The sequence below is a fragment of the Cricetulus griseus genome, chromosome 6 (genome assembly GCF_003668045.3).
Source record: "Cricetulus griseus strain 17A/GY chromosome 6, alternate assembly CriGri-PICRH-1.0, whole genome shotgun sequence".
NCBI classification, from domain to species: domain Eukaryota; kingdom Metazoa; phylum Chordata; class Mammalia; order Rodentia; family Cricetidae; genus Cricetulus; species Cricetulus griseus.
In genome coordinates, this window is record NC_048599.1 from 35,141,129 (window position 1) to 35,213,217 (window position 72,089).

The following is a 72,089-nucleotide window of genomic DNA, read 5'->3' on the forward strand; positions in this document are numbered from 1 at the left end:
TCTTAACATGTTATTTGTCTTAAAACTTTGCCTGCTTTCAGTTGCCAGGGAAACCTATTATTCAGCTGCTAAAAGCTTAGAGATTTTGGAGAAAAGAGGGATTTTTCTTTTTCATGTCTGCTTGGCTGAAACATAGCACTGTGAAAAATCACGAATACATCTTTAGCTTCAAGTGATAAGTATTAAAGAGGAGGCAAAAGTTTTAAGGAAGATTTAGCATTTAAATTCCACATATTCTTCTCAACTCAGTGTTGATTTGATGAGAACTTATAAATGGCTTTTAAAGTTGCATAATTTATTTCTTGTGTTATCATCCAAACCAGTATAGAGGAATGGAGTTGGAATTCAGTGGTAGGGCAGGTGCCTGGTGTGTGCAAAAGCCCTGGGTTTAATCCCCAACACTACAAAAATAAGATAAAATAAAAGCAAATGCCAGGCAGTAGTGGCACACACCTTTAATACCAGCACTCGAGAGGTAGAGGCCAGGTGGATCTCTGTGAGTTCAAGGCTAGCCTGATTTATAGAATGAGTTCCAGGACAGCCAGAGTACACAGAGAAACCCTGTCTTGAGAAACAACAACAAAAAGGCATAAATGCTTTCCTGAAAGTGCAGAAGTAGGCAGCATGTTCTGGTGGGGGCACACAGTAGGCAGGATCTTCTGGTGGGGGCACATAGTAGGCAGCATCTTCTGGTAGGGGCACACAGCAGAGGAAACTGTTCTCCTCATAGTGTCCTAGAAGCCAAAAAAAAAAAAAAAAAAAAAAAAAAAAAGTAGGGGCTGGGGTTCCTCTTTGGGGGCATGCCTTCAATGACCTCACTTCCTCATAATTACTCACCACTGCCCAATAGTTCTGTGGACTAAATAAGCCTTTAACAAGTGGGCCTTTGAGGACACTCAGCCACAAACTATATTGGGAGTAAATACATAAGCAACACAGTAATTTATTATTATTATCAAATATTACAGACTGTTTGGAATTATGGTGCCATACTTTTTACACACCTGGCAAAGCTGGAGGTAGGCTCACAGCTGTGTAACACAGACACATAAGGAATGCATCACTGTACAACATTAAGACAGCTGTGATGTCACTAGGTAATGGGATTTTTCTTGCTCCGTTATTGATCTTTCCACATCATTGTGGTCCATTGTTTTCCTGTTTACAGAAACCAGTCAGTTTAAGTACCTGAAAACAATGATGCAGGATGCCCGCGTCCCTTCAGAGGTCTCCTCTACACACTGAAGGCTGCCTCCTTAGCACCCTCTGCCATTTCCTATGCTATGAGTGTTATGCCTTCAGAAGCACCTCTCTTCATCCATGACGGATAGAGAGTTGCCTAAGTATCAGCACCCATAGCCTTTTCCTGGGCTAGCTCTGCTGTGTGTTTTCCTCTGTCTCGTAGAGCCCACTGGAGCCCGAGTGGCCCACAGTAGCACTGAAGCTACAGTCCCATTACTGTCTGTTTTACCCTTTTAGGCCTCACTTTCCATTCCTCTCCTGGACCTTGTGCCAAATACATGACCTGTATTTGAATTCTTGCCTCAAGGTCAGCTTCTGGGGAACTCCAAACTAAGACCGATGTTAAAATAAATCAGGCCACATGTAAAAATAATGGCTGATGTTTAGTAAGCAGGTATCATGTGCCAGACAGCATTCCAAGTACATCATTCAGCCCTCACAGCAACTCCTTTGACTGCGATTTCTAGTTTTCTGCAGAGTTCATAAGGCTTAGAGAGCTTAAGTGTTAATAACAAATCAGGAAAGAAGGATTTAAACCTTGATGAGTTAACTCAGGTGCTTGTGGCTTTAATTACATATGCCCTTTGGTACAGCACATCGAATTATGTCAAATATCTTCACATTCAGTGTGCTTCAGAGAGCATTTTGCTAATGGATTTTGCTGATAGATGAGCTGATAGATTTTTCTTTGTGACCTATTAGTAATAATATTGCATGACATGAATGGTCTGCCCCATCCCACTGGAACTACATAAGATTTCCCTTTTCCCACCACGCCAAACAGCCCAGCCCCTTTTGTTTTTCCCCTCTCCGCTGTTCTTCAAAACAAGGCCATCTTTACTGGCTAGGGTGTCCGTTACCCCACCTGATAGTGTGTGGAGATATTTTTGCATACTAATGCTTTTGCTGATTTTGTCAAAACTAGCTGCCCAGTTTAAAATTCATTACTGATAAGTAAAGCTCAGCAGTTTTGCTACAGTAACTAGTTGAGCAGATATTTGTTTCTAGCTGGATGTGGCTCTGGGTGTGTAGCATGTTCATTTTCAATTTGAAAGACATTTCATAGACCCCGGATGACCCTTATTTGAACTGGAATATTCTGCTAGCTGCTGACCTTGTCAAGTTTCTTTTTTCTTTTTCTTTGTTACAATGCAAAAATATTATCCTCTCCCTTTACCTCTTCTGTTGGTCTGAAAACAGTACAACAAATGTTTTGTGGTTCCTAGAAAATGCTATAAAGTTGTTTCCCAAGTTAGGTCATTGCAGTTGCAAAATTTTTGTTTTGAGAGAAGACTTGGCCAAAAACAACAAAGCTGAGGGTCAGTTATTATTTCAGCGGGGAAAAAATCTCGAGACTAGCCAGGGTTTGTGTCTCCCTTTGTACCAAAATACAGACAAAATTCTTCCAGCTGGGCCTAGACTATTTTGAAACCAATCTTTTTTCTATATAGAGATAGACTTAGTTTACTGGCTGCCTTCCCCAGGTTTTGAATTTGCCCCTTAAAAATATTGGAAGGCATTTTAACTTTATAAGGCAGTTTATCATAAATTAATTTTCAGAAACTTTTGAGCCAATGTAAAATACAAACCAAACTCTAGAGTCAAAGACCCTAATATTGGCTTACGATTGTAACGATATTTTTGCTTATTAGTGATGTGTGTGTGTGAGTGTGCGTGAATTTGGGGTGTAGAAGAGCCACAGTGCACGTGTGGATGTTGGAGGACAGCTTTCAGGAGTTGGTTTTCTCCTGCTCTGCTGAGGCAAGGCCTGTTTTGCTGTTTCTGCTGCTCTGCATATTCCAGACTGGCTAGCTACTTAGCTTGTGGGACATTGTTGGCTCTCCCTCCTGTCTCACAGTAGGAGAGCTGGGATTCCAGCTGTGCACCACTGTACCTTCCTTCCTTCCTTCCTTCCTTCCTTCCTTCCTTCCTTCCTTCCTTCCTTCCTCCTTCTTCCTTTTTCTTTTTGGTTTTTCAAGTCAGGGTTTCTCTTTGCAATAGCCCCAACTGTCCTGGAACTAGTTCTGTAGACCAGGCTAGCCTGGAACTCATGGAGATCTGCCTGCCTCTGCCTCTCAGTGCTAGGATTAAAGGCGTGGCTTAAAAAAAAACAAACACAAAACCATGGATTCTGGTGCTCTAACTCCGGTTGTAAGGCTTGCATGGCAGTGAAGGGACCAGCTCCCCATTTCGGCAGCCATGACAGTAACACATGCTCGTCATGACCTTGTTCTCATCACTAGAAGTCAGATGCCTGCCTCGTGGCAAGGAACCAATCAGAAGTTAGCTTGTGGTGCTATGCTTTACGGCTCTGGGTGTGCTTTATGGAAAAGTGCACAGCAATGACGCGCAGAGCATAGTAACCACCCTGGGAGGGCCTATGGGCCATAACAACCAATTGGCCAATCAACACAGGGCAAGCCCTCTAAGCCTGGAGGCACACCAATCCTTAGCCTGTGCGTACCCCTAGACATTCCCCTTACGCTGCCCTACATGATTTCTCGGCAGCTGGTTCGAGCTGTCTATGCTGGCTATCCGCCATGGCGGGTGGGTGAAAGACCTGAGCTAACATGGGGTTAGCTCGTTAAACAACAATAAAGCCTCATGCAGTTTGCAGCAAGTTTTCGAATCTTCCTGGTGATTGGGGGTGACCGAGATCCTGGGCTGGGACCCCCGAGGCCTGAGTTTTCCGGGGGTCTAACAGCAGGAGTCCTTGTCCACCGAAAATCTCACGACTTCCCCACCTAATTTTGAAAGGGGTACTTTAAATTTCCAGCATCAGTTAAGTCAATATACTCAGGAAGACTGAGTTCTTCCCTTGAGAGGAAGAGGCCAGCAATGTCTCAGCTGTTGGGAGTTGGCTTGATTTCTTAAGTGAAGTGAAACCAGTAAATGGTTAACTTTAACAGTTCACTTGCCAAGATGGACGCAGCTTCATCTGCAGGGTTTGTCGGGTCCTATGGTGTAAATACTCTCACTATGACCTATTTCAAGGTGCTGATGCCAGGCCAAGCACATGGCAGGTCCCCTGAAAATTTAAAGGTAGGCTCTCAGGAGCTGCTCAGAAGCAGCTCTAGACAGTGCTGCAGGATGACTCAGCCAAATCAGACTCCTAAGCAGACTTGGGCTCCGTGGTTTGTTATCTTTGTGATATCCCAGAATGTGCCACAGGGGTTACTAGGATGGCACGCAGCAAACCCTGCTAAGAGTGGCATGTTCAGATCTAGTATGTTACTGTAGTCTTAATTTTTTGTTGCTGTAACAGAATACCTGAAAATGGACAAGTTATGAAGAATAGAGGTTTATTTTGGCTTCTGATTCTGTTTTTTGTTGTGTTTGTTTTGACACATGAGCACTGGAGCCAGGGCCTTTCTCTTGCTAAGCATATTCTTAACTGAGCTATCACTCTGGTTTCTAGCTTATAGGTTAAAAGAAATCTATTGTTACTGTTTTTGAATGATAGTCCAGATTTGTTCTTGTTAATAACAGACAGTTGATAATCAAACAAAACAAGTAGATCCTGCCATGCTAAGGCTGACATAGGAGAATGATAGAGTCCTCACAGCAGTGGAATAGCTGCTGCAGGAGCTATGTGCCAAGCTTTCTGAGAAGGGGCCCAAGGTTGGGTAGAGTCGGTGCAACACATGGAGAAGCCAGTCAGGACAGGAGGCCGATCTTCTGGGCCTCCAGCTGCAGGCACACCGTCTACAAGACTCTGGCGTGTAGGGCAGAATTACAGCACCTGCTTGTTCTGTCTGTGATGCTGGGGCTCCAGGATTGCCAGGGATGACAGGGTCACCTGAGTCATTATGGTCACTAGGAAACAAGTTATGGCCTGATGTGGTTGACAGTACCATTCTCTGCAACCTCTGGGGCACCCTCATCACTTTCTGCAGCTTGCATGGCTCCTTGGTCATCAGCCTCAGGCCACACCTTAAATAATCCTACCTTGGCTGGAAGTATTCCAGCCTACTCTTCTCCCTTGGCTTATGGTTCTTGAAGCTGGGAAGGCCCATGTCATGGTGCTGGCACGTGAAGGTGCCAGCCTCTGGTAAAGGTCTCCTGCTGCTTCAACGTGCAGAGGAGAGCTGGGGAACAAGCAGGCACATGGAGAGGACAGGAAAGTGGTGCCAGCCTCCAGCACCACTAGCCTATTCCAGGAGATGGGTATTACTCTGTTCATGAAGGTCTTGTCATGGGACACAACATCTTCTGATGACCCCTACTCCCAAACACTGCCACATGCGGGAATTACAATGCCAACTGCTGCCTAAAGTGTAGTTCTGTGGCAGAACATTTGCTTAGCATACATAGGATCCCTGGTTTCATCCCAGTACTTCAAAAAGAAATCAAGCAAACAAAAACTGAAAGCAATGCAGCTCTCCTAAATATTCCAATGCACTGACTTTGGAGAACACAGTTGTGCCTTTGCACTCTACCCTGGGAGAAAACGCCCTCTTTAATTATCATCTCCAAGTCATAACGTTAGGGTCACCAAGGACAGCCCAAGAGCATTTTAGACACAAGGGCCACTTACAGCTCTGTGGCTGGGGTGAAGACTGCTGTGCTCAGCAAAGGCTGCCCACAGAACAAAATAAGCAACTGGAGTCGGCCTGGATGCCAACTCTGCAGTGGATTTTGTTTTAGGTTCCTATCTGAGAAACCACAGCCTTTGAGGAGACCCGGGAAGAGTCCTCATTATCCATCACTTACAGACCTCTTTCTCTCTTCCTCAAAGCCCTTTTCCAAGGAATTAATTTTTCCTTTTCCCATGTCCTACAACTACAGTCATTCTGCTGACTGGCATATCGTTTTCTTTCTTAATGAACGCATTGTTGTTCTGTCCCTATATATGTCCTCTAATGATGAAAGATGACATAAATCTAGCTATCAATGCCGAGACAAGTGGAGAGCAAAGTAAATTTCAATTTGAGGCTGCTGCTAAATATGACTCTGCCTGCCCTTTGAAATAGTCCAGTCAGTGAATCTGGAGTGCAAGGCCAGGCTTTCCTCAGAGCTCCTGATAAGAGCCGGTGCAAGGCTTTATCTTTGGTAACATGGTATCTAGCTTCCCAGTGAAAGTTTCAAGATGACACTCCCAACACCCAACCATTTGGTCTTTCATTTTGAGTTTCTATCTAAGGTTCACTCACTGTCCCCTGCCCCAGCATTTTTTTTTTTTAAACCAGGCTCCCAATTTGTGTCAGAAGTTTTTACTAGTTGATCAGTAAGATACCAGGTTGCTGAGTTCCTATTAAGCGAATGGGAACTAGACAGGACAAACAGAAGGTTTAACAGAAGAAAGCTTAAGGCAGGGACGGTGTCTGGGATTGTGGGCAATGTCAAAGAAATCAATAAAACACAGCCCAAGAGTAACAGTGGGAAGCCATTATTATTTTTAAGCCTAAACGTGCAAGAGAGAAGTTTGGAGGGTATGCTTGTGACAGAGGGGCCAGGTTAGTTTTCTTAATTTACAGTGACCCCCACATGCCAAACTGTACAGGAAACTGATGAGGGGGCAGGGGCAAGAGAGGCAGATGATAAGACCTGGGAGGGCCAGGCATTTAGGATTTAAAGATTTTAAGTGTGTGTGTGTGTGTGTGTGTGTGTGTGTGTGTGTGTGTGTGTGTGTGTGCGCGCGCGCGCGCGCGCGCGCGCATGCGTGCGTGAGTGGACATGAATGAAATGCCCTCTACAGTCAGAACAGGGTTTCAGATTCCCTGGAGCTGGAGTTATAGGTGGCGGTGAGCTTTCCAATGTGGATGCTAGGAACTGAATACTGGTCCTCTGCAAGAGCAGTGCACACTTTTAACCACTCTCTTAGCCACTGAACCGCCTTTCTGGCCCCACATTTAGGGTTCAAATTGTAGTGGAGAAGGATGGAGGGCAGGGCTCTGAGGATCCACAGATAGAAGATGGATGATTGGAACCGACCAGATTAATGTGGGTCCCATCTTCATGAAGCTATAGTCTAGGAGAACAACCCAATGGACAGGTCTATCAGGATGGTGGAGAGCTGAAGCCCGAGTCAAAAGTGTGATTCAGCTCTTAAGGACATGAGTGCATAGGACAGAAGACTTCTTGAGATCCGTTTGCATATGTGTAAGTGGTTGGGTGGGAGGTCAGATGGTTAGAACGCGTAGTTCTCTGAGTTTTGTTTTAAGTCCTGCCAACCAATGGAACTTTTGATAGAAAATTGAGGGGCTGGTGAGATGGCAGCATTTGCTGCCAAGACTGACAACTTGAGTTCCATCCCTGGAACCCATGTGGTGGAGGGAGAGAACTGACTCCCACAGGTTGTTTTCTGACCATCCCCTCATGTGCTATATAGCATGTGTCTACTGACCCCCTACACACACACACACACACACACACACACACACACACACACACACACACACAGAGAGAGAGAGAGAGAGAGAGAGAGAGAGAGACAGAGAGAGAGACAGAGACAGAGACAGGCAGAGGGAGAGGAAGACTGAATAAATAAATGTAATTTTTAAAAGGAAAACTTTAATTGGGTTGGTGGTGGCACACGCCTTTAATCCTAGCACTCAGGAGGCTGAGGGAGGTGGATCTCTGTGAGTTCAAGGCGAGCCTGGTCTGTAGAGTGAGTTTCAGGACAACCAGGACTACTCAGAAAAACAAAATTAAAAGAAAACTTTTCTCCTGGAATTTAGGTGAGAGTTGGAGATCAGAGCTGAAAGGGCACAGCCCGCATATCCCTCCTGTACTCCCGGTTGTAGGACTTCAACACAGCTGAGGAGATAGGCAGCTTAGGATAGCTATACTCCCAGTTTCTGTCAAATTTGTCAGCCTTGGAGATGTTCCTTTATGAAATGTTTCAGACAGCCCCATCTGAGAGCATGGGAAAGTAGCTCTGCACAAAGCAGACAAGTACCCTCCTCCCCATAGAGCCCTCAAAGCAATGACTGTCTCAAATGTATGTTTAAGTTGGTTTTGTTTCTGAGACAGGGTGTCATTAGATCTGACTGGTTTTGATCTCTCTCCCAGTGTAGAGCCAGGACAGCCTTGAACTCCCAATCTTCCCTCCTCTATGAAGAGTGCTGGGATTGTTGGTGTGTGCTTAAATGTGAGTGTGAATTTCAACCAGAAACTTCCCCCCCATGCCTGTCCTCAGTTCTGTGGGACCAATCCCCTAACTGATACAAAGCATGGCTTGAAAGAGCTTCCTTAAGTTTTAAAAATTATATTTTATTTACTTATTTTATGTGCATGTATGTGTGTATTTTGGGGGATTAGATGGGTCCAGGGGCTAGAACCCAGGTATCAGGCTTGACAGCAAGCAACTTTACCTGATTTCTATGAAGTGGCCAACAGCTTTATTTATTTATTTATTTATTTATTTATTTATTTATTTATTGTGTCTCATTGTGTGGCCCTGGCTTGCTTGGAGCTTACCATCTAGACCAGACTGACTTTGAGCTCACAGAGATCTATCTGCTTTCCTGCCTCTGCTTCTAAGTGCTGTGATTTAAGACATGCACTATCACACCTAGCCTAGAGTACCCAATTGAATTTTCTTCCCTTTTATTTTATTTTTATTTTATATGTGTGGGTATTTTGCCTGCATGTACCTCTGTGTACTATGGGCATGCGGTGCCCATTCTGGCCAAGAGTGTGGGATCTTCTGGGACTGGAGTTACAGATGGTTGTGAGCAACCATGTGGGTGATGTGAATGAAATTCTGATCCTTTGGAAGAACAGCTTGTGACCTTAGGCACTGAACTAACTCCCCAACCTCACAGCGTCCTCTTCTTAAGGCAGTATGGGCATGACAGTTGGCCAGCAGTGGCTTGATATACGTCAAACCAATTAATTTCTAGAAGCAAAGAGGTTGCGGTTCCAAAGTAGGCTGACTAACTTGAGAGAGTGGTAGTACACCTGTTTAATGGGTGTTATGTAACAATAAGTCTTTACTCTAAAGCCGCCCGAGCCCTGCCTCTACGTGGGCACTTTCTGCCAGGCTGCCTGAGTTCTGCCCACCACCATGTTAAGGTTCCAAATAACACACAGAGATTTATATTAGGTACAAATGCTGCTTGGTCAATGACTAGGATGTCTCATTTGCTAGCTCAGTCTTAATTATCACAAATCTATAAATTTTATAAGACTTATCTTATAGAGGGCGCCTTCCACTGGCACCCTTTCTTGCCGGAGGATCACATGGCGACTCCAGAGCAGAGACCAGGAGGAAGAGAGAAGGGGAAAAGTGACAACTTCCTGCTTGTCCTTGCTTAAATAAGAGTCTGCCTGCTATGTCACTTCCTGCCTGTATCACAAGACTTCTTTTTACTACATTTCCCAGAATCTTCCTTGACTCCTAGTTCCACCTATCTTTCTGCCTCATTGGCCAAACAGTGCTCTATTCATTAACCAATAAGATAAACATACACAGAAGGACTTGGCCCATCAGTGTTACAATTTAAAAACTACTTTTTATGTATATGTTTTCTTTTTCCTGAATGAAATGTAGGTGCACCTTGCATATTTCTGGTACGTGCAGAGGTCAGAAAAAGGCATCAGAACTTCTAGAACAGGAGTTATAGATAGTTATAAGCTACCAGGGGGGTGCTGGGAACTGAACCTGGATCCTCTGCAAGAGCAACTCATGCTCTTAGCTGCTGAGACATCTTTTCATCCTTAATATTACATCTTAAAGAGATGCACAGAGCAAAAATATGGCTACCATGGTGAGGTTGCCATCACAGAAACTTTAGCTGTGGAAGTGTGAGGATGTTGGTGCCTGCAGGGACAATGACATGTTTCTACATCCCAGAGGTCCTGAGAATGGCTACTTTTCATTCACAGCTAGAGTGAAGATGAGTTGGTGTGAACATCAATAACATTTCCACATTGTGTCCCATTGTCTCATGTGCAAGAAAGACAAGTCTAGGTATATCTTAAAATCTCCTGCATGTTAAAGTCATATGGCAGGGCTTAAACTCTGCTCATATCTGTCAACCACACTATGGTTGCTGAGACCACTCCATCTTGTGTGTCAGGGGAGAATGTTGCATTTTCTTGTTGTCATGAAAAGGTTATCTACCTTTTCAAGTTGATGGTTGCTATGCGAAGGAGAGTAAGTTTTATTTAGCGATGTGGCCCCTGGTCAATTTATTCTGCTCCAATGGGTGGCTCTACACCCTGTTCATATGAGCATAATTAGACTCAATGGATTACTATTTTAAAAAAGAAGAAAAAATGGAGCTGGAGGCTTAGCAGTTCAGAGTTCTTGTAGTTCTTGCACAGGACCTGGGTTTAGTGCCCAGCCACCACATGGTGGTACTCATAACTCCAGTTCCAGGGATCTGACATCCTTTCTTGATTTCCACGGGAACCAGACATGTACACGTTGCACATACAGGCAAAATACCCATATACATAAAATAAAATAAAAATATTTTAAGAAGTAAAAAGAAGACTTGGAGGGAGACTTGGGAGGGGCCTGGAAGGAGTTGGAGGAGGTGTGAGTGTTGTACAAAAATCAAAATATATTGTATACGTGCATGAAATTCTCAAATAATACACACACACACACACACACACACACACACATACACACACACACACACACACACACCACATATGTTATCTAACATAATACTTCTAACATAATACTTTCCTGAAGTTCTTGGGATTTGGGGTGTAAGTTTTCTGTTTTTTTTATTTTTTAAGTTTATTTATTTATTATGTATACAATGTTCTGCCTGCATGTTGCCTGTGTGCCAGAAGAGGGCACTGGATCTTATTTTTGATGGTTGTGAGCCACCATGTGGTTGCTGGGAATTGAACTCATGACCTCTGGAAGAACATCCAGAGCCACCTCCCCAGGCCCATAACTTTTTCTTTTATAATGTGTAACTTACAGAAAACCTGAGGGTAGAGCCGAGAGACATCCTCTACACCCCTGACCAAACCCATAAGTTCTTTACATTTTTGGTTTATTTGCTTCTTTGGTGTATGAATGTATTTGTATGTGTATAAACTACATTCTTGCCTCTTTATTCCTAACCCAGTGTGTTTCTAAAGACCAGTTTTCACATGTTCTAAATACTGTTATCCAGATCAGGAAGTTTAAATCTGTTGTTATATGCTAACCCACATTCCATATTCAAATTTCAACAATTATTGTAGTAACACTCCCTACAGTATTTCTTGTTTCTAGTATCATGCATTGCTACTATTGTCCTGCTTGTGGGTGTGTGGTGTGTGTGAGTGTGTATGCTGTGTCTTTCAGTCAAAGAACCAAGAAGTCAACTGTCCTTACATAAATCTGAGCCATCTGACACTTATGTTTGTAAGAGGGTAGGAGGCTTAGCAACCTCTTGCCTTTGTAGTGCTTGACTCTCAAGTTTCACTTTCTAGAAGGTTCTCAGAGTCAACTGTGTGTGCATTTGGAGCCACTTCCGAGTGTGTGTTCATATTAACTTACCACTCCTTGCAACACTGAGCATGTACTGCTGCATGTCTTTAGAGACCCGACATGGTTGGACCACATTAAGCAGGGATCCTGGAGCCAAGAGTCTGCCCTGTCTTTCCAGGGTCAATGGACACCTTGAAAAAAAAAAAAAAGGAGGTTTTCCCTGGCTGTCTTGCCTTTTGAACAGTTGCAGTTTGCCACGAAGGCTTCAAGCAGCAACTGGGCAAATCCCTGCTGTCAGAACTCTTTGCAATTACAGGAGACCTTCTGGCAGGGTGCTCAACTTTAGTATAGTGTGGCCCTCTGGTGGCAGACATCTTTGCATCATGGGAAAGGATGAGAGCAAGTGTCACACAGGCCAGTGAGTTTAAAAGTCAGTTTACTTTTCCTGGTTTAGGGGTTGGAGGTCTATGATCAAGACATCACAGGACCTCTCTCCCCGGCTTCTTCCCCAGTCTTCCCTTGATCTTCTCTCTGCATGTCTGAGCTCTAATCTCTTCCCATAAGGACATCAGCCATGTAAAGGCACACCCGAGTGGCATCAGTCATTCTTAACTGACCTTTTAAAGGCCCTGTTTCCAAGTGACATCACATTTTTAGAGGGTCAGGAGTTAAGCATGTGGGGCTTGTTGGTGTGTGAGTGCGCCAGAGGTGGCACAATTCAGCCCATAGCAAGCAAGGAGGAAATGTGAGACATTCTTTAGATCAAATCAATCATTTAAAAAGCAAAACAAAACAAAAAAAAGGTTTGCAGGGTGGTGGTGGCACACGCCTTTAATCCCAACCCTCGGAAGGCAGAGAGAGGCAAGCAGATCTCTGTGAGTTTGAGGCCAGCCTGGTCTACAGAGCAAGTTCCAGGACAGCCTCCAAAACAATACAGAGAAACCCTGTTTCAGGAAAAAATATAAAAAAATATGAAAAACAAAAAAAGGACTAATAAAGATTTTAACAGTGTTCACCATCATTAGCCAGCAGAGAAATACAAATTAAAACTGCTTTGAGGGCTGGAGAGATGGCTCAGAGGTGAAGAGCACTGCTGTTCTTCCAGAGGTCCTGAGTTCAATTCCCAGCAACCACACAGCAGCTTACAGCCATCTATAATGAGATTTATGCCTTTTTCTGGAGTTCAGGCATCATGCAGATGGAACACTGTATACATAGTAAATTAAAGAAACCCTGCTTTGAGATGCCACCCCATTTCAGGCATAATGGTGTTATCAAGAAATCAAATTTGCTGGGCGTTGGTGGCGTACTCCTTTAATCCCAGCACTCGGGAGGCAGAGGCAGCCAGATCTCTGTGAGTTAGAGACCAGCCTGGTCTACAAGAGCTAGTTCCAGGACAGCCTCCAAAGATACAGAGAAACCTGTCTTGAAAAACAAAACAAAACAAAACAAAACAAATCAAATATACATTTTAAACAACACTACCCCTTCCTGTTTGTTAATAGGATGTTTCTTATCTGGGGTCTCTTGATGCTTTTTCATGATTACACCCAGGGCATACCTGAGTTATGCAAGCCAGAATAAGCACCAAAGAGTGTGCTTCCGGTAACTGCTCTGGGATAGAGAATGAGAATGTGCACAAGAGAAGTGTGGTGACCTAGTACCTATAAGTGATTATTTCTATTTTTTTTTCACTGCTCATACTTGAACCAGGTTGGTTAAATTACTTACTAAAGTGATGGGTCCAGAATTTAACCTGTGTCTTTTTTTTATTCTAGTACCATTCATTTTCTACCCTCACCCACAAACTAGTGTCTTTTAATTCTATTTAGTGAAACTGTTTTATGGCCTGTGTAAATTCTCTCCTAACGTATTTCAAGCACCAACTAATTCATTCATTCATGATTTTTTTTCATCATATACAGGGGCTGTGTTCCTACTGACTGGTTTCTCAGAAGCATGCAGTCCTTGGGTTGTTAATGTAGGACCAGTTCTTGTTCTGTTAACTGAGTAGTGCACTTGGAGTTAAATGGGGCCATGTAATTTGCTTTAGCCAGTTCAATGGTACTGTCCAGAAATATTCAAAGCCAGTCCATGCTGTCTTTTTTTTCTCTAAGACCAGGACTCAAAAACACTAGCCACTTCAATAGCCTGGGTGCCAGAGTGAATAAGCACACAGAGCAAAGGTTCTAGCTAACCTCGAGTAGTAAACAAACCTTTGTTGTTTAAGCTCCTAACACTGGGGTATTGTTATCACAGCATAAAACAGCACACAAGAGTTGATTCTCTATTGTCCTAGTTTGCATTCTGTTGTTGTGATTAAACATTCTGACTAAAAGCAACTTGGGAGGAAGGTTACAGTCCATCGTAGGTCTTGTATCTTGACAGGAGGGACTTACCTGGCTCAGTGATTAACTGAGTGAATGCACACACCACTGTGACTATCAGTAGATAGTTTAAAAAATACTTGCGCACTGTATTAAATGGGAACAATGCTTTCACTTTTGTTATAGTTCTGGGATATATTTATCTTCAATGGGATTATTCTGTGGGGTAGATGGAATTGATATTGATCCTTTACTCTGGTGTAATGGGGTAATACACCCCAATCCTTGGCATAGTCTGAGCTACCCCCTCATTCATTTGTATGTGTGCATGCCCTTCTGTGTGTGCAAGTATGGAGAGCTCAACCCCCGGTGTCTTCCTCTTTTACTCTACACCTTATTTTTTGAGACAGAGTCTCTCACTGAACCTGCAGGTCACTGGTTTAGTAAGCTGGCTGGCTGGAGAGTCCTCTAGATCTGCTTGTTTGTCCCCTCAACTCTGGCATTGGGTTACATAGACTTATAACAGCACATTCTACTTTTCCACGGCCACTGGGGGGAAGAAACTCAGGCACTCGTTCTAGGCAGAGAGCACTTTATTTACTGAGTCATCTCTCTAGACCCCCATGTAACTCCGGACTTTGGCTGGCTGTGACCCTGTAATCTGACTGAACAACAGGTTGTGAGTGGACATGTTGCAAAGGAAGCCAGGATAAGCCTATTTGGCAGGGCTTCTGCCGTTGCTAATTCAGAAGGACAAGAGATGTCTAGACAGTGCTTTCTCAGCTGATCAGAAGACTTACAGCTAGAAGAAGCATTCAGCTGAGATGGGGAGCTAGTATGTAGTGTCACTGCATGACGCTTAGTTTGGGGTAGTTTGTTCTGTAGCAATGAATGATGAACACATGATGCCAAAGGCCATGGGTGATTTGCAGTACTCATTACATGTGGGTTTTGCTCTCGGACAAGCCGGAAATCAATTCGCCATGCTACCATCAGTGTGTGGGACAGCTACAAAAATATTCACACACACCCTCTTCCAGTTGACCACGAAAATGTAAATGTCTTAGTGGGGAGGGAGGGGGGGAGGAGGAAGGGAAGGAAGAAGGGAGGAGGAAGGAGGGGGAGAGACATTGAATAACCATAGCGCCACACATACAGGTCTTACACTGCTTTGTTCCAGACTGAATCCTTATTGTACAGTCTTCTTGAAGTGATAAAAAACTCAACAAAGGTCTAAGTGATCTTTATTTTTAATCAGTGATTTTAATTTGTAGCATAATTATGTGCAATCCATATGGTTGGTAATATATGGTATTGCTAATCCTTATTTTAGAAAAGAGCAGCCCTTTTGACAATGATTTTTTTTTAAAAAAATTGTGATAATCTGTGCACTGTTACAAAAATAAGCATGAGTGCGCGTATATGCTGTGGCCAGAGGAGGACATTAGGTGTCTTCCTCTACAACCCTCTGCTTACTTTCTTGAGACAGAGTCTCTCACAACACTGGATGCTTGGTGTTTCTCCATCAGCCAGTCTCCCTCTCCAAAGCTGAAGTTATAGGCATGCTCAGCCACGCCCAGCTTTTCATGGGTGCTGAGGATTTGAACTCAGGTTCTCATGATTGCGGAGCAGGTACTCTTACCCCCTGAGTTATTTCCCCAGCCTTTGATAATGATTGCTAAATATATTCAGGGATATTCTTGTCAGATAGTTAATTATTTTCAACATCACTTCTTTACTTCAGAATTTTTCAAAACCCAGCTATCAAATTGTGTGAATGTATATATTTTAAAGCTTGTTATCAAGTGCAACTGCTATTTCCATAATAAAAGTTAAAATGAAGCATAATGAGAATATTTGACAGCTGGATAGTTTATTAAATCCTTAGACTGTAGGATTTCTGTTAAGTTTAAAGTACCCCGTATCAATTCCTTGGTGAAAGAACAAGGATAATGGTTCAGTATCACCAGTCTTATTCCCTATGTCACTGTACGTGTAGATTCTTTACACACACACACACACACACACACACACACACACACACACACACACACACACGTATTAGTAAGAAATTACTAGAAACACATGTCAACACTTATGTGATAGACCATTTTATCTTCATGCACAGTTAGGAACCTTACCAGAGACAGCTTCAACATGTTATAATTACAATGCTTAAATGGCCCGACAACAACCACAAATAAAACTGGTGTTAATTAAGTTTCATAATGAAAGCTGGAAGGGGCAGGAGAAAGTGCCAGGCACTCTGCTACTAGACTTTAGCAAGCTGGCCTTAGGCCTAGGCCGCCTACACCATGCCCAGGGAACCAGTAAAAGAGCATCATGCACCTCTTGTCCCCCTGACCTGTCACACAGCCACAGGCCTCCACAATGGCGGAACAAAGCGGCCCTCGCCCGATGCCCCTTCCACCCGGGATCTGTATGGGCGGCTAATCCCGCGCACAAAGCGGCGCGGCTCCCCATTGTTGGGCACCCGCCGGGAGAGCTCTGGAACGTCCCAGCGCGGCTGGCCTGGGGCTTATTTAGAGGGCACCGACCGGGCCGCGGCCTCCCGGGAACCATGTACCGGCGCAGCTACGTTTTCCAGGCCCGCCAGGAGCGCTACGAGCGCGCCCAACCCGCGGGCCCCGCCGCCCAGCCCGGGGCAACGGCACCAGGCCTGGCGGCACTGCAGGCTCTGGGCGAGCGCGTCGCTGCCCAGGTCCAGCGGGCCCGTGCGCTCCAGCAGCGCCACGCCGGCCTGCGGCGACAGCTCGACGCCTTCCAGCGCCTGGGGGAGCAGCCGGGGCCCGAGGACGCCCTCGCCCGCCACGTCGAGGCCAATCTGCAGCGCGTCCGGGACCTGGCGGCCGAGCATGCTCGGTTGGAGAGGCAGGAGTCTGAGGCTCAGCGAGCGCTAGATGAGTTCAGGAGCAAGTAAGAGACGCTGTCAGGGAAACCGGGGCCCGGAGTGGGGGTGGGGAGGTGGGGGTGGGGTGGGAGACAGGTGCAGACCGTCCTGTGGAGAGGGGCATGAGGATGCACAGGTCCTGGAGATACTCAACTTTCAATTCGATGGCACCTTCTGGTTTCTAGAACATAGTTTTATTTACTTTTAGTGTGTTTTGGGATGTAGGTGTAATATGCAATGAAACACACAGATTTTAATTGCGTAGTTCGAGCTTTCAGCTCTTACTTAGAGATAACAACCAAATAAAGTAAGGTGGTTTGCACCACCCTAGAGGTGCCGCCTCCGAGTTCCCAGCGAGCCCTGTTTGGATTTTAATGTCAGCAGATATTGCTTCTGTCAGTTCTAGAATTTCAGCTATGCACTCTCACATGGCGGTTTTCTTTGACTCCATAATTTTTTTTTGTTTTTTCGAGACAGGGTTTCTCTGTATAGCTTTGGAGCCTATCCTGGTACTCACTCTAGAGACCAGGCTGACCTCGAACTCACAGAGATCTGCCTGCCTCTGCCTCCCGAGTGCTGGGATTAAAGGCACGCGCCACCAACGCCCAGCCATAATTTATTTTCAATTTCATTTTTGTACAGGTGTACATTATACATTAGCTGTATTCCTCCCTGGGCCCTTCTACCTTCCCTTTTCTCATCTCTCCCTCCTCCCATTTATCTCTCTTCTCCCTAGACAATTTCATTCCTTTCATATATGTATCTGCAATTAAAATTTGTTTGTTTAATGTGTATATGACTTTATGTGGCTATATAAAATCTAGGGACCACAAATGAGGGAAAACATACTTGCCTTCTAAAACTAACTGGCTTAAAATATGATCATCTCCAGTTGCAGTTGCTTCCATTTTCCTGCAAACAGCATAACTTTCTCTTTTTTTATAATTTATTTAACTTTATTTTATGTGCATTGGTGTGAAGGTGTCAGATCCACTGGAACTGGAGTTACAGACAGTAATGAGCTGCCATGTGGGTGCTGCGAATTGAACCTGGGCTCTCTGGAAGAGCAGCCAGTGCTCTTAACCACTGAACCATCTCTCCAGCCCCCATAACTTTCTTTTTTTTAATGGCTGAAAAAAAATCACACACAGGCACACACACACCTCTGTCATCTGTCTTTGTCACATTTTCTTCATCCATTCCTCTGTTGTTGGACACCTATGTTGGTTTCATGATTTAGTCTTTGTAACTAGAGATTTGGAAGTCATTGTGCAGTAGAACTGTGTTTTTGATATGTCTCCGTGTGATGTGAGCCTCACAGCCAGATCCTTACTGGATCCTTTTACTGAGAGACTGAGGCTCAGAATGTGAAGGGATCTGAGGCAAGCTCAGTGAATGGCATGGAAGTCAAACCCACACGTTTGACTAACTGTCTAACTGTCTTCATGGTGCTGTGAGTGACATCTGGGAATTACCTTTGAATGTGTAATCTTTAGGTTCTGGATATTCAAGGTGTGGTCTGTGGCCCAGCTGCAGCATCTTTAGCTGCAGCTTCCATAGCAGCCTCAGCATCAGGGGGGAAATTGCTGGAGTGTAGCCTCTTGGGCCCCGGGGCCCTGACAACTCCTAAATCAGATCCAGTGTTTTAGCGGAGCTCTTCGATGATAATAGTTTAAGAGGTTTTAGAGGGCTTGGTCTAGGGAATGATGTTCCGTCCCCTGCGGATGGAATTATGTATTAACACCACCTAGCAGTTGTTAAGAAGAAAGAACAATTTAGCACCTTTCTGAGTTAGAGAAAGAGGCAGTCAGTAGGCCACTCCAGGGAGTTTCTCCAGGATGTGCTCTGGCTGGTATGAGATGGCATGCCTGTGCAGCTGCCAGAGAAAGCCTGAAATCAGCCAGGATGCCCATCAATTGGAGGCAGGAGCTGAGCTTCATCTATCTATTCTGTGGAATATTATGCAGTGGTAAAAGAGTTGTGTGTTATTTTCATTAATTTTTTTAAACTGGGGAAGAACAGAGAGGTGGGTTTTATTTTTCATGCATACTGATTGCTTGTGGGACACAAGAAAGAACAAATAGGGCACATGGAGACTTCTTTCAATTGAAAATAGATTTTTTTCATGCACTGTATGTTGATTATGGTTCCTCTCCCCCAGTTCCTCCCAGATTCTCCCCCCTTTCTCTTTCTCATTAGAAAACAAACAGGCATCTAAAAATAATAAAATAAAATGAGATAAAAAAACAAGTGAACAAGACAAGCAAACAAATGGGGACACTGTCAAAGAAAAAGCATAAGAAACCCATACATATGTTCAGACACATACATTTGTATACACAGAAAACCCATAAAACCAATTTGGAAACCATAATATATGAGCAAAAGATCTGTAAAGGTAAAAACAAAACAAAACAAAACAAAAAACCCAAAACCAAACCCAAACCAACCAGACAAAGCGTTATGAGACGAAAAACCTCCAAAAATACCATTGAGTTGGTTTTGTGTTGGCTATCTGCTGGGCTTGGGACCTGCCCTTAAGTGTGGTTTGTATATACCTGGTGAGACTGTTGGAGAAAACTTGTTTTCAGGAGGAAGACTTTACTGAAATAACTTTAAAATATGTATTAAATTTTAAGCCTGTGTTCTCATCAGAACTAATTATCTACCAGATAACTAGTTATTATCTGGCTAATTATAAGGCTAATTATCTATCAGAAAATGATATGAATTCCTGGGTATACTGGCTCACATCTATATTCCCAGCATTGGAGAAGCTGAGGTAGAAGGGTTGCTATTAGTTCAAAGCCAGCCTGGGCTACACAGTGCATTCTAGACTAGTTTGGGCTGCAGAGTAAGAACTGTTTTTTTTTTTAACCTGAAAATAAATAATAAAATTATATAAATTAAGTTAAAATGCATATGCCCAGGCTCTACACTAGATTTCAGAGAGGCCAAGAATCTTCTTTTTTGAATCAGGGTCTGACTGGCCTGGAACTCTATGTAGAGCAAACTAGCCTTGGCACACACAGCTCTTTCTGCCTCTGCCTCTGTTCTGGGATTATAAGTGTTTACCGCAACACTCAGTAAGATCTTTCATTTTTTTATGTGTTCCACTGGTCACTCTAGCACCAGCTGGGTTCTGGAGCCTTTGTTGTATGGGTAGGCAGAAGGTTTTCCTCTAAAATAGTCTTTGAATTCTTTTGTAACCTGCATTTGAGCATATCTATCAAAGCCTGTTCATTAATTCATTTCCCATCATCTTTCTGTTCCTGATTTTGTGCCATAGAAACCAGTTTGAAGGGAGAGAACTGAACCTCTGTCTGTCATGGGGAAATAAGCCTTGCAAGAGCCTATGGTAGCAGGGCTTAAACAGAGGCTTCTTGTCCTGGCTCTCCATTCTGCCCAAAGCAAAGTCTTGGGAAATCATGATTGGATTAATCTGAGGTAGTAAAACTTAATTCTCTGGGGCTGGAAAGGGGGGCAAAAATTAATTTCCAGGGCCAATGAAAAAGAGACACACACACACACACACACACACACACACACACACACACACACACCCCTCCAACATGTCAGGATCTCACCTAGGGTGCTGATGAATGGCAAGCCTTCAGCAGGTCAGAGAAATTGAAGAGGAGATGCAGACCTGACAAACTATTGGCCATGCAAAAAGACACACGAGTACTTTTCTGAGGGCCAAAGCTTAGTTCTTCATTTTACTATTCTTATTGTTGCTTGTTCTACTCTATTTCTCTGATGTTTCCCTTCTGTTTATCTTGATGTCTTCCTTATAGCTTTCCTTCTACATCTTTCCTGGTCTTTTCTTTCTCTCGTGTCTTTATTTTTTCCCTTATAAATCACAATAGAATCTTTCAAGCAATATAAAAATTACAATGTGGTTGTATACTATTTTCAAGTGAATGATTACAATGGATACAAGTAAAAAACAGCATGTTTTCCATATCCCTTACACAATTAAACATTGTCTGTATTACAGGTGAAAATCAAATTATCCCAAGAACCCACATCCATCCATTCCCAAGCAACTTGTTATAGATTAACAGAGTGCAAGCAAGCAAGGTATTCTTCTCAGCCAGTTCTTTTACTGGTAGGGTGCATTTTGCCATTACTAAGAAAGGATCAATCACTTCATTACTTATCTCAAAAGATAATCTTACAAGGAAGCTTAAAAGAATCACAAGTCCAAACTTTTATATATGGAAAAGAACCAGTCAGCCTTATTTCAAATCCTCAGGGTGCATACTCATTCATCAGCAGATTCTTATACCAGGAAACTGAGAGCAGAAATGGGTACAAGGAATTCATAATCATCTTTGATTGATAACCCATTCTAACAAGAAAGGCACGCCAACCAATAATAATTGGGCTGCTTTGTTCTTGTTCTCTGACCTTAATGAGTCCCTCATGAAACTATGTGCCTTTCTAAACTTTAGATTCTTTTCAAGGTTTTTCACCTCAAGGCTATGAACAAAAACATCTTAATCTAACCTTAAGGCTTTGTTTTAGCTGCGATGCACACCAAAACCTGTGGATACATCTCTCAACATTAAGATTAAAAGAGCTTGAGCTAACTTAGCTTCTGGGACTCAATTGTTTTTCTTAATCATTAACCTAAGCCACAGTCTATACAGCTCCTCGAGAGAAACTAGCTGTGTCACATTTCCTTTTTCTATTTTTCTTTCCTCTGTAGCCCCTGTTTTATCAGGGGTAGGGGACAATACCCTATCTTCTTCTTACCTATATTAGTTTTCCCACTAAGCTAACCTCTATCATAATCCCTATATCTTTATTAAAGATCCCCAAATCCTATTTTAACTAACACTTATTGTATAAAACCATTGCTTTAGTCAAACAGTACAGCTTAGGAGGAAGTCATCTTCATAATAATCCACAGGTAAAAATGCCCAGTAGAACAGAATATTTACATGAGATAATCACACTACATTAAGTATGGGATCTCCCTATACTCATTCACACTATGTCAGATACCAGAGAGAAATGGCAGTGGCAAGCATGTAAAGACACAGCAGTACCAAGAGACATGCTGGGGCTGAGGCTCTCAGGGGCCTTGCCTATCTGAGATTCACCCATAGGAGTTTTGCTTCCTGGTGGGCCTACTTCCTGAACCTTAACTACCACCTGCTGCTCCTCTGACATGGCCACTGGCAGACTTAGATGAGCAGGACTTCCATGAGACCTCACCGGGGAACACCTATATTGAGTTTTCCTGGTCTTCTGAATTCATCTTGTTCCAAGTTGTATGGCCACCATGGAGCAGTTCTTCACACTCTGAGGTTGATTTAAATATCTCATTGACTGATTCACTATCAGTCCCATTGCCCAGTGGAGAAGTTTTTCATATTTTGCCTTAGATAGTGGGATTTGAAAATCATTATAGAAAACCACACACACAAACACACACACCACACTCATCCTCATACATGGACACACACACACTCACTTGCACCGCAAATACGTTTTTGCATTCTCAAGGTGAACTAACTGGCGAGTAGCCAAAGCCAGGTGAGAGTCATGTAGGAAGTAGAAAGCAGGAGCTTTGGGGCTCATAACATGTTAGACACAATCTCCATTTGAAAAATGGATAATTTCACAGTCATATTTCCAGTGCATCAAAGACTAAATAAAACAGCAAACACCAAGAATCATAAAAACAAGAAAAAACACCACAATACAATGATAAATATAGTCAATTATCCAAATTGCTGGAAACAAAACAATAATTTATATAAACAAATTCAAAATGTAAAACAGATTATGTTTTTTACTTTTTGAACTCACTGATAGGAATATGGGAATTCTTATCATTAATTTTATATAATGAAATTGCTTATCTTTAATATATCTTGATGATCTTTCAAGCATGAAAATTACCCACTAGACTATTTCTGTGCTCATTATCAAACTTGTTGTTAAGCTGCTGAAACTCTTAGATGTTTTCACCAGGAAAAAACCAGGAGAAAATTAGATTTTTGTTAATAGTGTTATTCTCAAAGATAATAACCCATTAAAAAAACAAGCAAACAAATTCTGGCTCCATTAGAGCCACACGACTGCCTATGACCTCTTGGCGCGAAATGTAAACTAGTTCAGATATGCTTAAGGAACACCAAGCTGCTCAGCTCATTTGGAACTGGAATACAGTTTTGATTGGGTTTGGTTGTTCTTCTGGCCCTTTTGATTCTGAGAACACAGAGGTTACACATAGCATATGGCTGTCAGTACTTGACTTTGACCCATGGGCCAAGATGTAGAGGCCACAGAAAGTTATGCTTTCTGGGTTGGGCTCAGTGTTAATTAGAATTAGTTTCTGTGGTGAGTGACAGAAGCTCCAAAGTGACACTGGCTTACTTCCTATCTCTTAGAGTGGTTAAGGACAGAGGACAAGTGTTTGCAAAGGGGGGCTGTCCTGGCCTCACTGAGAGGTAGGTGGAATGGTGCAGCCACTATAGAGCACTTTCTCCAAAAGTCATATGCAACATTACTGTGTGATACAGCATTTCTGTTTCTTAGAATCCACTCAAAATACTTAAAGTGGTGGTGGCGAACACCTTTAATCCCAGTACTTGGGAGGCAGAGGAAGGAGGATCTCTGTGAGTTTGAAGCTAGCCTGATCTACAAAGTGAGTTTCAGTACCGCCAGGGCTACAAAGAGAGACCCTGTCTCAAACAAACAAACAAACAAACAAACAAACAAAGGAATTGCCTTCTTAAAGAAAAGGGCATGGTATGATCTGAGATTGAACTTTACACTGGTAATGTGACCTATAACTGTGAAAGCCTAGAAGCTGCCTAATTCTTCTTGCCTCTGCGTCCAATTTGCAGATATGAAAATGAGTGTGAGTGTCAATTGGTGCTCAAAGAAATGCTGGAGCGGCTTAACAAGGTGAGTAGAGCCCAGCCTTGGGCTTAAGTAGCTTCCTTACAGCACTGAACTATATGGCAGGAGCAATTGTTTCCCATAACCTTCTCCCCTTATTTTAGGATTTGTCTATTTCTTGTTGCCATTTTCTTCCTTGACTTCTTAATTTCAACTGAGTGAAGTGATGTACAAATACACCTTATTTGTGCAAAATATGTGGTCTCATGAGAGAAACGTAGTCCACGGAAGCTGATATGTTGTGCTAGGTGTATTAATCTGTTTTCCATTAATATAAGGAAATACCTGAGGATGAGTCTCGTATGTAAAGAAAAGAGAGTTTTTTTATCTCACAGTTCTGAAAGTTGCAAGCATAAACACATGCCACTGGATCTGGTGAAGGGGCCAATGACTGAGTTCACTGATGGTAAAAGGCATCACTGTGGGAGCAGGTGATAGGATGATAGGAAGCCATAGTTGGCGTAGGGGATGTAAGGCCCTCCCACTCTGTCCCACTCCTTGAAGGTCCTATTACTTCTTAACAGCACTGCACTGGGGATCAAGCTCTCAACACACGGACCATAGTTCTAGGCTATCATAATATTCCAGCATTACAATGTCCCACTAATGTTTTATTCTGGATGGAATAATCACAATGACAATGTTTGTTGTGTAAACTGATAGCTCTATTCTATTTGTTAGTAGTCTCGAGGTGGCTGTTGTGAAGCTAAGGACTCAGGGAAGAGAGGAAGAAATGTCCATTTCCCTTGAAGCTCTCTCTCTTTTTAAAGCATGAGAAACAGCCACAGGGGAGGTGCCAGGGCTTCTGGAACATTCCTGCAATGGTTTTATGGAGCGGTTCCTAGTGGGGACAGTTTCCTTCTTTTGATTGTCCATCATCAGCCTGATTGATTCTACTGTAACTGGGAACATTCTTCTGTGAATAGTAGATTCTATTGTGGACAAAAGGGTTGGACAGACACAGGCATGGCTAATAGCCACAAGAACCATCGTTTCTGGTCATGCCAGAGCTCTCTTGTTGGAGTGGAAGGAGCCATAGAGATAACTTAGTTGAAAGGTGCTGTTGAGGGCTGCAACCCCTCCCCCCAAGCTCCCATGCTTAGAGCCTCATTATGCTTTCTAATAAGAAACTAAACTTGTCTTGTTTGTTTTGTCAACTTGACACAAGTTAGAGTCATCTGGGAAGAAGGAATGCCAGTTGAGAAATTGCCCTCACCAGATTGCCTGTAGGCAAGTCTGTAGGGCATTTTCTTGATTACTGATTGGTGTGAGCACCTCTGGGCTGGTGGTCCTGGATGGTATAAGAAAGCAGGCTGAGCAAGCCATGAGGAGCAAACCAGTAAGCAGCACTCCTCCATGACCTCTGCACCAGGTCTGGCCTCCAAGTCCCTGCTTTGAGCTCTTGCCTTGCCTTTATTCAGTGACAGAGAGTGACCTGAGAGTTGTAAGTGGAAATAAATCCTTTCCTCCACACGTTGCTTTTGGTCATGGTGTTATCACAGCAATAGAAACCCTAATTTAGACAAAGCTCCCCCCTCCCCCAGCTCAGATTGGCCTCACAATTCTCTCTGGATAATTGGCAGCCACTTCAGACAGTAGAGGTCACTCAGGGTATTTGCCACTTTCTAGTTGTGTCTAACCTCTGTTGTCAAAGTGGTAACAAAACTGGAACTAAAAATTTGGGAAGCCTAATTTTATCAACCTTAGTCCATTCTCTATGTGAGCAACTTCTGTGTTGTTCAACTAATGACCCTGGGACAGGGTGCCATTAGTGGGCAGGTCAGCAGTTAGCATTTGGGACTGTCTAAGGCCAAAGACAGGACATGTGAGCATGCTAGACGTAACAGAAAGATGGTGGTAAAGAAGTGCTTCAGCCGAGCTGCAAGGACACAGCTCTAGGCTGGTGGGGAAGCGGGTGTCAGGTGGGGAGTGATGACTCCCAGCCTGTTGTAGTATTGCTGGGAGTTTCTTTTATGAGCACCCAATAGCATCCAGGTGTTCTGCTCACACTTTCAACTCATCCCATTTTTGGCTGTGGTTACAGTTCAGAGTTGCAAGAGCAGGGCCGACTGTCTTCTTCACAGGCCAAGGCTTTCAAGGACACAGATACCTAGCACCCTTCACCTAGGTGACAATTTAGACTCTCTAGAACTTCCCTCACAGCTCCAACACAGTGACATCCTCCTCTTTACCCTTGATGGAAATTGACAGTGGCTTTTCAAATCTTTTGTCATTTCTCTCTTATTACAAAAGCAATTCATATTCTCAGCAGAAAAATAAGACAATACAGAAACTGACCATCAAGGGAAAGATATACCACCATTTCCCACCCAGAGAAAACAGCAGAATGATCTTCATGCATATTGTGATGGAGAGTGTGGGTGCTTGAACTGTCAGCCCCACAAGAATAACCCTCACGACATCGCCACCAAGAGTGTAGGTCAGGGTTAGCATAGGGGATTGATGTAGTTGTCCCCTGGGCCAGGGTAAGACTCTTCCGCCCACAAGTGAGCCGCCCTGTCCAAAAGAGGAGGATAGCCTGTTACTAGAACCCTACCATACTGCTGAGTAGCTGTGAGACTGAGGGTGGATTCATTTACCTCTCTGAGCTTCAACTTCCTTATCTGTGGGAATAATTATAGACACTGGAGTGAGAGAATGTTTCCTTGCCCACTGAGCATGAAATGACTTAGCAATATACATGACTCACCTGTCAAATGGCAGTGCATAGTCTTTGTCTGTGGTGATGGCTGAACATTTGATTTGACAGATGCCAGCTTAGTTTTCTCCTAACTATGAAGTACATAGCCTGATGGAATCAGAGATGACTTTAGCTGGTTCATGGAGGAGTAAATTTTTCATAGTTGTGAATTATATATATGTATATATACATATACATATATATACATATGTGCATGGATGTCTTGCTCTCATGTGTGTCTATGCATGCCATGTGTGGCCTGGTGTTTGCATAGGTTACAAGAGGGAGTTGCATCCCCTAGACCTGGAGTTATCAATGGTTATGAGTTGCCTTGTGGGTGCTGAGAATTGAACCCTGGTCCTCTGTAAGAGCAACAAGTGTTCTTAACTGCTGAGCTCTCTCTCCAGCTTCCGTTATAAATTCTTTTTTAAAAAAGTTTTATTTATGTGTATATGTGTGAGACCATGTGAGAATATGCCAAGTGTGTGCCTTTGGAGTTCAGAAGAGAGCATCAGGTCCCCCTGGAGATGGAGTTACAGATGGATGTGAGCCACAAGACATGGGTGCTGGGAATGATGTTGGGTCCTCTGTAAGAGTAGCAGGTGCTCTCAACTGCTTAGCCATCACTCCTGCTTCCTGGATCATGAATTTTTATGATTGCTTTTTTATTTATAGCATATTACATAAAAAGTCTATTTCAAATGAACCTAAGGAAAAAAATAAACCAATCTAAAGAAAACCCAGAGTGAAATGTAATAGTTCTTGGGTTTAGTGAAGTTGTGTAAACACTGGATTGGGAAAGTCCTTGAATCAGCTTGTGGGAGCCCAAGATCAGCCTCTGGTTACTGATGGGGCAGATTTCATTCCTAGAAAGAAAGCCTCCCAGGGCCTTCTTTCTCCAGTGATGGAACTCACCCATGAGCTTAGGTAGCTTCAGACCTCTTCATGCATGGCAGGCTTAGACTGCAGTGTTTGTATTCATGGCTCACTCTCTACTTCCTAAGAGCAATCAGAGAAACTGAGTCCTTCAGAAGCCAGGCCCAAAGCCAAGTGCTATAGGTTAAAGATGCCTGTAGGTCTATAAAGTGGATCCTTATCCTGGGCCACTCCACCTGTTACCAGATATGCAGGGTACATAGGTTTTCTGCACCACTTGCTGTAGGAACGTGAATCACTCATCCCAGAAGCACTGGGTGTGCACACCCCAGGAAATGAATCTTAGTCATCCAAGATCAGCAGTGGATGGTAAGTTGCCCAGTTCTTCCTCCTCAGTATAGAGAGTTCCACAAGTCTCCAGGGTTTCCAGCAGGATCATGCCTTGTTGTTCACAAAACCTATCTGCCTGTCTACACTTATGGACTTTGCCCCCCTCTTTATATCCCATTGCTTTCTGTCTGTGGACATCATCTGCTGAGAAAGAGGCTGGAAGAGTGGAATCTCATCCTATTGATGGTCAGGAAAGTGATTACATTTTTTCTTTACATTTATTATTTATTTATTTTGTGTGTCCGTGTCCGTGTCCGTGTCCGTGTGTGTGTGTGTGTGTGTGTGTGTGTGTGTGTGTGTGTGTGTGTGTGTGTGTGTGTGTGTGTGTGTGTGTGTGTGTGTGTGTGTGTGTGTGTGTGTGTGTGTGTGTGTGTGTGTGTGTGTGTGTGTGTTCGTGTGTGTGTGTTCACATGTACCATTGCATGTGGTCAGAGGACAACTTGCAGGGGTGGCTTCTCTCCTATCTACCTCATGGGTCCTGGGGATTGAACTCATGTCATCAGCCTTGGAAGCAAGTGTCTTAACCTGCTCAGCCATCTTGCCAGCCTTGGATCAGAGATTTTGCTCAGTGAGTCTGGAGATGTTTGCTTAGTCAAATCAGCTTTTGCCTTTCCACTTAGTCTCAGAGTCAATTACTGTAGGGTCACTTCAGGAGGGATTCACCCTTGGGTGTGACTGTGGGAAAACACTGATTCAGTCTTTTGTGCTTTGTTCACACACCTGTCATATAGACACGTTGCTCATATAATTAGACACCCAGAACAGAACATTTTTGGTTCTCAACAGCATATATGCCAAAGCAAGCCAATTTTTGTTACCCCCTTTGAAGGGAAATAAAACCCTCAACATAACACCTAAACACTATGGCCAGAGTTAATCACATGCTCAGCCTTTTGATGGAGCAAGAACTACAGCTGGCTTTTAAATAGATATTCAAGCTTGTACAACCTCTATAACTCATTGCCACATATATGTACTTAGAAGATTTCTGGCTACCAGTAATTCCCGAGTTTGCTCATAGGCTGAGCTGTCTCAGCTGATATGGCTTTAAAGCTTTACTCTCACCTTTCTTTAAAATGAACAACAATTTCGATTGAGGTAGCTTCTAGGTACCTGTGTTTATTTAAAAACAATGAAAAACATTCAAAGGCTGGCTCACCTGCATGAAATTCATGTCCCTCTGTAGGTCCCTGTGGGAAAGATCAGGGGGCCCTGGGGTCTGGGACAAAAAAGATGGAACACAAAGCAACCACCTTCGGGGTTACTAGCTTTTATGTGTCCAAGAATTCCTCATTCTAGAGAAGAGGAGAGGAGGGGCCTGGGAAGGAGGCATTTGGGAGGAGGCTGGAAGTGTGGAGAGGCTTGCAGGAAAGGAAGAACACAGAGTTCAGGGAGAGAGAGAGAGAGAGAGAGAGAGAGAGAGAGAGAGAGAGAGAGCAGAGATGGGAAAATGAGGTCAAGGAGAGAGAGGGCTCTCAGCTACCCAGAGCCTTCTCCAGGCAGATGCAAAGAGCAACTTGCAACAATTTTGGAAAGTTATTATTTTTTTGATATCCAGAGTTGAAGGAAAGGTTTTTTTTTTTTTTTTCATTGAAGCCTGGCTTACCAGTGGTTTTAGTGAACTCTGATCTTCATTATTTAGCACCTGGGTTTTGATGGAAGCCTAGAATTTCTGTGAAAAAGTTGTCAAGGATGGTTGTCAGGGGCACTTTGAACTTGAATTGTTTCTCTGGTTCCTTTCTGAAAAATGGCTGTGAAGGCTTGGATGTAGCTGAGTAGCAAAGGTCTTTCATAGTGTGTGTAAAATCTTGGCTTCCGTCCTCAGCACAAATATCCTAGAGCATGCAGACTGGGGGTTCTGGAACATCACTGTGTGTCCTCAGCCCTGGAAGGGGTGTTGGAACCCTTGAGAGATTATTTGCATTTCTAGCTGGCTCTCAGGTACTGTGATCTGTTTTGTGAACCATCTACTCTGTTTCAAGCTCACACAATATCAGGGTTGGATTATTTTCCCAAATTAGACAGTTGACACAGGCAGTTGACTGTGAAAAACCTAGATGCTTCTGTTGTTGCAGCGTTTGGAAATTTAGCTGACAGCATCTCAGGCATAATGAAAACACAAGCGTCTACACATTTCCGCACTCTGGCACAGATAAAAGAACATGCTTCCCAAAACAAATTCTCATCATATCAGCAACAGCACGGTCCCAAAGCGCCGACTCACCTCTGGGATTTTTGGGTCAGTTTATTGCATGGTTGTCTCTCAAGAAAGACCTGTGTTTACAGAAGCACCTGATGAAATCCTATTTTAAAGACAAGTGTTGCTTATTTTTTTTTTTTTTTTGTATCATTGCCACAGGTGGCTTTGAAATATTGCATTATGGGAGTTACTGCTGGTCCTGGCATGATCCCCAGGGGAAGATGTGGAAAGATGATAGGTGTCTGGTAGGATGGGCTCTCTACTTGATATCCCAGAAAAAGCCCAGTCCTGTTAGTTTCTTTCAACAGTGGAGGCCCCCACTGATCAGCCTGGTCTAAGTGCCCTCACAAAGGAAGACTTTAGGCGTTGAACTGCCCTTGCCAGAGCCCTAAGTACCTAAGGGACTGGAGCTGCTGGACAGATGGGCTGTCTGTGGCTTTTTATGATCTGCAGGAGGATGATCCAATGTGCTTAGCATGTATAAGGTCCATCGCTACCCTCATTCCAAGGGGGAAAACCAAACAAGCCTCTTTGCTTTCATCTTATACAGTGGCTTCTGTGGTATACTTTACTTGAAGGAAGGTACTGGTGGCTTTAAAAAATGTGAGCAGACCAATGCTCTCCAAGGTCTCATCCATGTATAAGATGCCGAGTGTTTGATCTCTCTTAGCAATAACACAAAGGACAAGGGGTGCTTGGAATTGCTTTTCTAATTCTCCCTCCGTTCCAGTAATTATGGATCAAATATTTGTTCATTTTTGGAAAACGTGAACATCAATAAGTCTTGTCCATCCCACCCTATCCTTATTGACTGAAAAGGGACAGAGGGAAGCGAGAAAACATCCAAGAAATTGGCTCTGTGTCTTTGTATGACACTCGTTCACATCTGTGAGGGGATAACCCCAGCTCCAGGGTGGTGAGCCACTGCACATCAAACTGCTATTCTTGAAGGAGGTGCGGGTACATCCAGAGTATTAATTCCTGCACAGGCCCCAGTCACCTGCAGAGCCATGAGTAGTCTCCCTGAAGATCCAGCTCTCTAGCATTCTAGATGTAAATTCAGCCCTGGCTGGATCCTGTTATAGATTCAGAATTTCTATATCTTGGCTGTCAGCATCAGGCAATCAGGACTCCTCCTACATCTATGGCCTTTTATAAGAACAGTTAGAGAATGAGGTGACTTTCCAGAGAATACCTGCCAAGGGCTTTGCTGGACTACAAGTCAAAGGGGGGGGGTGTCTCAACAAACCCTGGCATTCACTTAGCTTGGCTATCTTAACTCTCTCACCAGAGAGTAGTCTCTTAAATAGTTTGACTAAACCAATATTCACCTTTATTAATGAGATGCCATTACTAGCATTCATTATGAAAAGCTGTTAAGAGGCCAGTAAAAAAACAAAACAAAACAAAACAAAACAAAAAACAACAACAAAAAACCATTTGGCAATGTTTCAGATATCAGCAGGTGTGCCTGGGCAGAGTTATCTTGTGGTGGATTTCCAATAAATCTGTGATGTCACCCTGAACACACTGAAGCACTTAAGCCAGTTCCAGATACCAGCACAATCTTTAAGAAACTATTATTGTTTTATTATTATTTTAGAGTATGTGTGTATGTGATGTGACGGTCTCTCTCTCTCTCTCTCTCTCTCTCTCTCTCTCCTCTCTCTCTCTCTCTCTCTCTGTAGGTTAGAGGACAACTTGGTGGAGTCAGTTCTCTCCTTCCACCTTTATGTAGGTTTAGCTGAAGCTCAAGTTACTGATGGCAAGAAATAGATATCCTGTAAATTTTAAGGTTATTTGGTATGTGGATGTGTTTAAACTCTTGGATTTTTCTAGATAAGGTTCCTAAAGCCTGGCACTGTGGACATTTAGGCTATCATATTCTTTGTTGTGTGAGTGTGGTGGGGAGTTGGGGGCTGTTTGTTATGGCAGGATACTTATAGCAATCTTCCGGCCTCTACCATTCAAGTACTGACAATAATAAGTATCTCCAGATGTTGTCAAATGCCCCCTTGGATGCAAAATCACCCTGTAATGGGAACTATTGTTCTCAACCAGGTCCAATGACTAGCTTAGTGTTTTATTCAGAATGCAGCATCTAGGGATCAGTGGGGAAAAGCACTTGCTGTGTATAACTGCTGAGCTGAGTAAGATCCCAGGAACCCATGGTGGAAGGAGAGAATCAACTCCTAAAAGTTATCTTCTGACCTCCACACACATTCAAGATGGTGCATATGCACATACCTCAAACCCAACCCCCCAAAATACAGGGGCGGGGGAGAAGAGAGAGAATATGCAGTGTTCTAGACCCACTGAACAAGACTGTGTTTTGGTAAATCCCCATGTAGTCCCTGTGTTCGAACGCTGGTTCATGGCACACCTGAGTGCTCCTGACCCTGGCATGGCTCTTTTTGTTGCAGGAAGCCGATGAAGCCTTATTGCGTAACCTGCACCTACAGTTGGAAGCACAGTTTCTGCAGGCAGATATCAGTGTGGCCAAGGACAGGTACAAAAAGGTAACCAGCACATGTGGGAAGAAGGAAGTCCTTTCTTCTAGAAGACCCAGTTTGGGTCCGATTGAACAGGAGCTTGCTAGAGTGAGCAACCTGTGATTACATTCCCCTGAGCTAGCATGTGCCGGCCACTGGACAGCATTTACCCAGCCTGAGGTGTATAGAGAGCATCGGTGGGCAATGCCAAGATATCCAGGGGGTTGTAATGCTAGGTTTTAGTGTCTGCGCTGCACATTGTAATCTACAAAATTATTTAGATAGCTCTATCTCTACCAAGCAGTCAACTGTTTTATCTCAAAAAAATGCAGAAAGGGAGATTTTGTTTTTTAAGGTATTGTGTTACAACTCTTAGCTCTGCCTTAGGGGTAGCCAGCTGACAGCTTTATTTAGGAGCCCCCTATTTCAGAGTGTCCTGATCTTTCCCCTTCTCTATTAGACTCTCACAGGTGAGAGGCTGGGAGCCTTGGCATACTGGAAAATCAAAACCTTGCACTGTGTAATTGTGAGTGAGCAGCCTGGCCTCTCTAAGAGGTTGCTTACTATGTTCAAAATGCCAGTGGCATCCTGGTGCCGCTGTGTGGGTTCGCCATGGGTTAGTGGAGAGGGAATGCCGACTGTCCCTGGCCTCTGGTCTCCTGACTGTCTATATTGTAATCTGAACCTTAGGTCTGTTGTGCCGTGACTTAACAGGAGAAACCTGGAGACAGGAAGGGGTTGTTTACAGCTGAGGTCAGAATTCATGGTTTCCTTCCATCTTCCTTGTTATTTTGTAGAAAGAGGAAACAAAACCCAGGAAATGAACCTGTGTAGATTTAGCTGCAAGTTGCTATGGCAGTGAGGACTCTTTTCCTAGGGTGAATGGGGAATTTAATTGACCTTAGGACCCCCTATGTGTTCTCACCCCAGGCTGAAATTTCTTGGAGACAGTTTTGTTTGTGGGGTTCATTTTTTTAGGGTCCTTGTTTCACTGATATGGTATCTGTACCTCTTTGCCAAGGACCTTACTTACAGTAGCAGTTGAAAGCTGCTCTGTCTCATAGGAAATGTGGGGGGAATTCCATACCCCTGGAGCAGTCTCCTCCAGTGGCTGATGGGAGATACAAGGAAACTCCCTGGGCTACTCTTGTCTGGGTAGCAGGACTTGGATGAGATTCTCATCATTAAGGGCTCTGTGCCCACAGGAATGCAATAGGTGGCACACCCTGCTTGCCCAGTGTCCTTCCCCTGTCACTTCCCTGTCCCGTTAGCCACATGGCCCTGTATTATTGCCCAATTCAGCTGTCCACACCCAGATCTTTCTCTGGGGAACACTTCTAGGGCCCAGCAAACCTTGTGTTCCCCCCACCCCCACTTGTGTGTGCTCTGGACTCTGCACTGAAGGTTTCTCTCTCTCACTGGCATCCTTCCAGCTCTCACCAGGCCCCTGCCTGTTTCCTCCTCTACACCTTGCAGCTTCCTTGTATTTAGCTTCCTTGCTAAATATCCTGAGAGCAATGCCTGGGGGCAGTCTCAAAAGAGCCCAAAGTACTCTGAAGGCTTTTAGAACAACAATTAGAAGGGTGGGAAGCTTCCATTCATTATCTGTTGGACCCCAGCCTGGTTTGGAGGGGCTCAGGTCAGCCCCTATGGGCAGAGCCTGAGATGGTGACCCATGTACAACAGTTATATTAGTGGAAGGCTATGCCAATAGAGTTAGAGGGGAGCATTGGTTTCACCTGCAGGCCAGAGGTTGGTTTATTTTCACTCACGGGCTGGGGCCCATGGAGCTTTCTGGGAAAGGCTGTTTTCTGTAGAGGGGCTGTGCTATCAGTCATTGCTCAGAGCTGGGAAAGGCCTCCCTGCAGATACTTAGCCCTGTTTCATAAAAGGATGCCCGTCCTAGGAGACTTCAAAAGCTTGCCTGCCTCAGAACACACGCATTCAGTTAGTCATTTAGCCTCAGCATGGCTGGCTAAAGCCGCCCCCTCAGTGAAAGACCATCCTGTGCTGTCAGAGTCCTCTGTAGCTTCGAGCCCTTGTTTGGTCCCCTTTCCTCTCATGCACTCGCCATCCAGGGGGCAATCTGTGAAGGTAACTGAAGGGAAATGGCAAAATAAACCAAGCCTCAGTTTACTCTTCTGATCTGCTCTCCTGAAGATGTGGAATGCCCACTCCAAGATGTCCTCCCTGGCAGCTGCGGCTGATCCTTTTGTCATTCCCAGTGTGATCACAGCTGTGGGCGCCCATCCCTGGGCTCGCTTAGGATGGGAGGGAAGGATTTAGGCAGCTCAACCTGTAATGAACATTCTTTCCCGCCACAACAGAATCTTCTGGAAATCCAGACCTACATTGGCATCCTGCAACAGATCATCCAGACTGCTCCTCAAGTGTCCCTGGTTACTGGTGGAATGAGGGAGGTAAGACTTGGAGCCATGGCTGCAGGGAGAGCTGTCCAGTCCCTGGGGAGGCCACACTCACATTCTTGTGGATCGAGTAGATCTCAGAGGTTCAGGAGCAAGCACTGGGTCAGACTGCTAGAACCACAGTAAGTTAACCCCTACTTCTGAGTGATGTTCAGGTTTGAGGTTTATTCTTACATTGTTTGTTGCAACTGTAAATGCTGATAGAGTTGAGAGGACATAAACTATATCCCTTAACATTACCTTAGGTATTTTCTCCTAGGGAGTGTGTTCTGTTCTCTCTTGCATACTTTATAAGTGACTGCTGAGCTGGTATTCAAAATGGTGTGCTGTATTAGTCACTTTTCTATTGCCAATGACACAATAATAGCCTGGGCAAGCTAGGAAGAAAAGAGGATTGCTTTGACTTATGGTGCTGGAGATGTAGGGTCAAGGGGCTTTCATCTAGCTACTGTGTTTTTGCTGGCAGTGTCCAGAGGTAGTGCAGAGCACAAGGCAACAAGTGCTGTGTGTGTGTGTGTGTGTGTGTGTGTGTGTGTGTGTGTGTGTGTGTGTATATGTGTGTCCATCCATGTGCCCTTTGATTTCTCGCTTCTCATAAAGCTAACAGGACTCATCAAGGGAATGATGACCTTATGCAACCCTAATTACTTTCTAATGGCCCCTTCATTGTCTTGACTAAGCTCCCCCCCTTTTTTTTTTGAGACAGTCTTGCTCTGTAATCCCAGCTGGCCTGAAACTTTTCCTTCCTCGGCCTCCCGAGTGTTGGGTTTATAGGGGTGTGCTTCCATCTTCTCAGTGCTCACAAATGGTATTAAAATCCAGCACGAATGCTCAGAGGGCACAAGCCATATTTCTGTTGTACCAGGCCAGTGTTGCATTCCATCTACTTATGAATGAGTTCCTGTTTTGCATTCCTGTCAGTGCTAGCTATCTCAACCATTGCTTTGCTTCTTGTTTTACTTCTCTGCTAGGTATCCACTGCACCTGGTATGCATCCTTCAGTAACTAATGATGTTAAGCATCATTGTGTATGTTAATTTACTATTCATGGGTGTTCTTTGTATATGTCCACCTCTTTTGCCTATTCCCAAAGTAGGCATGTGCAAAAGCCTGTTTGTATTACTATAATGCAATGCCACAGGCTGAATAATTTATTAAGTACAGAAACTAGTTTTTCTCATAGTCTGGAGTCTGGGAAATTCAAGTTCAAAGCTCTGGTTTCTGGTTAGGGGCTATCTTGGGCTACCTTGGTGGCAGTTGGAAAGGGCAAAAAGGGATAAGTTCCTAGTCCTTGCTGTCAGAAGAAGAAAAGTAGGAGAAGCCACTCCTACAAGCTTGTTGACATAGGCTCAAGTCCATTCCTGAGGACAGAGAACCTACACCTAGGCCCTAGCTCTGAACTCTACTCTGCGGGGGATTCATCTGGGGGACATACAAATAGTAGCAGGCTGTTTGTTTTCTTATTCTTCTTAGCAGTTTGGTCATAAAATTGAAACTTCAGGACATTTAATGAATACATGGGTCAGCTCTCTTCATGACTGTGTGAGCCTATGGCATGTGCAAGAGATGTAAAATCCTGTTCCCAGCCTAAAATGCCCATTTCCTTTTTTAGTTAGTTCTCCAGTTACTTGGCAGGAGGGTGGGCATTTTTGTACATGTAAACATAGACAAAGGGATGCAAAGTAAAATGAAAATGTGGGCTGGATGTGCAGCTCAGTGGTTGAGGGTGTGCTTGGAATGGTCAAGGCCTGGGTTTGGCCCTTGGCACCAAATATAATGAAAGAAATAAAATGCTACCATGTCCTTCCCTGGTGGTTAGGGTGGTCTGGCCAAAGTTTGGTAGACTGATTAGATTCCAGAAGCGGTTTTTGTTGTTTGTTTTGTTTTTTAAGGATGACCTAAGACAGTGATTCTCAGCCCTTTGCAGTTTCCTAGAAGTGTGCTCAAGCCATGCCCCAAAGCAGTGACTGGACTACTCAGAACAGAACTGTGTTTGGGGTATGCAGGGAGCAGACAGATTGCAGAACCAGAGTGATAGGCTTGCTGTATGCTTTAAGTGTTTTAATTTTAACTTAATTAAAAACAAAGCAAAACAAACCTAAACCCTCAAGGCTGAAAGATCCCTGCCTCCAATGCCTTTGATAATGGCAGTTGCACTCATGAACTTACAGCATCCCTCATTAGCTGCATAGGGTCTGCACAAGACTGTGCTCATCAACATAGTCATGGGGAGAGTAGAGTTCATGGGGTCTAACCTTTCCCTAAGAGCTATTGACTATTGATGGCCGTGGAGGGGGATACTTATTGTCATCAGAGTGGTGTCCACCTATGCACTGCAAAAAGAGGCACTGTTTTTTGTGAATCTTAGCTCAAGAGTTCTGCACACTGGCTAGTTATGTAGACAGTGGCTGATTAGTTAGGTAGACACTGGCTAGTTAGGTAGATACTAAGTAGACACTAGTTAGGTAGACACTGGCTAGTTAAGTGGTCACTAGTTAGTTAGGTAGACACTAGCTAGTTAGTTAGGTAGACACTGGTTAGTTAGGTAGACACTGGCTAGTTATGTAGATACAGGTTTGTTTCATTAACTCTTATTTTTTTCCTCTGGAAATTTATAGAAGTCACCTTTGCACAAATGGACATTATTAGGGTTTGAACATGATATGTCTCTTACAGGCTCATGTGTTTGAATACTTGGTCCTTAGTTGGCAGCTTTCTTTTGGGAGCTGTGGTAGTTTGAATGTAATTGACCCCCATAATCTCATAGGGAGTGACACTATTAGGAAGTATGGCCTTGTTGTAGTAGTTGTGGCCTTGTTGGAGGAAGTGTGTCATTGTGGGGGTAGGCTTTGAGGTCTCTTATGCTCAAGCTACTCCCAGTGAGGCAGACCACTTCCTGTTGCCTGAAAGATGTAGGAATCTCAACTACTTCTCCAATACCACATCTGCCTGTACACTGCCATGTCCCACTACAATGATAATGGACTGAACCTCTGAACTGTAAGCTACCCCATTTAAGTGTTTTCCTTTATAAGAGTTGTGTGGTCATGGTGTCTCTTCACAGCAATGGAAACCCTAAGACAGGAGCTTATGGAGTCTTTAGGAGGTGGAGCCTAGCTAGGGGAAGTGGGCCAGGCCTTAAGGGGTTCAGTCTGTGGTTAGTGGGCCCTCTTGCTGTGAGCCTGTGGCAGTACAGTGCATCATGGCAGGAGCAGGAAGAGAGAGAAAAAGGGGGCCTGGGATCCAGCATCTCCTTCAAGGCAATAACATCCACCACCTAACTTCTTCCCACTAGGGCTCCCTTCTAAAGGTTTTACCCTCTCCATGGCTTGCTAGTGACCAAGCCTTCAACACATGAATCTTTGATATCCACACCATCACCCCTTGTGATGTGTCTGTGAGCAGGGGCTGCCTTCTGTAGACTCCACTTTGAGTTGATGGGGCTTTGGGGGTGTGTCCTCTAAGGCAGGGTTCCTGAACAGTCAACCTTTGTGAATCAATAAGTGGAGAGGCAAGTCAGGACAGATTGTGGACAGGTTGGAAGGGGGGTTCCTTCCAGACTTCTGGATTATCCACAGGCAGCAGCCTCATCAGGGTTTGACTTCCCTTTCACCTTTTGGGGCCAGATGACTCCTGCCTGGTACTGTGGCATAGCTCATGGCTCAGAGCACAAAATGATTTTCATCTTTATAGGCACAGAACCCGGAGCCAAATGAGCATCTGCATTCCACCGTTTTCTTTTCACAAAAGGGAAAATGGAGGCTTTGAAAGTCAAATGTCTGTCTGGCTAGCCAGTATGTGGCACAAAGAGGCCTATACTTGGGTCTCTTGATCTTTGTTGTCTGGGCTTTACTCTTGAGTAGTTAATGGTTCAGACAGTGGCCACTGTAGGCCTGTTGGAGTCAGCCTGGGCTATTGTTACAGAACCCTTTAGTTTATTGCTCACAGCTCTGGAGGCTGGGACTCCAAGATCAAGTTGCCAGCAGAGTTGGCACCTGTTGTAGGCTCTCCCTTGATGCGTGCCCACATGATGGTGGGTGGGAGGGTGAGACTCCTGTTAACTCTTCCTTTTCTCATAAGTTCTAGCTCCTAATGAAGCTCCAGGTCCATGACCCCATCTGACCCTAACCACCTTCTAAAGGTTCCCACTCACCAATTTCTTGGCAAATCAGGCATTGGCATGTGAACTTGGGGGATACAAAGAAGGGGGATGCCCTTTCCCCTTTGCATTTCTTCCTTGTATGAATCTGCATCTGGTCTCCTCATGCAGGAGAAGCTGCTGACAGAACGGGAAGTGGCTGCCCTGCGGAGCCAGCTGGAGGAGGGCAAGGAGGCACTTACTCACCTACAGGCACAGAAGGCTGAGCTGCAGACCCAGGTATGTTCCACATTGCTATCAGGGGCTTCTACGCATTTTATTGAAGTGGAACATGTGGGCATAGGTATCCATTCCTGTGATTGTTACAGACTCAACACACCTGTGTGCCCTGCACTGTCACATTCTGAGCAGGTGACCAAATGCCTTGCTTTGCCCTGGACTGAGGCTTCCCAGCATGAATATTTTAGCACTTGGCTAAGAAGAATCCTGGGGAGATGGAGATAGGAACATATGGACACCCAGGTTCATGGTATTCTCCTGTCTCCATCAGGTCATACATATCCTTTCCTACCAAGGGCAACAACCCACATTCACTCAAGTCTGGGCATTCCTGTTTCTCCTCTCCCAATGGTCTCTCCTTTGGAATTGGTGATGATGGTCCAAGAAGAATGCCTGCATGGTGGTAGGCGGGTGGGCTGTACCAGTGTTTGCCTTTCATTAGACATCTGCTAGCAGGAGGCTCATGTGTCTGTTTCTTTTACAGCTCATAGTCTTGATTCCTTCACACTTTCTTTCTTGTTTCCATGCAGATGGGCAAAGCAATGGGGAATGTCAGGTTTAAATCCCGCACTTCCTACAGCTGGGTAACCACATGTCCCAAATGTCAATTGGCATTTAGTAGGCAAGTACACCCAAGGGACAAAAGAGAGTAAGATCTAAAATTCTGACTATCAAACTTGGGACGTCTAGATTGACACACACACACAGGCCCTGCCTTCCTGCCCACTGCATCAGGAAAAACTGAAAACTTTTCCTGGATTCACATTTTACCTCAGTCTCTGACATCCTGTTTTCTATTCCCACTCACAAAGTTCTCACTGTGCAGCATTCCCAGGGGCCACTGGAAAGCAGCCAGGGACAGTGGTTGTCCCTAGCTGAAGGTCACAGGGGAGAAATTGAGTCGTGACCTTAAAATGCATTCTCCTTAGGACATAACCAGAGCACAGGAAGCAGATACTTTTTGGAGACTGTGATTTTCTCTGAGAACCTGAAAGGAGAGAGAAGGGAGGAGAGAAGTGGGGAGGGGAGAAGGGAGAGACAAGGAAATGTTTATGTAGACAATGGGTGTGTTGTATGTGTATGTGTGGAATGTATACATGGTATGTGTGGTGTATGTGGTATATGTGTATATAGGGTCTGTGTGTAATGCGAGAGTATGTGTGATGTGAATGTATTTGCTGTGTAAGTGTGCAGAGTATAGTGTAACGTATGTGTGATATGTACATTGTATATGCAGGTACGTGAAGGGTATGTGTGGTGTGCTTATGTGGCATGGTGTTTGAAGTCTATATATATGTGTATGCCAGATGAGTGTTATCAGGTATATGTGTGGCACGTGCATGTGACTTTTATATGAAGTGTGTGATATATCTATTTAGGGCGTATGCACATGTATGTGGGATGTGTGTATTGTATGTGTGCTTTACATGTGACCGAGGAAGTGAATATAGGCTCAGTCATGGTTCTGGAAACTGTGGTTTTCAAACTGTTAGTTGCTATGCATTGGGTATAAAATGAATTCAGTAGAATTGACTGGTATAAAAAAAATGAAGAAAACAACAACATGGAACTCAGAATAAGAAGGAACAGAACGTATGGGAGTTAAACGTGGAGAGTTTATTTGGGGAAACCTTTGTCTTAAATATATGTGTATATATTTGACTACATATGCATCTGTTCAAATACACACATATGATGTGTCTTCACAGTGTGAAATATGTCACTTTCCATGGCCACGGTGGCAAAATTAAAAACCACAGCCCTAGGTACTAACAATATGTAAATAGAAAATTCTAGTTCTTGGGGCAAAACTTCTTTCTTTGTGCACACATATGTTTTTGATGACTATAAAATGTGATATGTATATGGAGTATGTGATATGTCTATGTAGTGTATATGTGTATGTGTGTGCAATGTATGTATTGTGCATGTGTGGTATGTGTGACTCAGGTGCAAGTCAGTCATGGTCCTGAAAACCCCATGGTTTTCAAACTGTTAGTTATAGTTCATTGGGTGTGAAATAACAGGATTAGCCTGGTTTCTGGAACAGGAGGTAGAACTTTCGGGTCATGCCCTGTTCTCGCCTTCTTCCATTCCTAAGACTTACAAGTTTATCTGTGTCTAAGGCTCTCACATTTCCGTCTAGGTCCTCCTCCCTTCCCCTAGACTTTGGTAGTCTGGCAAGACTGGTGGACTCCTACTCAGAAAATGTTAAAGGCAACAATATATATTAATTGTTAAAAGCAAGCCAATTATATAAAGATTGTTGTCAGAAAATAACCTATCTGTGTTATACACCTATCAGTGTGTGACTCGAGGGGTCATATTTTGATGAGTCCATGGCAAGTTGAAATAGCCTGAGGTGGAAGTAGGTTTCCTATGGCCCACCTATCTATTGCGCATCCTGACCTAACATCACAGCACCCTAGAGACTCTCTGGTGTGTCCTCTCATAGCCGACTGACTCAGCTGTGGCTTGCTGCCACCACTCTGCTCTGCGAGATGGCAAAGTGCAAAACCAGAAGTATGGCCTCTTCGGAGGCACACTGCTTTCACACTGCAGTAAAGTGGGCCAACATAAGCCTGAGACTGTCTGCAAGTGCTGTTCAGTCGTTTGTCAGTATCCGAGGGGATTGGTCTTCACATCCCCACAGATCCTGAAATTCATGCACGCACAAGTCTCTGAAGTGTTGTGTATATAACCCATGCAATTCTCCCAGATGCTTCAGCTCAACTCTAGAAACTTACAACACCCAGTCTAGTATGGATGCAGTATAAGTAGTTTTATCTTTTATTACTCAGAGAATAACAAAATGGCTGTATATACTCAGCGGAGGCACAATTAAAATTATTTTCAATCTCCAATTGGCCAAGTCCATTGAACTCCTCAGATACAAGGGAGTGCAGTAACAATCTACTGAAGGTTTGCTGCCTTCACAAAGTTGCCACAACCCTGGTGCATGAAGTGACTCTTGCATATGTTCTCGCTGTTCTGTAAGTCAGACAGAGGGGCAAGCATGGCTGGTCCCTCTGTTCTGGGTCTCCCAAGAGGAAGTGAAGGGGTGGGTGCACCTGGGCCCCAGCTGGAGGACCTTATGGAGAACTAGTTTCCAGTGTCATTCATCAGTCATGTTGTTGGTGACATCACTTCTGCCAGCCTGTCGTAGGGAGGACCCCGTTTCCTTGTTGGCTTTGGCCATAGAGGCTGTGTGTTCCTTGGCCCAAGGCTGTACCATCTTCAAAACCAGCAGCTGTGCATACAGTCCTCCACTGTCTAGTCCCCTGGCTCTAACTTCACTTACCTGGCTCCTGCCTCTTGTATGGGCTTATGTGATTAGGATTAATTTAAATACCTTACTTTTAAAGAAAGATTAATTAAGAGTCTTAACACGTATAAAGTCTGCTGCCAAGTAGCATATTCATGGTTTAACATTTGGGGAACAAAGTTCACAGAGACCATGATCTTGTCTAATTAGCTCTTATTGAAAACAATAGTTTCTGATAGTCACTGAGTATAACAATAGACACTGGGTGGGTGTGTATCATGAATTTGCAGGTTTCCAGGTGTTGCTGATGATCCTGCTTCAGGAACCATGTTTTGAGAACCACGGGTGTAAATATGGGAGGTGTCGGGTGTGGTGGGTGTGGGGGGTGGGTTGGGGTAGATCAGAATGTTCCCTGACTGGTCTTGTGAGTTCCAGGCTTGCTCCCTCTACAATGTCATTCAAAATGGTCATCTTTGGAGTTCTGCTGGTTTAAGAGCCTTTGTGCTTCCTCATGAGTAGCTGACCTCTAAGGGAGATTTGTTCCTGTAGCCTTTTTAGCCAAGCCAAGGCTAGGACTAGGGACAGGGCATTTGGCAGGACTGCGGCAGTTGGTTTTATCTATGGTTATAGAGTTGATGCTTTCAGAATGCTCCATGGTTGGGGTCTTCAGGGTAAAAGGTCCCTGGTCCAGCAGCATCAGCATCATCTGGGAATTTGTTGGAAATGCAAACTCCTATGCACATCCAGACCAACCTTGGCCTGTTTTAATCCGTTTTAGCAAGTACTCCAGTTGATCCCACAGGCATTTGAGAGACTCTAGACGTAGCATAAAAGAACAGAGCCTGAGATCGGAGCTGGGGGGCCCTTCCTTCAAGCTGCCCAAGTCCCCTGGAGATGTTACTTCTTCAAGGTGGAGGAGGAATGTCAGGCAATTCCATGTCTGGAGGGTACCTGAAAACAGTTTTATTGATTGCCCAAGCTGATACACCCTGGCCTGTTTTTCATTAAGGCTCTCATCACCATCTAGTGGTGAGATTTGGAAGCCAGCGGCTCAATCAGTGCGGAACAGGTTTCTTCACTTCCCTTAAACAAAACAAAACACCATATTTATTTGCTGGTTTTATATGTGTGCATGTGTTCGTGCCGTGCGATTGTGTGTGTATGTGTGGAATTCAAAGGACAACTCTCAGAAGTTGATTCTCTTTCTTTTATCATATGAGGTCCTGGGGCTCAGACTCACATCGTCAGGCTTGGTAACAAGCACCCTTACTCCAAAGCCATCTAACTGGCTGTACGATTAATATCATTGCTTTATATAAATCAACCCATTTATTGTTAGATGTTTCAAACAGCAATGCTTCTATCGGTCTTTTAGTTCCTTCTGTCCTCTGGTGGCTTACTTGACTGTGACAGCAGAAGTGATGTGGTAGGGTCTAGGCCCTGCCAGCCATTGTTTTCCCCCAGTGCCAGATGCCTGTGGCCCATATCTTCATCCTGGTTTTGTTACAGAAGGAACAATACTGATTTCAATTTTCTTCACCATTTTCTAGAGGGAGACACCATAGCTGGTCCCTCATTCACCAACAGTTATGATCTTCTTGGTGCATTAAGTCATGCCATTGTGATCTAAGGCTGACCCACGAGAGCCTCTTCCCCCTTAGAAATAAAGGTCTTACACCTGAAGACATTCTGGTCCTTAGGGCTAGGGCTGGCGTCCACTGCGCCGATGGGGCGTGTTGTCCAGTTCCTGCATGGGCAGAAACTTCAGTGTGGCTCATGCCCTCCACCTGCCTCTCTCTCCTGGGCCTTAGATGCACCCTCCAGGGAGCCCTGGCCACTCTTCTTTTCTTCAGATTCCTTCTGTGGCACTTGCTTTTTAGGAATACTTTCTTTCTGGAACCCTCTTTCCCTTTTCAGTGCCAGGGACAGGTGTTTGAGGTGCAGCTGGTCATTCAGCACCAGCCGCTGAATCACCTGCAGAATTCTGTGTCTCCTTCTCTGATAGCCTGGTTAGTGATGACTGGCTCCCAGAACAGTGCAGAGAGAGATGTGCTTGCTAAGCGGCTCCCCTTAGCCACAGCCACGCCTGTGAAAGTGAAGCAATTCTTTTAAAATGTTCCTTATTCTGATGCTTAGTTTCTGTTACTGAGTTATGAAAACCACACTGGTATAGACAGGAGTCTAGATTCATATACAGATGTCACATCCTTGGACACCAGGGAAGCTGGATGTGTGAATTGGAAGAATCCTGTGGAGTATTAGCTGCCTATTAAGGCTGGAAGGTGGCTTAGACATGTGACATGGACATCATGCCACCCGAGGACATAGTCTCTAAAACATGCATACTTCTTTAAATGAACAACCAACCAGCAACTGTCTGCCACCAGGACAAAAATAGCAAACCATCAAATTATCAATTATAGAAAGAGATCAGACTTGTTCTGTGGGGTAGGAGACTATGGAGGTCTTTCCAAGTCTCTAACTTCATTCTTGTGACAACCCTTTGCTATTGGGCTTACAGTTTAGAAATTTTCTCAATGAAAACACTCAAGGAAATCTCTGCATGTGGTCACATTGAGTCCCATGTGTATTCTGTGAAGGGAGCTGGTGTGCCTGACTGGTAATAGATGGCAGTGTACCAGGGTCCTGGAGTGGACACACATACACTCTTCCTTCCTTCCTTCCTTCCTTCCTTCCTTCCTTCCTTCCTTCCTTCCTTCCTTCCTTCCTTCCTCCCTCCCTTCCTTCCTTTCTCTTTCTTTTCTTCCTCTCCCCCCCACCCCCAGTGTGTGTGTGTGTGTGTGTGTGTGTGTGTGTGTGTGTGTGTGTGTGCATGCACACACCTGCTGCCCACTGCTCACCTGTAGCCGGGAAGATGATGGGATAGGGAGGCCACAGTTTCAGGAAGTGTCTCTCAGTCTATACAGTTGTGTTTGCCTTGTGCTGTAGTGTTGATGGGAAGCCACTTCACTGGTATGACTCAGTAGCAAGGGAATAAAAGCAGCTCTTCCTTGATGAGGCTGTAATGAACTTGGTGAGTTGATCCATTACTAAGATAAGAACTTTACTACAAACCAGGGTTCCCATTCTAGACAGGGAAGCCATACCCAAAGAGGACATGGGTTCTTTCATACCTCATTTTTTTCTTCTGTCCTTGATTGAGGAACATTTCAGACATGTGCAAAAAGATGAACAAGCATGCTCTCATGCTTTGTTTCTCTGTCCCCCGACACATGGCCACACACATCCCCTTGATGTCACTGTGTAGCAGCTCTGAGATTCAAGCCCCAGAGGGGTCTTAAAATCCCCTTGTTTCTTGAAAGCATTTTCCGGTGTATGTGACCTCTGTGTATGGGCAAGAGTATGTGGCTGCCCCAGTAGGTGGCAGGTGTGATTTGGAATTTGACATTCTGGTGACTGTTGGATGGAGATTGATTTTGGAGGAGTAGAAACCTGTGGCGACTGGCCTAAACAGGAAACTACAAGATTGAGATTTCTGCCATGTCCTGTAATCCTCTGTCCCAGCCTCCTCCAATGTTTTATAACCACAGAGGACAATGAGGAAACCCAGTAAATTCACAGGGATGCTGCACTTCCAGACTGCTGACAGTACCTGTGTTGAGGCTCTCCCTGTGCCTCCTGAGCGCCTGCTGTGACGGACAGTGTCTTAGTGTGTATGCCTTGCTGACTGTGATGATTTGAAGAGTTCTGAGGACCAGCCCTTCCCTCCATTTGGGTTTCCTGGATGTATTGTCAGGATCTGATTGAGGGTCCTTGAGCCTGTGAGAAGTTCCATTGCTACTGACGGTGGTGACATCGATGACTTGGTTAAATGACTCATGCTGCATTCCCCACTGGAAGGCCTCCCCACCCCCCAAAGGAACTGGTTATAACAGGAAGCTTATGAAATTTGAGAGCAGGTGTGCCGCAGGGACCAGGGACCAGTATGCAAGGTACCAGTTCACCATCTCCCTCCTTCCTCTTCCTTCTCTTGGCACAGGCTCCTACGTCTCCACTTGTCTCCCCTCTTTGGTTTCATTTTCTCTGTCTGAAGACCTCTCTCTCTCAGCTTCTCCATGTACATTACACAGATCACTGCTTCAGAACGGCAGCCTCAGGCCCCCACTTGCATGTCCTCGAAGTAGTCTGGAACCTGCCTCCATTTCACTGCTTTTGAGATACCACTCTCTGCAGCCCCAGGGGAGAAGGCACATGGTGGGCTCCCCCAAGTGGCTTTAACTCTGGTTCCAAGCTCTCTCTATATTGCAGGGTGGAGGCAGGCAGATCCCAAGAGTTTGCTAGCCAGCTAGCCTCACCAAAATGATGAGTTTCTGGTTCAGTGCGAGATGCTTCTCAAGATAATGAGGTAATGAATGATGGAGGAAGACACCTGCTATCCTGTTCTGGCCTTAGTGTATGTGTATGGGTCTACACACCCACACACTCAGCACAGACACCATACCTTGTACCTCACCCACCCCACACATATACACATCCAACATACATACCCCTCCACATACACATCACACACACCATACACATACACACATCACAATACACATGTATGCCATACACTCACATCCATGTACATATAGACACATGTACATACTCTTCACATATACACCCATACACACAGACAAGTATCGCACACACATTAGTACACCACAGACATATCACACATCCTCACACCACACATACATATCCGCACCTCACAACACCACACACGATACATATACATACAAATACCCTTCCCAAACCACACATGCACATTCATAAAAGGGTTCAATCCATATACCTGCTCCTTTGTCCATCCATCTTTCTGATGCAATGGGTCTTTCCCTAAATACCATTATAAGCCAGATTTCCAAATATTATTGATGATGAAGAGTCCAGTTGTCTTAGCAAGATTGTCACCAGACTATAAGCGCACTTAGGCTTGGATTCAGGAAGCACCATGAAGTGCACAAGGTGGATACTTGGAGTTGGATAGAGACATCTGTCTAGCCCTCTGTAACTTCAGGCATGATTCATGACCATGACCATCAGCATCCTATGGGTGCTGGTTAGAAGTGTAGTTTGCTAGCTCCACCCCCTATAGTCAGAATCTCTGTAGTCCCATGCCTGACAACACTAATGCATGGAACAGTTTGAGAAGTGTTGCTCTTGGTAGAAGCAGTAGTTTTGTTTAATTTTTTTAAGGTCCATGCATGCCAAATCATTTTCTTCTTGAGATGAGATTTTAACAGTCTTATTGCATAGAGTAAAACTTGTCACTAAGTTCATATATAGGCCGTTCACATTCCCAGAAGCTCTTGAGAGTAATGTAAAATGACCTTTTTCTGTATTCCCACCACATCTTTAAATTTTATGGTGTGTGTGTGTGTGTGTGTGTGTGTGTGTGTGTGTGTGTGTGTGTGTGTGTGTGATGTATGTGCCTGTGGGCATGCACAGGGAAGCCAGAAATGGATGTCAAGTATCCCTTTCTTGACCTCTTTCTTTGAGACAGGGTCTCCCACCTGTACTTCAGGTAGGCTGGCTAGCCAGCAAGCTCTCAGGATCTTCCTGTGTCTTATCCCCCTGACACTGAGCTTACCAGTATGTGGGGCCATGCCTGGCTTTTGCATGGATGCTGGAGATTTGAACCCAGGTCCTCTTGCTTGCTCGGCAAGCACTTATACTCACTGAGCCATCTTGCCAGTCCCCACATTAACTTTTATCTGGAGAGAAGATGTGGTGAGTTTCATGCAGTTTGTGTTTGTCCACAGACAACATCCCTTGAACAAGCCATTAAGCATGCTCATGAGTGTTATGATGATGAGATACAGCTTTACAACGAACAGATCGAAAGCCTACGGAAGGAGATAGAGGAGGCCGAGTGGTCTCTGGAGAGGTCGTCCTATGACTGCAGGCAGCTGGCTGTGGCCCAGCAGACACTGAGGAATGAGCTAGACCGGTATCAGCGGATCATTGAGATTGAAGGCAACAGGTATGGTCATGTATCTGTATGCTTGGCTACATCCCCATTCTACAAATCTTTGTTGAGTGCCCATTGTATGCTAGGTACAGTTAGAAGGACTGGTGATGTGGTGGGCAAGGAAACTCAACCACATCTGACTTGAAGATGGGTGACTCTGTAGGAGAGGGAGTGTGACAGAACACTAGAGGAGATTTGGGCAGAGAGAATGGGAGGGGTGGTGGGGATGGCGGCAGGCATGCCTGCTATTTTGTGTATGTTGACCAGAAACAGCCACATTTAGGGGGCTGCTTTGTGCCTCCTGGGAAGGGATGGTCTGGCAGGTGAGATCATGGGTTTGTGCCTCCTCTGCTGCATGGCACTGAGGAATGGCTCGAGCTGCTGCTATTGCTGATAGTGCTACCCTTGTGATTACTGTCTGCACAATCAATTCAGGACTCTTCCATGAGAGAACTTTGATAACCACCCTCTCTACTGGAAATTTCCTCTCTCTCTCTATAGGCTATGTGGATAGCTGTCTTTAGATAAGCTTCAGAGAATAGGCCAGGCATGGAGTTGCAGCTCTTTAGCATCAGTCCTCCCACGTTTTTGGATTTAGGTGGAAGGAGTCTTGAAGTCCTTTTCCAAGGGCCTCACAGCAGAGTTCCTCCTGATCCCTGTTCTCTAGTTTGGCTGTGTGTGCCTGGCACAGACACATAGCAGGAAAGGCAAGCTTTTGTCTGTTCTCTCTCTAGCAAGAGCCATGTGTCCTGGGGCAGCTCCATGTCATACTTCTATATCTGTGGACACTTATCACACTCGTGAAAAGAACTCTAGAACTGCGCTTAGTGTCTTTTTGAGTTTTTATGTTAGGGAAAGGGCATCCCAAAAATTTAACGGTGTACTCCTTTGGTTGGCTTGTTAGTATCAATTTTGGAGTAGATTTAAAAAAAGATAAAAATGTTACAGAATGGAATAAGCTATTACTGAGCAGTCTACCTAGATCTATCTTACATCTTCAATTTTTTAAACAGTTTTATATTTGCACATTATTTAAAATGTTATGTATTATTTATCCTAGCTATTATTTTATGTCCTATATCCTATGTATTATATCCTATATATCACATGTCTGTATATTATATATGTGATACAGTATTTAGTATCATATATATATATATATATATATATATATATATATATATATATCCTGTATATTGTGCATCCTATATAGAATGTCTTGTTTGTCCTAAATATCACAGCCCGGATTGGCTATTCTGTAATGAAAAATGAAAGCCACAGACTCCATCTGTTGAAGAAATGATGCTTAGATTCTAAGTAATCACTGTAAAGTGCCCTTGGCCTTTTCATAGAATATGACTTGAGCTCAAAGACATGAGGGCATCTTTGGTGTCCTTGCTCAGTTTGTAAATGTCTATGTGGTTAACAGTTTGTGGCGTGCAATTCATGCACACTTCATCTAGAGAAAGCTCTCCCTCTATTTTCCATTTTTGCTCAAGATGCCAGACTCGATCTTGTTCCTCACTTTGTTTGTTTTGACTACTTAAAGATGGTGCTACATTCTTTCTGCTTCTCCTGCCAGGTTGAGCTCTGCTTTTCTTGAGACCCCCGTCTCTCTGATCACTCCGAGCCATGGGGCCTCTCTCAGCCTTGGATCCAGTGTGAAAGGTAATGTGCACCTCAAACTCAGCCTCTGCCTGCCAACCCTGGCTTCCTTTGCCTTCCAACCCTGGCTTCCTCTGCTTTCGTCTTCTGTTTAGGCAAAAACAAGTGATTTCCATCCTGCTTGCCATCCATGCTCCTTTCTGACCCATCTGGAAATTCTATGTGCACATGTGTGTGGGGAGGTGCACATGGCTGTGTGTGTGTATTGTTCCTTAGGTGACACTCACTCTGTTTTGTTTTGCTTTGTTTTTGTGATAGGGTCTCACTATATAGCTCTGGCTGACCTTGAATTTGCAATGTAGACCAGGTTGGCCTCAAACTCTATGGAGATCTGCTTGCCTCTGCCTTCTGAGTGCTGGAATCAATGGTACACACCACCTTTATTTATTTGGACATTGTCTTTTATTGGCCTGAAACTTGACTACTAAGCCATCTGCCCACCCCTCATCTCCTAGCCCTGGATCACACACCACAACTCTTTTTTTTCCTCCTCTCATGGGTTCTGGGAGTTGAACTCAGGTTCTCATGTACGTGCAACAAGTCTTTTATAGACTGAACTACCTCCCTAGCCTAGAAATTGCTTTTATGTGACGGAGATTGCCTTCCCTCTCTCCTTGATCTGCTCCCTTGAATAGAATATGTAACTGAGTCAAGAAGTTATAAAGAGAAAAGTTTGTGGGGATAGCCCACCCAGGAATGCCAGCCTCAACATTAGACATTTAATGCAGAAGAAATACAGATACGTATCCATTTCTGAATTTGTTAGCATTGATTCTTTCCGCTCCAAATGAAGGGAATGGCAATCAAGGGATCATCACAATTAGGTTGGGACATTGTAGATAGATTCTGTCTCCAAACCTGAAGCCACCTGAACCTGACCTAGGCCCAGCAGCCTTGCCATGTGCTTCTTGAGAGAGAAAGAGAGAGAGAGAGAGAGAGAGAGAGAGAGAGAGAGAGAGAGAGAGAGAGATATGGCTGTGTAGAGTGAGTTCCCACTGTATACTCTGGATCCAGGTGTCCTGCTGTGAGTACAGTAGGGGGCTGGAACTGAGACTGGAGTTAATTCTGCTTGTTGTCATGGTACAGTATTGCATGTCTCTCTGTGTTATTCCAGCTGAGGGTGAACTGTGAGTGCCAGGAAAAGGGGCACTTTTCCTTCCCTTTGGGGAACCCAGAGGGGTCATATGACTCATACAAAGTTTCCCAACTGGTTGAGCTGGGACCTCAACATGGATGAGAGATCTGTGGCTCTTTCCCCAATTGCTGGACACTTACTGTCACTACAGTTGTCATGTTTTTCAGTGAATGCCATCATTCTCTCTCATTAACACATTGTTGGCTTACTGCCTGTGTGTTTTTCCTTAGATCTCACCAGGGCTGTGCAGGATATCACAGCAGCCAAACCAAGACAAAAGGTCCTCCCCAAGAGCCTTCCAAAAAGAAAGGAGATTATAGCTCAAGACAAAGTGGATGAAACTCTGGAAGATGCACAATTAAAAACTCTGCAAGAGCCAAACCCAGTGCAGGTGGAACTTAAAGCGGACAGTGATTCTCAGCTGGGGCCAGGGGGTAGGCATGAAGTAAGTCCAATACAAGTAGGGGGTCCTGAGGATGTGCCAGATGGAGGCCAGATAAGCAAAGCCTTTGGGAAGCTATGCAAAGTAGTCAAAGAGAGAATGAGTGGCCCCAAAGAGCCTGTGCCAGAGCCACCCGCTGACCTCTTCACTAAAGGCCGACATATACTGGTCACAGGAGATGCCAGTTTTGTGGACCCTGAGTTCTACTCCTCCTCCATTCCAGCTAGGGGTGGGGTGGTGGTTTCCATTGAGGAAGACTCTATGCATCATGATGGCTATGTGGAGCCCTCACCTGGGCAGCCCATACCACCTGTGGAGAATGGAAAGGGGGTTCCCCAGGGCAGGGAAGGTGACCACTCAAACCAAAAGCAGGTTACAGATAAGAATGGGATAGGGGCCAAGGAACCAAAAGACCTGGAACAAAAAGGTGATGACTGCCAAAAGGAAGATGAGGGGCCCAGGAGACCCTGTCCCGTGATCATACCTGGTCCTGATGGACCACCTACATCCCATTCACCAACGTCTGGGTCCAATCAGGATGGACCAGAGGGGCCTGGGAATAAGAGCAGTAGCCTGTTGGCAAAAAGTCCTTCTAAGGCTTTAGCTTTTAAGAAGGTAGAGGTGGTGGAATCTATTGAGAAGATTTCAACAGAGAGTATTCAGACATACGAAGAAACCTCTGTCATTGTGGAAACCGTCATTGGGAAGACAAAGGCCAACAAGAAACCAGGAGAGAAGGGCTCTTAAAATGCCAGGGCTCAAAGGAAGGAACTCTCTGGGTTCAGTGTAGGTTAAGTACCTTGAGATGGGTTCCTGTTTGGATTAGATCATAGTTGACCAGTCTGGCATTGCCAATGACCTTCATTAAAATGCTTTTTTTTTTTGCTTGCACCATATTCCTTGTCTAATTAATAGGACCCTGGGTCAGCCATACTGAGAACAAGGATGCTCTCTTAATGGTCACCACACTTCCCTCTTTTAGGAAGGGACATGCTCTTCAGCATGCTTCATTATTTGTTTGTTTTTGGGACAGGGTCTATGCAACACAGTCTATCCTCGAGCTTTTGATCCTCCTGCCTCAGTCTCTGAAGTGTGGGGATTAGAGGCATGGGCCACCATACTGGAATCAGCATGCTGCCTATCGATTTATTAAGGTCTCAAATGGTGTCTGGGTTTCACACAGAAAAAAACTAGTTGATGACAATGGCTCATTCATTCCATTCCAAGCACAAGTGTATGTTCATGTGGCTGAGGGTTTTGTTAGACATAAATTGATGAGAAATTGTAAGTTTGGGATCCCTTAAAAGCCAGTCCTGAAGTAAATGTGTGTGTTTGAGTGCATGAGCATGTGTGTGAGTGTTCATGTGTGTGCTTGGGTGTATGTATGTATGTATGTATGTATGTATGTATGTATGTATGTATGTATGCATGCATGCATGCGGAGACCAGAGGACAATGTTGTTGTTGTTCAGGTGCTGTCTACCTTGTTTTTAGACAAGGCGTGTCAGGATTGGAGTTTACCAATCAGGCTAGCCTGGTTGGGCAGCAAGCTCCAGGGATCCACCTGGCCCTGCCTCCCCAGCATGCACATGCCTGGCTTTCCATGTAGTCTCTGGGTTTGAACTGAGGCTTGTGCTTGCATAACTGAGTCTTCCTCGAAGCCCTCACCCACCAAGCAAACATTTGAATGTACAAAGTTTCTTTGTAATATGACCTCAGGAAGAGCCAGGTGGGAAGTGGAAAGGGAGTCAAGACTGCCAAGGGGAAGGGTGCTGTTCTGTCTGTTTCCAGGCAGAGCCAGCAGATCTGAATTTCACTGAAGCAACTTTGGGGACAAGAATAGAGCACTAGTGCTATTGACTCATCACCTGCGGTCAGTCAGTGAGAGGTGGCTACTCCAAGTGTTAACTTTGGAGGCCAAGGATGTCCTCAGGAAAAGAGGTACACATGGTTTTTGGAATTCAGTCACAGAAATACATGGAAATGTCAAGGCTAAAGAGGATATAGGCAGAGCAATGAAGCTGTGTGCCACGATATAAACACCAAGTGTTCTTTTGTGTAAGATGCTTAAAACTTTTTCACCCAGCAAGTACAATTTTCGGTCATGTTTCCAAAGCAAATTCGCATGCTACTTTGTGAATTCTGGTTTAGAAGTTAGTGAAGCAGGGCCGGGGAGGAGTTATGCAAGCCTGAGCACCTGGGTTCAGATCCACAGTGCCATGCAAGAAGCTGGAAACAGTGGTGCACTCCTGTACTCCCAGTGCTGGGAAGCAGTGTGGGGATGGATGCAGCCTGAGTTCTGGGGCTCACTGGCCAGTCAGTCTAGCCAGGGGGTGAACTCCAGATTCAGCGAGAGAGCCTGTCTCCAGATAGTGTAGAGAAGCAACTGAAGAGGTCACCTACTTTCTCCTCTGCATGCATGCTCATCAACACAAATGTACACAAATATGCACACATACATGTTAGAAGCTAGTGAATTAGTCCAACAGGCACTTATTGAGTGAATACTACATGCCAGATACTATAAGGGGGAGATTTTTCAGATTTGTTATGATTTTCAAGTAATAGCATAGCCCTGCTACATTTGAGAATGTCTTTTGTACACACATATACACACCATACCACACACACACACACACACACACACACTCCACACATATACCCTTGCTATGCTAAATTGTATAAAATAGCAAGTATATCAGCCAAGGAAGTTTATAAAAAGTGTGTGTATGTGGCTGGGCATTGAACCCAGGACCTTATACCTGGCTAACTATACCCTCAGCCCACAGATATTTCTAAGCTGCCTGTATATATCTAGTATTCTATTAACAGTCTAGAAATAGGTTTCAACTTACAATGATTAAAAAGTTGTTTCCTGACATGGATGCTCCAAAATACACAAGGGACCAAGTAAATGTGCTGAAGTGGATTGTTGTGTTGGCCTCAAAAGGGGGAAACAAGAGCCTGGCAAGACAGCCGCATACTGTGTGAGCAAACTGCCAGGGTCACACATGCCATTGTGGCACTGCTTTGTTAGGAACAACAGAAGAGGAACAACGCGTTGCCTTTCATCTTGAGGTAGAGCCTTAAACAGTCTCTCTCCCAATTCATTTGAGGCTTTGGTTTCAAGAAAGAAATATGCTTTTGTTGTTCTTTCTGAAAGATGAATGGAGAAGCCAGTCCATTCTGCAGTTTGAAATATTTATAACTTAAAAGCGTAAGAGAGAACGATGGGAGCCACTGACTGGACCCTGGGATGCAGGACTGTGGGTCCATGTTTCTATTATATTATATAAGACGTTCACAGCTGCTGAAAAGCCTTTCTTTTCCCCACTATGCTTTTTTTTTTATTGTCCAGGCTGTGTGTTCAGTGAATATTCTTATACAAAAAGGCAGGGGGTATCATTTTGAATTGAAAGGCCATTTTTATATTATATTTAATCAGCCAGGAAAAGTACCCTGGGAGTCTGTCCTGACAGGCTTTGTAAAGACTGTAGGGAGGGACCAGATGTGGCCCTGCTCCCCAACCCTGTTGTTCTGGTGTGGGGAAGAGGATGATACAGAAGCAGACAGATAGTACATGGGAAAATCAGGCAAGTGCAATGAGGGAAGTCAGTAAGGAGGGCTGCTGGAATGACTGGTAGCATCTACTTGGGATTGAATAGGAAAGAGAAGACCCTTTGGGGAGTATGCCCGTGATCTGAATGATCCTATGCAGATCTGAGGGAAGAGCATTCCAGGCACAGAGAATTTTAGGTGCAAAGGCCCTGGGGTGGGAATGAACTTGGCCTATTGGGAGAGGAAAAAACGAGAAGGGCTTCAGGGGGATATGATGGAAGGAGAAGAGGTCAATGTGAGAGGCAGAGACCAGATGAGCACCATTTTCTGTTAGGCTGCCTTGGCCTGAAAGCCGGGACCATGGTGTGCACAGTGTCAGTGGGCACTTCAATGTATAACTGAGCTATTGGTTTCACTTATCCTGCAACCAGCCTCACTTGCTCGTCCTGTTGGGTCTGCCTTTGCTAGTTCTGTTTTTCCCTGGAAAGTAGCAGACTTGGTTTATTTTTTGGCCCTTCTCCTCCTTTTGTTTCAGCTCTCCAAACCTTTTGTTTCAGTTTCTCAAGAGGAAGAATGGGCACTCAGAAGCAGCCTCCCCATTGTGTCCACCACAGACAGGGTCTTCATCTTCTCTCCTCTCACTCTTTCTTGTGAGAAACCTATTCCAACCTTTTCTCTTTTCCCTGAGGAAGCTTCATGGCAGTTCCCACCCCAGTAAGGCCCCAAGTATCCCAGGTGACCCCATCATGGCTATTGCACCAGTATCTACATGCTTGGCTTAGGTTCCCTGTGGCACTGGTTTACATCTGCATCCAAAGGTCTCAAATCCAGCTGTAGGCACATAGGACTTTCCACCTTAGGATATTCTAAGGCTTGTAGAGTGCTTGGTCCATACACTGAGAAGGCTGGGAGTTTTGTGGAGTTTATGCTCTGGGGCAGCCTCAACCAAGGATGGATAGGACCCAGAGTGGAACCCTCTTCTTTTCTGGGACAATTGAGGCATATGCAACATAATCTCTTAGAGGCCCATGATGGGTCCCAATGCCCAGGAGGAAATCCCCATCAGCCACCCTATATTGGCCTCCTTACTTTCCTATTTTTCTTTTCTTCTCAACATAGATGGCTCTTTTCAACTATGCCGGTTGCTCCTGACCTCTACCTGTTCTTAGAGTTGACTTCTGGGAAAATCCATCCTAAGATGCTGATTGACACTGGCTGTTCTTCCCTTCCCAGCCACACTGGCTCTCCATAACCCATAATGAACTGCTTTTCCACTCTGGATACAGCCCCAATCATACTGTCAGTCAAGATATTCTGCCTTCACTGGCCTAGGGCTGAGTAGATTATCCAGTCTAGACCCATAAGGCACTCTCATTGAATCAGGCCAATGAACCCGAGACAGAACATGCTACAGCCTTCCTCTAATGGATGTGGTCTCATGAGGTCACTCGCTGATTCCTGCTCTGTATCCAGGTTCCTATACTTTCTGTGATCTCTGCCTTTTTGCTAGGATGATTTTGGCCAAATTCTTCCAGTGTTACTTTTGAGATTTACTTCACATTCTTTTTGTTTCATGAGCTAGAGTTGGCTTCTGTTGTGCAACCCCAATGTCCTAAAACTAACTACTAGTTAGTGTGAGTGTGGGTCAATAGAGAACCAGAGAGGCTTGGTTTCTGTTGTTTTTCACCAAAGCCAACCCTAAACAAGGTCTGGGCACTAGTGGCTTGCTAGAGCCAGCTCAGTGTGCTGACTCATGAACTCATGTCTCTTATTCCCAATCCTCTCTTCTCTGGGATCACCAGGATGGGTCTCTTCAAACAAACCTTGTTCTGGCATTGCCAGTTGCGTTTCTGGAAAGCAGTATTAGAGGGAGTCTTACGGTTTCTATTGCTGTGAAGACACACCGTGGCCAAGGCAACTCTTATAAAGGAAAACATTTAATTGTGGCTGGCTTATAGTTTCAGAGGTTTAGTCCATTGTCGTCATAGTGAGAAGCATGCAGGTAGACATGGTGCTGGAGAAGGAGCTGAGAGTTCCATATCTTGATCCACAGGTAGCAAAAGGAGACTGTGTGCCACACTGGGAGCAGCTTGAGCATATAAGACCTCAAAGCCCACTTTCACAGTAACACACTTCCTCCAACAGGCCACACCTCCCAACAGTGCACTCACTATGGGCATTCAAACACATGACTCTATGGAGGCCATACTCATTCAAATCTCCACAGAGGAAAATGGGAAAGAGTGCAGGGATGCAAGAGGGAGAAAGGCCCACTCCTTGCTGTTTGTTTATGGTTACTGTCCACACCACCCTGGTAATGCTTCTGCTATTGTCTGAGTGTCCCAGTGCCCCCAGATTCATATCCCTAAATTGATGACGGAAGTCTGAGGAGGAGGATGCCCCACCCATCAGGTAAGGTTAAATTAGAAAACCGGGAGGCAGACCTTCACTGGACCCCCAAATCTGCCATCATCTCCACGAGCAGTTGCTGTTCTCCGGAAGTGCCCCGGCCTGTGGTGTCCTGTTCTGGCAGCCTGTACAGATGCTTTCTCCCTCAGTCTGCTCCCTCATGGAGCAGCATCGGAGTCTGGTTTTCAGTTGCTTCAGCATTTACATAATTCTACCTCATTTCAGTGACCTTAGAGGTACTCACACTAACCTGTTTAGCCTTCCTTAGAGGTCTGGGGGTCCAAGTGACATTAATTCCATCCTCTCTTATGCATACCAGAATTCCTTGCCTAGAACCACCCTGGTTACCTGGGCTTCTCATGCACCCAGAGTTTGAGAACAGGTTGAAAGCACCGAGTCCTCCAAAGGCCTCTAAGCATTGTTTTCCCTCTGTTTCTAGTGGGGATCCATATTCAGGAACTCAGGGATGCTGGGCAAACAGAACTAGTGAGCAATAGGCCCAGCTCTTATGCATTGCTTTCACATGGTAAAATGGTAGGGGTTCATGTTCAAGAAACAACAGCTATCCTGAGGGAGAACTGAAGCTCCTACCAGTAAATGGAGTTCTTAATTGATCAAAATAATAAAAACCTGGAGTCAGATATAGAGGAAAATGCTGAGTGATCAGAGAGAAGGAGCAAGCCAAAGCCACCTTTACCTCATTATCTTCCCAGTGGAAAAGAGAGCAAGTTCCTGTTTCTTCTGGCTTATATGCCCTTACTTCCTGTCTCTGCCCAGCCATGTCACTTCCTGTTTCTGCCCAGCCATCGCACTTCCTGTCTGTCTGTAAAGACACTCTAGACCTCTATGGTTAGCTAGTGGCACACTCCATCCTCTGATCCTTAGACAAGCTTTATTTGTACAAGCAAGATACCACCACACCTACTGCTAACTCAGATGACCAGGTGTCATGGCCACAGCTATATGTGTGTAGCTCCACCAGAGCAGATTCCAGCTTCATCCTGCTCAGGCATAGGTTACCATCTTTAAGGTCCTTGTGTATGTGTTTACACTCACCATTTCCTGGCACCATAGATGAGACAGGCCAAGGCACACCCTTAGAGGCTGGATGGCTGAGGGTCCACATAGCTCACAGATCTCGAGCCATATGCTACTCAATGTTCTCTTTTGCCTTTGAATCAATTAACAATTCTTTCACCCAGTTTTTGGTACTATATTATGAAATCCTCTCTGTTACATTGACTGTTCTTGTTTCTGTCTCCTGACTGGTGAAGGAATGGGGCATCTAATAGGGAAGGGATGTGTTAAACAGGATGCACTGGTGGGCAAGCTGTCCCTGTGGACAAGATGACTCCATCCTGTTGGGGACCTCTGAAGAGACTGACTAGAAAATCTTTCAGTTGTCCCAACAAGAAGTGGGGAAGGTGAGATAGTGCACCACCTGTTCCCATTCTTCTCTAGTTAAGGGTGACCCTTGGGCACTGACACTTTGCTCCTATGGCCTGCTCCAAGTGTTATGTCTCTGCAGTGGGTGACAACTGCAAGCAGATAGACTGAACAATTGGCTTTTGGTATTTATGGAAACTATACAAGTGTCTTCCTCATGGGCCAAGGAGCTGCATGGGAGGGGCTGGCAGCTTTCTTCTCTAAAGGTCTGTGGAGATGGCTCAGTCAGTAAAGTATTTGTTGCCCAAACATGAGGATCTGAGGACTATAGCACCTGCTTTAAAAATCCAGATGTGGTGGGACATACCTGTAATCCTAGAGGTGGGGAGGTGGACACAGGAGGATCCCTCGGACTTGCTGACTAGCCAGTTGAGCTCCATGTGCAAGTGAGAGACCATGTCTCAAAAATCAAGGTGGAGAGCAATTGAGAAAGTTGCCTGTCATTAACCTCTGGCCTCCAAACATACACATGCACCCGTGAATATGAACACACACACACACACACACACACACACACACACACACACACTAAATAAATAAAGAAATAAGGATCACATAGTGTCTTCTGTTATAATTACTCAACCCTGCTATTGTGACACAGCACAGGCAAAACAAAGACAAGCTGTGTTTCCAACAAAGCTGTGCTTACAAACACAGGCAATGCCTGGATTTGGTCCATGGCTGTAGCTTGCTGCCTTCCTGACAGCAGGAACTCACCTATAGGGCCTGCCACAACTTCAGCTTAGAACACCAGAAAGTGATTTCGACCTGCATTCCACCCTCATGTTGGAAGATTCCATGCAGTTGCTCCCTTGACTTAAAGCTTATTTGGACGTGTTGGGAGACATTGCTGGCTGGTCAGGGGTTGCAGCACCCCATAGTCTCTAGTAGCTTATTTCAAAAGCTTGGCAAAAATGGAGCTCCCTCCCTCCAGCAAAGCTTCCTACTCTCTACCTGCCCTTATCTGGAGAATGTCCCTGGGCCTGGAAGACTGACCTTATCTGAAAGCTGTCTCTAAACCAGATGCCTGATTCATCCTTAGCTTGACCTTTGGCATGGAACCCTGTTAAGAAGACTTGTGCTAGGACCCTGCTGCCTTGTGATAGGAGTGTGCTGCTTAATGCAAATTGGGGTTTGCCTCCAGGCTCCCTAATACTATATATTCCTTATACTCTGGAATAAAATCAAGTGACACAGAAATCTGTCTCCTGGAGGGCTGTCTTCATTCATGCTTATGGGCCACCAAAGCTTTTTGTCGCCCCATCTTCCTCTTTCCCCTCTTGGCTGGCCACCAGGAAAGAGGATCTTCATAGGGGAGGATCTTGAAGTAACCATTACAGTCATGTTTATCCTAAAAAATTTTCTGTCACAGATTTGTGGTTGGGCCATATTGGTGAATGAAGTGACCTCAAAACTCATAGGTATTTGGCACACTAATGACAAAGAGCATCATCGGACATACATGCCTCTATTTTTCTCAGGTTTGGATGTTAGCAAATAAATGCCACAAAAAGCCACACCAATGAAGAGAGAGAGAGAGAGAGAGAGAGAGAGAGAGAGAGAGAGAGAGAGAAATAGGACTTTTGAGTTGGTAGTCATTCCTGGGGCAAGAGCTCCATGGTGTTGGTTCCCTCAGCAGCCACACTTGACTCATTGCTTGCATGTGTGCATCCTGTGACCACGTTGCTTACCTGTCACTGGTGGCCAGTCAGTGCTCTGAGGCCTGGGATCGCAAGGGAACATGGTAAGTTTTAGTCTCCAGCTGGGAATAGTTCAAGGGATGTTCTCTTGGGTGCAGGATTTTGATAAGGCAGTGGGTGGGACACTCCATGCTAGGATGGGAAGGCCAATGGGTCAGAAGATTGCTTGATATAAATAGGGGACAGTTGACATTCGATTTAGGGGATCACCAGCTTCTTTATTGGACTGCTCTGGCCTCTGACCTCTGTGGTCTGAGATTCCTAACTGATTTCTCACCCTAACCCTGCCCTAGTTCACTCAGGCTGAGATTAGAAGTTCAGCAGCACAGAGAGCCTTCACCTCCCTGGGCTGAGTTAGCACCCTGGCCTAGAGAATTTACCTCCAGATGAGATTTTGCTTCTTGATTCCTTAGAAATCTGAAATCAAATCCGATCAGTTTTCTTAAATGAAAGGAAAGGTGTTTTTTTTTTTTTTTTTTTTTTTTTTTTTTTTTTTTTTAACTAAATGAGTAAGAGACTAAAGGAAAAATTCAGGAATTTGCAGTAGAAAGAGCTCTTTTGGATCAAGATGTGTGTCCATCCCTTAAGATGCAGTTACTTTTCTTGGGACACAGACTGGGGCCATTGGCAGGTGGTGGTATTCAGTGCACTGCATCTAAGCATGGCTGACCCACCACACTGGTCTCTGTTCTCAATAGACCTCCATTCTTCAGAGACCGAGGTTCTCCTGTATGCTAGTCTCTCTCTGCCAACTCATGCCAGCCTGTCTCTCTATGTATTTAAGCCCCTATATGCTGAGTGTCCTATCTCCCATCCTTTCTATCAACTGATTTCTCTTTTGGAGGCAGAGAATCACTTTATCAGCAACAACCAAATCATTTGCAGTGGCCCATGAGACATGTATTTGATGTTATTTATTTCAAGCTTATATATACCTTTTCTAAAATCTTTGTGGCTTTATTTCCATCTAAATATAAAGTACTTGGTTATGTGGTTTTGCACTATGTGATTTCCATATAATCCCTTGAATCAGCAAATGCATCTATCACATGGAAGGCCATTGTTAATTTATAATGACAAGAATAATGATGATACAGAGTAATAACTAAGAATTTTAAAAAGTGGGACTGGGGAGATGGCTGAGCTGTAAGAGCACTTGTTGCTCTTGCAGAGGACCCATGCTCAATTCCCAGCATCCGTACAATGGCTTGCAGCCATTTGTAACCCCAGTTGCAAGGGATCCAACGGCACACAGGTGAAATGTGCACACGCATAAAACAAATTAAGAAAAAGAATGAGCAAAGAACACACACACACACACACACACACACACACACACACACACACACACACACACACACATCAAATCTTAATCTTTAGGGTATCAATGCCTGAACAAAAGTTCTGGCTTGTAGTGTTTCAATGTCACAAGACCCATCTTTGGGCCTTATATCTTTCCACATCTGTTTTTAGTCATAGGCTCACTTGAAGTTTTAATAATTAACTTTAATAAATATAAGATCAGAGAACACTATTAATGGCTTACAATGAATTACTTTAAAACAATGTTTATAATAACATGGTTACATGGCGGTTAGGTACAATTAGTTTGCAATAATATATAGTACCAACCATGAGGAGAGGTTACCATGTAAATAGGAACTTGTCTTACAGGATCAGGCACGATGGTAGGGGATCATTTAATGTCCACTGAGTATCTCATTAGCTGTCCTACATTTCCTCATTGTCCGATGTTCATGTAAGCTCACTTATGAGAACTGGCTGGTGCTGTGGGCAAGAGCGTATGCACAGCTTCTGAAGAGAGAGGGAGGATGAGAAGCTGCCTGGGGACTTTAGCAATCCCATGTTCAGACAGCAAAGCATGAGGCTGAAATGGCCTAGATCCCTTCTCAGGGCATGGAGATCTGTAGCTTTGTAAAGTTATCTAAACCCTCATTTGAGGCCATGGAATGCCAAACCTGTGTATTAAGCCACCGTGATTCTGCGTCTGTTATTGTAGTATAACTTGATCCAGCTTAGTGTGTTATGGAATCATGTTTCTAAAAGTTTTTTTTTTCCTTTTGAGACAGAGTCTCTCTCTCTAGTCCTGGCTGTCCTGGGACTCACTATGTAGACCAGGCTGGCCTCAAACTCGGAGGGATTAAAGGCAGGTGCTACCATGCCCAACTAAAAGAGTTTTGATTATGGCCCACAATAAGATATACATTTTACATCATGGGCCAGTACATACGCTCAGGCAGGCAGAAAGACAGATGCTTATCTGTATGTATACATACACTCTCTCCCCTTCTCCCTCTCTTTCTCTGCCCTCCCCCAAACATACATGCACAAGCACATGCACACACACATGCATACACACATACACACTTGGAGGAGGTACCTCAAGAAACAGTACTCAATATACATGATTGACCTACTCTCTCCTGTTAGAAGTTCTGGTATTGATCACCTAAACTGAATTTACAGCCCACTATGAAATGTAACTGGAGTCTCAGAAATGCTGCCGTTGATCATAGTTTGTACGTGACTTGTCTGCTAATTACACATCTGTCATGCATATTTACTCAAGCAGGCTTTTAAGATCTATCTTTGGCTCCGACAATGGGTGAGAGTGTTTTGTATAAGATACAGCACATCCCACATATTTTCTGGAAGGTATATTTTATTGTTGAGCCTCCCAATTTACAACATAATTTTTAAAATTTCCTTAAAAATTTTTGTCACGGAGTAACAATATTAACCTGATTGTTATTTATTTACTTTCAGTTTTTTAAAATAAATGTCTCTTGCATTATAATCAGGGGCATCATAAAAACATCACTATCTAGACATAGTTTTGTGTTAATACTGATGCCAAAAATGAAATAGAGACCAAATATTTATAGTTCGCATTATATACCTTTATATATTATATACTCATATCAAAACTTGCCATTTCTATTAAGAAGCTGATAAGTTACTCTCTAATTCATAAATTATACCACGAGTGTGAAAATATGGACAGCTATTTTATATTTCTGTTGCTTATATAAGACATCCATGTTTATACAGAGAGCTTCAACATTACAAGGCGTCATAATGGGAGACATGAACAGACATTTCACCTGAATCTCCTCTGGCCTCTTATGCAGCCAGAATCATTATGATATCTTCTGAATACTCTTTTAGAGATGTGTATGGTGTCTGTTTCTTCAATACATACAGAGTACACACATATTTAGGTATATGTGTGTATGTACATTTAAACAAGTATATACACACATATACACATGTATATAGTCTACATATGTATATATATATATCTGTGTGCACTTATGCATACATGCACACATGTCCTTTGGTTTATTCCCAGACCATTAATGTGAAATGAATTTTCAACGACTTGACATTTTTTTCTTTAAATCTAAGGTGGTTTAAAAAGACCTTTGCAGCAAGTAATAAATTTCTTTTAGAAATCATAAATATTATTACACTCAAAAGCACAGTACAGGGAAATTTACAAGGTGTCAGAGAAGACAAAATTCTTGTTAATTTGGTGGAGAAAAAGAGTGAAACAAACTTTCCAGTATTTTCTCTTAAAGTTGCCACCCTCAGGGAATGGGACCCCAGTGCTTCTTAGTTGCTGGCGTCAGCAAAGGAACTCCAGGCTCTGTGCATGCTTCAGGGAAGGGAAGGTGAGAGCCTGGTGTGGTTGGGGGTGGGGGTGGGATGATTGAACTCTGAGGTTTGAGTGAGAAGCCAATCCTTGGGTGGGGCTACCAAGTGACAATGGGTTACTGTGGTAATAACTGGGAATAAAATGGTGTCTTTTAAGGTTGACAGCTGTTTTCTATTTGGGAAGCTTGTTAGATATTCTCATGGATTTGAGTTGCCAAGATGACACGAGCTTTCCTAAAACAGGTCATCTCTTGCTTCCTTCTGGCCTCCAGCTATGGGGGATGAGGAGGCACATATGTCTCTTAGAGAAACAGGCTCCTTGTAACCTTAGGTCCACTTGAATATGGCCACTTGTGTCTTCTGATGTACCCCTTTCATCTACTGGAACAGTGGCCCATTTCTCCAGTACATCAATGAAGTGAGAGAGGGAGGAGATGCTGCACTCCAGTGAACTTTTGGGAAATCAAAGCTCAAGGGGGGGGGTGTGTGGATAAAGCTATGGACAATAAACCAAAACACAAAACAAACAAACAAACAAACAAACAAACCCTCCTGACTCTTGGTTGTGTCACAGCCAGGAGGTCTAAAACAACTCATGAAAAGGAATGCCCCTGGTTCTAAAACCGGTAAACTGCCTCTTGTCAGACAGCTGCTAGCCACGCCTTGTAGTTCTCTCTCTCTCTGATGGCTGTGTAAAGAGTACTAGAAAACTGAGGCTGTGTGGATGAACTCTGTGGAAGAGAGGCATTTTTGGTTGCTCCAGTTAATTCTATCCCAACTCAGAGAAGCAGCGGGTGACAGAAGAGCCACATGTTTCAGTTCCTGGCAGTGCAGGAAGGACACAATTTGGGTATTGGTGGTAAATTTCCAGTGCTCATGCCTTTTAAATTTCCTCACCCTGTCCAGTATTTAGAATTCCCTAGGGACAGCATCTTTTTCATCATGCACCTCAATTTTTATCCCTGAATAGTCTTGCTTAATTCAAGCCACCACCCACCCCTGTGCTGGAGCTGTGGAGTTCACCCTCTGTCAGCTTGCATTTCCGTGCTATGTAACAGCACTTCAGCCGAGACCACATTCTTGAGCTACTAAGTGTGGCTTTTTAGATGCATTCTTTTTTCTTCTCAGATATGAAAAAAAAATTGAGGGCAAAGATGTCCCTGTTTTGTTACAGTGTATCACCCATTTACGTGACAGAAATAAAGGTCGAGTCACACATAGGACATAGATGTTGGTAGGAACGCTATATTTGGGCTACAGAATAAAAACGATTGCTTCCATTGTAGTGAAAATAACCATTGACAGTGAGCAAAGCTGCAGACCAGGCTGGGGTTGCTTGTGTGGGGGTAACAGGAAATGCTGGGTGGCTGGTGGCTGCCAGAACTGTGGAGCAAGGACAGAGGCAGAGACAGGGAGGAGGGGGTGGTGGAGACAGAAGCATGGCCCTAGTTTTTCCTCAGGATACTTTGCAGACTCCTCTCCACAGCTTCGTCCAGCTCCTCCTCCAGCTCTTGCTTCTTGGACATGGCCAGTTTAGACTGGTAATCCCTCACCACCTGATCGATGTATGGGGCACTTTGTGTGCCATGTAACATCAGGGTCCATTCCTTCAGCAACCCCTTCTGTGGCGCACTGCCCACAAACCCCAGCTCCAGGGTCCAGGTCCCTCGGGCATCCTCCCCCCAGGTATGGGTGGTCATGAAAGGCCACTTGTCAAAGCCCACCTTGGAGTCGTCATCTCTTGGACGCCGGCTCAGCAAAATGGACTTGGTGCCCATGGGGGAGGTCATGTTGATGTTCAGGTCTCCTCTCCTGGTTGCATTGACTGTGATGACAGCTTGGACATGCTCGAGGTAGCGTACAAAGTTTTCTTTTCCCTCACATGCATTTGTTTCGAGGGTCAGTACCAACTTGCCAGTGGGTGGTATTTTCCTGAGGACAGAGAGGAGGAGATTTTTGTAAGGGAAGGTATGCATGACCCGAGAAGGGGTTTCAAGACACCATCTGTAGCAGGGAGAGAGAGTGCTTTTGGATTAATGATGGCTTGGGTTTTGATTTTCACATCAACTGTGACTCTGAGCATAGAACCTTCCCTGTAAAGGGGAGGTAGCGCTGTTGATGTCCTTCTCACAGCTAAGGCCCCTCTGAGCCACCTGCACGTAGCCTGACCACTTCAGCTATCTCCCCTGCCAGAATCATGGGCATCTGCTCAGCCTGTGTGTGCAGGAAACCTGAAGGTGTCAGGGGTTGAGTTCCTCAGGGGGGAGTCCTCTACCAATGACTGAGAAGATGTGTCCCATACGTGTTCTCTGGCATCCCTATTTCTTAGGAGAATGACTCAGTGTCCCAAATTGGCAAGGTCTTGTCTTAGGCCCAACTTTAGGAGCAACTCAGATGGAGGCAAAAGTTCATAATGACGTTCTTCATTTTGAAGAGCATTTAAAATTTGTTGTTTGACAATTTCCTACATGTATATACAATGCAATGTATCTTGATCCTATCCACCTCCCCACTCCCCATCCTACTCCTCCAACATGTCCACCTGCTTTTACTTTCATGCATTAAAAAAACAACACCAACCTACTAAGTCCAATTAATGCTGCCTGTACATACATGGATGTGGGGCCATCCCCCAGAGCGTAGGTAACCTACCAGTGGCCACACCCTGAATAAAAATGGCGGTTCTTCCCAGAGTAGTCATCAATTGCCAGAAACTCCCGAGGAAGGGGCGGAGCCCACGGGCCCTCTCTTATCTTTGCAGGAGTGTTAAGGGCGCCAGCTTGGGCAAATTGCATGCAGGTGAGAACAGCTGCCGTGCATTTATGAGTGCAATGGCTGTGTCAAGGCCAGAAAACAGCATTTCACACCACTCTGGTTCTTTCTTTCTTTCTTTCTTTCTTTCTTTCTTTCTTTCTTTCTTTCTTTCTTTTTTTCTGTCCTCTCTTCCCCCATGTTTTCTGAGTCTTGGGGATTTGGTATAAATGCCCCATTTAGGGCTGAGCACTCAGTAGTCACTTATTTTCAGGACTTTGTCCAGTTATGAGCCTCTTTCTGCATTGACAGAGAGCTGCAAAAAGAAGTTTCCATTGTGTCTTTCATTTAAAGTGCTATGGACCTTGATGAATGGCAGCTACTACTGATTTAATGGTTCCTACAGACTGAATATTCCTTATTGCAGGTTCTTGGGACTAGAAGTGCTTTAGATTTGGAATATTGGAACACATGCTTACAGATAGTGAGATACTTTGGAGAAGGAAGCCAAGTCTAAATAGAGAACTCATGTGTGTTTCATATACTTATATGCCATCCTGAAGTACTCATAAATAATATTTTTATTTATGCAGTGATGTTTTGACCAGAATCTGTCACATGAGATCCAGGGCCAGATTTTCCACTTATGGTATCATGTGGAATCTTGGAGTATGTTGGATTCTTAGATTAGGAACACTCAACTCTTCTACCACTAAAAATGCTGAAGTTGGTTTAATTCATTCTAATGAAAGATCTGATGACTTTGGGAGTATGTTTGACCAGTTGGAGACCCTGGGATGGGGGTCGGCCCAGCCTTCTCCATGCCACCCTTCCTTATAGTGCACCTCCTTTCTGAAGACTATCTTTGAATGTGCAAATCCTCAAGCTCCCTGTACTAGACACAGGCTACTTGAGGACCACATGTTGTGATGGGAAGACTACAGAGTTTGGGAACACACTTATTTGGATTAAAATTTAGCTTCTACACTTACAGGTCATGAGAGATTGAAAAAATTATGTGTTTGAAGTGTGACTATTGTGGGTTGACCTTGTCAGGTTAATAACTGTATAAAAGCACCAACTGCAGTGTCTGGCTCATAGTATGTGTTAGGGCTCTTCCCTGATTCCTTGTCTATGGAGTATCCTTCTACATGGCTTTGCATTTGAGCTCCAAATGATACCTACTTATTTGTTTTTAAGGAGAGATAGGTATTTTAAAACATGTATCTTGCAGAACACATCTATAAAAAGATGCTTGTCACATACAACCAGCTTGGTGTCAAGCCTGATTCTGTAGCATTCTTGGAACCATGATCACATGCCTGAGAGGGTTTTTAGATGCACACACTGTGTTTGATTAGTAAAGGCACACTCTCCTGAGCAACTTGAAAACTGGGATGGTTAACAGTGGTTGTCAATTGACAATTAACATTGGCTCTACAACCACCTAGGAGACAACACTCCAAGCACATCTGTGAGGTAGCATTTAGACTCAGGTTAGCCTCTGACAATGTCTTTGAGGAAGTATCTTGATTTGGTTAGTTGCTGTAGGTGGGGCCATTCTTCTGGATGGAGACCCTGTGCTTGCTGTATTATGAGTACTGGCATTCACCAGTCTCTGCTTCTTGACTATGGGTGGAACTTGACCAGGTGCCTCAAGATGCTGCTGTTGTGACTTCTCTGCCATGATACACTATAGCCTTGAATGATGAGCCTAAAGAGTTGCTTTGGCTACTTTATCACAGCAACTGTAAAAGTAACTCATGTATAAAATATGTGTTTTCATGAGTGTGTTTTATGGAGAGCCACAGATGCTAGGAGAAGTGGCCTTTTGGGTCTAGGCTCTGGAGAATTTGTTGACAAGCAGTCATAAAACCAGCCTTAGAAGTCAGGTTATATTCACATGTGTATATAGAGTGTATTTTTAAATGACTGGGTTGACCCTGGTCTATAGAGCTGCCTACTGTGGAGGAAGTGTTCTGTACCTGTGCACTCCAGTGCAATAGGCACCGGCTACATATGGCATCAGGACACTTAAAATGAAGCTAGCATGAGTAAAGAGCTGAAATTTTGCTTTACAATTTTAATTTAATTAACTTTTTATTCATTGATTGGATAGCTATTCCCGCATATAAGAGGTGGAAACTTTTTGTTGTTGAATTTGAACCTGATAAGGACAACAATATCCAGGATAGTTCTTGTGCTTCTGTTTTTATGGTCATCAGTTTTTTTCCTGGCTCACAGGTTCCGAGAAAATGTAGATTTGGCAGTGTAGGATTTCTGGCCATCCTTTTGAAAGGCTCTAGAATGGCTGGAACCTTAAGGTATTAGGGAGATGCTACAGTCTGCCATGGGATTTCTGTGAAGATAGGAGCAGGTCTAGAAGAAGGTGGTACCTGAGGGGCCTGGGGTTGGCAAGGAATGATGTGAGGAAGATGTGTGGTATGAGTTTGAACATTGTATTCTAATCCTACCTTGTAGTCTGGGCTCCCTTGAAAAGTTCAATCAGGAAACCCACAAGCCAATAAATTAGGATGCTTACTGTAATAACTGCCCTTGATGCCACAGAACTCACTCATTATCTGATGAATGCAAATCATTATTAGTTGGGTGTTTTTTTGATTATCTAAGAATTAGAGGTAGGACCCACAGCCAAACATTAGGCAGAGCTTGAGGAATCCCTCAGAAGAGGGAGAGGAAAGATTGTAGGAGCCAGAGGGGTCAAGGTCACCACAAGAACACGGCCCACAGAATCAACTAACCAGGGCTCACTGGGCTCACAGAAACTGAAGAGACAAACAGGGAACTTGTATGGGTCTGACCTAGGTCCTCTGTATATATGGTACAGTTGTGTAGCTTGGTGTTCTTGTGGGACTTCTAAGAGCAGGAATGGAGGCTGTCTCTGACTCTTTTATCTGCTCTTGGGACCTGTTTCCTCCTCCTGGGTTGCCTTGTTCAGCCTTGATATGAGGGCTGATATAGTCTTATTGTAACTTGTTATGCTACATTTGGTTGACATCCTTGGGAGGCCTGCCATTTTCTGAAGGAAAACAGAGGAGGAGTAGATATGGGGAAGAGGTTTGCGTGTGTGTGTGTGGGGGTAGTGGAGGGGATTAGGAGGAGAGTAGAGGAGGGGATATATGAGAGAAGAATAAAGAATAAAAAAAAAAGGAAAAAAGAGAATCATAGGTAGGAGAGCCACCTGAGATCATTGCCATTGTTCCCTGAAGAGTTCAGTATGAGAGCTATCTATTTAACATTTATTTTATATACATATCTAGAGATGAGGTAGAACACATGAGAGTGTGTCACAGGTTATGGTAGGACACCATTTTACAGGAGGAGTATTTATTGATGTCCCCAGCATCTGCGGTCCTGGAGCAAATCCTCCACACACACTGGGGATAACTATATTTTTAGGGGTTTCTTATTTCTTTATTTTTTCTCCTTACTTGTATTTTGATTTTACTACAGTGGCTGCAAGTCATTTTTACAAAGAGAAAATAGAAAAAGAAAGTTAATTCTAGATGGAAAAATAAGATCTGTGCTTAGGAAGCATTAGTTAGAAGTTAAAATAGGAGGTGGCTGTGGAGTAGATATTTTGAATAGTCACAGAGTCTCTGTTCTTAGGCCGTGCTCTGGAACACCTTCACCAAGACCTTCCAGAGCAGCTGGCATTACAAGAGGAGATGCACAAAAGCCTGGTGCTCAAGTCCTATGAAGAAAACCTTGGGGGTTTGGGGGGTGACTCACGTCTTTATCCTCTTGTATATTGCTTTAAGCAAGCAGTCAGTTGACTCCTGCCTAGAAGAAGCATTTCTCAGTGTGCCCCCTGGAATGCATATGCCATGGATCCTCAACTGTATGATTGTGATTCTTTTATTGCTCATAGACAACAGCCACACTTTTTTTTTCAAGGGCATTAATTGCCTACAGTGTTGCATTTGTGAGCACTTCCAGTGGGGCGTTCATTTTCTGCGCATAACAGGGTCAGGTGCCCAGTGACCCACACAGGAAGACACTGTGAGTCAGAAGTGCCATGCAGGGCTGCACAAGTGTATCAGGACAAAGCACACTCTTTTTCTCTCCTCCATGCCACTTCTGACGTCCATATCAGGTTTTAACACATTTTTCCAAAATCACCGGGAATTCAGTTGCAACATTCTCTCAGCTAGAGGAGCTGCGGCGGTTCCCTTGGGGTAAACAGAGGGTGGGAGGTGTGAGTCAGTTGACTCCTGCCTGAGCTCAGCGCTCCTCTCTGTGCAGGTGATGGGACAGCAGAGTTCATTCTGTTCTTTGCACATGGCTGGCACAGCTGGTCACAGCCGGTTTCTTTTCCCTTTGATCCTCCTTGAGCACCTTTCACTGAGTCTCTTGATAAAGTTCTTTAGAAAATTGCTTTTCAAATTGACTCCTTCTCTGGGAAGATAAATGCCCAGGAAACCCATATACCTGACAATCACCACTCTTAGCGATCTCTCTGCCTTACGAGCTGTTTTTGTGCAGCCTGAGTGTCATGGGAAGTGGCAGTTGTGGAGGCTGTTCATTCCTCTATCAAAGCTCCTTGGAAGTGTGATTCCAGGTCATCAGGGTCTTCTCTGCCCAGTGACACTCTGTCAGCCCTGTGCTGCCCACCCAGCTTTCCTGTCCAGCCTCTGTGTTCTCTGAAGCCATGAAGCAATGCTGCCTGTGTGTGAGGGATGGGCAATGGCTTTCCAGCAACAGAAGTACAAGCCCAAGGCTGTAACATGGACTGGCTTAGGCATGCGCCTAGCCTCAAATTCTTGACACAGCATGGAGATGATATTATTAAAT

General features: G+C 44.4%; 2 protein-coding genes across 3 annotated transcripts in view; one reads left to right on the forward strand and one right to left on the reverse strand.

The window, feature by feature from the left end:
• The first annotated feature begins 23,734 nt into the window (after positions 1–23,734).
• Bfsp1 (beaded filament structural protein 1) lies at positions 23,735–52,628 on the forward strand. Its single transcript, XM_035446648.1, has 7 exons — positions 23,735–23,794; positions 32,379–32,474; positions 34,775–34,867; positions 39,144–39,251; positions 48,282–48,502; positions 50,073–50,158; positions 51,521–52,628. Exons 1-7 carry the CDS (start codon positions 23,774–23,776, stop codon positions 52,477–52,479), a joined length of 1,584 nt encoding a protein of 527 aa, XP_035302539.1. The 5' UTR covers positions 23,735–23,773; the 3' UTR covers positions 52,480–52,628.
• A 13,340-nt stretch (positions 52,629–65,968) lies between these two features.
• Positions 65,969–72,089, reverse strand: part of Pcsk2 (proprotein convertase subtilisin/kexin type 2) — a 231,502-nt gene continuing 225,381 nt past the window's right edge. For both annotated transcript variants that reach the window (XM_035446952.1, XM_027421639.2), the window contains one exon: positions 65,969–66,455. In XM_035446952.1, the coding sequence (XP_035302843.1) occupies positions 65,969–66,455 (487 nt within the window). The remainder of the gene's footprint in view (positions 66,456–72,089) is intronic.

What these genes read in the sequence shown, in the direction of transcription:
- Bfsp1 (XM_035446648.1), top strand. Translation starts at nt 23,774, where the DNA reads ATGCTGGAGCGGCTTAACAAG. An exon ending in CCAAGGACAGGTACAAAAAG is followed by an intron (nt 32,475 to 34,774) that starts GTAACCAGCACA and finishes CCGCCACAACAG; the next exon opens with AATCTTCTGGAAATCCAGAC. An exon ending in TTACTGGTGGAATGAGGGAG is followed by an intron (nt 34,868 to 39,143) that starts GTAAGACTTGGA and finishes CTCCTCATGCAG; the next exon opens with GAGAAGCTGCTGACAGAACG.